The following is a 72,089-nucleotide window of genomic DNA, read 5'->3' on the forward strand; positions in this document are numbered from 1 at the left end:
GATCGTATGTCCAATGAGCAAAATGAGGCAGGTTCCTTTGCCCAATATGAAGCTCCTAAAAATGAAATTTTTCAGAAGTCTGTGTTCCTCGTGTAATGTCTCTTTTCCAACTCTCTTCTTTGTAATCAGTCCTTATGGGTTTTAAGAAAAATGAAAAATATGAAAAACTTAGTTTCTGAGCTTTGAAGATATGACCAAGATATTTAGGGGTTGAGGGTTATACAGATATTAATTTGAAATGGAAACTTACAGTTACTAGAGTAGAAATAATGATGTGGTAAAACAACAGAGCCCTTAGTAACTCCCACACGAAACTATTTCCTTAAGAAAAATAATTTGAAAGTTTTTACAATTCCAAAGATCTTCTAATGAAGAATTATTCTTTGAATGTTTTCAGGTGTTAAGATCTTAGGTAGAGAGTAAGAAATAGCTTTGAAGACGTCATATTCCAGAGGAATAACCTAATTCTTCCTAGAATGTTAGACAAGCTGTCACAGAAATATTTTAAGTCAAGCCTTAAAAGATGCGTAAGAGTAAGCCAGATTGAAGAGGTTACAGAGAAGAGTTAGCAGGCATTGGAAGCCGTTGCGTATAGAATCACTCAGCACTGAAGGCCATCAAACACCAGAAGAATTGCACAAAACTGATAGAAGGAGACAGAGACCAGCTGAAGTTTGAGGGATAAGCAGGGAACAGCTTTTGTCAGACATTACAGGTACTGACAAATAATTTTTCTTGTTTCTTATCCCACAAGAAAACTTAATCTATTTTAAGGGTGAAGTAATGTGATTTTATTGAAATTTTTTGAAAGATCATTTAAGTACATCTATTTATCCTTTTTAATGCTCTTTTGAGGTCTACTTGCCAGTATTTAGCTCCGTACACACAGATACTCTATCATATGGAATATGTTAGTTACTGGGAAAGTGAAATAATTGAATGACGTGAATTTCCTTGAGTTTCCATAAGTTCTTATAAATTTAGCTACCAACTGAAATAAACTAACTGGTACTCTTATGAAACTCAAAATTATGCTATCATCAGCTAAGCTGAATGAAAAGAAATTAGACGTGGAAGTAATAGGCAGCCAATTTAAAATTGTATCTTTTATAGAAACATCATTATGTGGGACAATTAAAAGAAAAAATTTATTTGCATGTGCATTTTTAAAACACAGTTCAACAAAAGCATAACACTTGCAGAAGTCCAAAAAATTTCCATACAGTTGAAAAACTATACTTAAAATCTGAGAGAAAAGCCCATATAAAATCCCATAAGATACTATTCAGATAAAGGAAACATAGAGTAATACAGCATACCATTGATATTCAAAATATAAGATACTCCAAAGTATTTATGTCTGATAAAATACTTAGCTTATCAAAATTACTATTTTATGTCATGCATTTATATCTACATCACAATAATCACATAAGACACTGAATATTTAATTACAAGTAACTGATAATTGTTTAAGCCCAGAATATATGATATTTTTCATTTAATTTTTCACATTAGTTTCATTTCATTTTTCAAATGATAACAAATACATAAAGGCCTTAATTTCACCTTACATAAATTATACTTACCAGTTTACTAGACTTACAGTTACTAGAACTAAATAAAATTTCCTTGCTTTAGAAAAGAATTTTTTAAAGTATAAAATAGGAAATAACAATTATCTATGATAAAGTCATTTATATTTCAACCTTGAAATTTTCACAAAAAATATAAATATAAGTAAGTGACAATAGCAAATAAATGATCTTTTTAAAGAGCCTCTTAATGGCAGTGTGAAAACCAGAGTTGATTTCTGGTGTCTAACTCCCGAATCTAGAGCAAAATAATTGATTATTATACTGATTTTTAAGATTATTCTGATCTAAAATAGCTATTTATCAGAAAAGCCTGAATAACATTAAGGCCTACATTTCAGACTCAGGGAATATTCTAAAATTTTGAAACTTGCAGTAATTCTAATTATGGAGGCATTTAAAATATCTAATTTCAGGTAGCCTCAATATCTAAGTCTGCATTTTAATCTTTACAGTGTAAACATGTTTTATCACAATTTATTGCTGCTGCTATGCACTTGAAATAAAAGAATATACTTTAAAAACTGTAAAATAACTTGTAAATAAGAAGCATTTTAAATCCCATCCCATAAACTCAATTGGTTAAGAAATATACTTCTAATTTTGCATCAAATCACTCAATTCTCAATCCATACTCTTCCTTCTAGTGAGACTTAATCTTAGATAACTCATCAATTTTCCCTGCATACTCCCTCTCATTATCTCTGGGATGTGTTCTCAGATCAGGAGAATGAGTATCCAAGTGTAATGGCACATTTGGCTGGGTTATTACCTATCCTCTGAGCATCCATTGAGGTGTTTTTGCTCACATCTAACCCTTGATTTTAGTTCATGTAAAGTACATGGAAATATTTCTCTTGACAAGTCATCAAAGCAAGATTAGCTTTTGAAAATCTATTTGCATTCTTCTGGAGTCCAAGAACCATTGCATCCCAAGACCCCATGCACCTAGGGGAGCTAATATTCCATTTACTTTGCTATTACTTGTATGTATCTTCTTCCTCTTTTTCAAAGCTACTCCAAGGACACAGTGACTTCCACATTTGTCTAAGGGCTTCTGTCTTCAGAGTTTGTTTCCTAATATCTTATTTGGCACCTTCCTAGACGTTACCCTGAAAATAACGAAAATTTAGATCCTTGGAAAACTTGTATAGGTGTCCTGCCAGTGATTTCTGACATAGCTTCCTCAGTGGAGGGCAGGAATCAGCGGTATAAAACTTGGCTCTTTCTCAGGTACCCAGCACTTTAAATCCTGGCAGGTTTACCCCTACCTCCCATTCCATTTGTTAATCAATTTTCATTAGTCTCTGGGAAAGGAAGCCTTATTGCTATAAAATAGCGGAAGCTTAATCTAATCTTCTAAATATGCACTATCAAAACCTTTTACTTATTATCCCATTCAATCCAACAGTAGAAGCATAATACTAATCATTTTAAGCTTTATCATAGTTTTTAGGTAGTCTTATATTAGATTTCAAAGGGCTGAGCCAGGCCTGGGAGTAAAACCATTTAAGCAAAAACTTAATGCTCTCTTTTGTCTTTAAAGTCTACAAATATTAGTACTTGTAGGTTCAATTAAAGTAGACATTTCCCAACTTCAAAGTCTCTTTAGAAATACCTCTTGGCTCATCTCTGACTTAGTTAGAGACATACTTCATTTTATTTGGGAACCATATTGGGATAAATGAAACTCCTTAACTTCATCTAATTATCCCAACAAACATAGCTCACAGACCTTCTTCGCTGGGTCCCTAAGTTTTATTCAGAAAAGGAAAGACAAGTTATCTGTGTTCAAATGCCTTGAAATACCAGTGCTTTATCTAGGCCTAATCTTAGCAAGCAATGGCTTCTAATGCCTCTCTCTTTCGGCATCTACCTTATCTATGACACAGTGATTTCTCTTCCAATTCTATTTTTCTTGATAGAGTGTAGAATGTAAAAGGGAGCCATAATTCCTGACCATCACTTTGAAGTGGCTCTTTGAAGATCAAAACTCAAGAACGAATGTGCTTTTTTTTCCCTCTGTCTTCTGTGACTTTATCTCTTCCTAAAGCAAGAAAACCGAATGCTTAGCTTTCTATAAAGACTTTCATAGGTGAAGGAAATTATTAGCAAGTACAAAGACAGACAACAATTTAAAAATATCATGTCATTACATAATTATTCTCCTCATCATTGAGTATGGATCTTATGTTACACATCCAGAAATGTAAAATTTATCATGTACTCAAATTGATTAGCTCTTTGATTTTATTTATGATTATTGTGTTTGTAAATTTTATCAGATCAATAGCATTAGTCTCACAAGGCAGCCTGTGACAAAAGTGAGATGCTATTTTACTTTAGCTATCCTAGTTCTCCCAACTTTGGCCTAAAATATGGTGATCCAGACATTATGTGCATCATGTTTTCTATGTACTGACACTGTTGTTCTGTCCACCAGTTACAAAAAATTGTTATTGAAATTGAACTTCTTTCAATACTTGACAGAGTGCAGGAGAGTGAAGACCACGGGAAAGGAAAGCTCAGGTCTCAGAGGTGGGGAATGTCCCATCTTCACTCTGCATTAGAATTGAAGACTTGACTCATCACATTCTCCTCCGGTCCTTGATTTTTCTTGATTACACTGATAGAGTAAAAACCACTGGAAACAAGCACAGCAGGACTTCAGTGCCAAGCCGGTCTCTGTTAAAGCAGGAAATAATTGGTAAGTTCAATAGGCATTTAGCTTCCCAGATCACTTCTCTCCTAGTCAATTGCTGATCCTTAAGAAATGCTAATCCTTAAAGCCTAGAATGGATTTAATATAAACTCCCGTGTTTCACAACATATGACTAGTGAAAACCCATGAGGAAACTGCGGTTTTTGAGCCTGAAGTAGTTAAATGACATTGAAATATAAGAAAATGGAAACACGTTTTTTGACGAGATATGTGTCATCATAAGTTGCACTGAAAACCATTAATACTGCTGTGGTCTAGACTATTTAAAACCTCTCCATGTTAAGATACAGATGAATTAAACTATTTCATTTTTTGACATTAACATTTTTTATAGAAAAATTGAAAACACTGTTTTTGTTCTATTCAAGATGTAAGATATCAGAGTTTAACCCAAAGCCGTAATTCCTGTGAAAGATCAGCAAACCTACACTTACACTTGAACAAAAGGACGTGGCCTTAGAAGACTGTGGCAGCTCTTGAATGTTTGCAGCCACTCACTAAGGCGCATGGCAAGTATACATTGTGTTGAAAGTTTGTAAGATATAAAGAATTTTTCAGAAATGCTACACCTATTCAGGGATGACCTTGACTTTTGAAAAAGTTCACTGTTTTATTATTGCACCATAATTGAAGCCATTTAGTTTTTAATAATTGGTTTTATTTTTCACTAGTAGAAATCAACAGTTCTTTCTGGAGTAGAGTGTTCCATGGACTCTAGACCTTTGTTTAAATGTCTGTTTCACATTAAGACATTGTCATTTTTCTCATTGTTGGGACATAATACCTGGTACACACCACTTTAAGAGGGGGAAGTTTTATTTTGGTGCATAGCTGCAGGCCATGATCAGCTGGCTTCGAAGCAGAAACCACATGATGGAAGGGTCTGGCAAAGGAACACGGCGCACGTCACGGCAGCTAGGAAGCAGAGAGAGAAGGGAGGAATCAGGGAGGGAGATGCAGCCTTCCTGATCGTACCCCCCAGCACCGACCTTTACCCAAGCACCAAGCATTGTGAGCTATATCATCCCTGTGATTCAGTCGCCTTGAAAACATGCAATTTCAAAGGCCATTTTGATCTAAATTGTTACCGATGCACACCTGCACAAGAGGGTTAAACAAAATTTACTGCAAAATGTGCAAAAAGTTGGTCTAAGGTAAAGTACAGAAACAGGTATTCAGGAAATTTTGAAATACTAACCTCTATTTACTCAGTAAAATATCAGAAAAAAAATCAGCTTTTCTATTTGCTCATTTATAGAGGAAAACATAAGCTCAAAAAAACACCTATGCAATATGTTTGATTCCTAATGCAGATAAGCAATCATAAAAATGTCACCATTATATTACTCAATGCCTTACATTTCCAGGAATGCTGCTGCGTCCACAATGAGCTCTAGGTCTGAGAATAATTTTATTTTCAGGTTCAGGCATATCATGCTTTCCTAAAGGAATAGGCTCTATCAAAGAATGAACTATTCAAATCTAATTTAAAGGACTCAATAATACACCTCAGTTTTATCTTGGGCATTTTGAATCCCTTCCCTACACCTAGTGGCTGTGTAACAATTCAATTACCAAAGCCCTTCATCCAAAAAGCACTGTTGATTTCCAGTAATTCTTATTCTGTTTGATTTCTTTTTTCTTCTACTTTAACACATGCCAGTTGGTGTTGACCGAGTTAAAAATCTTGAAATAAGCCTGGCACTGTGTCAGGATGTAGGTTAAGAAATGGGAAAAAAATTAATAAAATACACGCTAGAAATGGAAAATAAGATTAGTACTGACATTTCTTGTCATGAGGGCATTTTTTTGTCTATGCACACAAAATAAAACAAGCTCAGAGCAGCTGAAGAAAAGGGGAATGAGGGAGATCATATAAATTGAGAGATGAAAAGGCAAACGGTGAGTGCAAAGCAGCACCTGGGAGCACACGGACTTAGCTGGCAGGAGTACCAGGGCCGAGCCTCTCGGAAGGGGAAGCCTTAATTAACAGATCAAGGGGTAGGAAGCAGGTTGTAGAAAAAAGAGCAATAGTGTAAGCAACTTCAAGAAAGATTAAATGAGCAAAGTGATGAAAGTATACCACAGTCTTTAGAGATTATTAGAAATTTTAGGGCATTACAATGGTGAGAAAATTGTAAGGGTAAAAGTCTTTACATATTCTTTAGTAAAAGAAAATCACCTGTCAAAATCTGTCTGTATGGACCCTGATATTGTTTCTTGTTCTTCAGAAACAACTTATGCTTTCTAAGAAGATTTTTGTTTACTTTCTTCCATGTTTCTAAATAGTCTTTCTGCTTCATAAAATAAATTAATACGCATGTGCACCTTTGTGTAAAATAGCTTAAAATTTCAAATGACTTAAGGAAAATAGACTTAAAGGGGTCTCCACAAAACTTACTGATAACTTGAAGAAGTATACAATTAAAATTGTCTACAATCTACATTTATGAGATACATAAGATATATATTTGGAGAGAAAGCCTAAGAAAATTCTCTTCGACACTATTAAGTGAGTAAGACAATGAGCTGGTACTTAAACTTGACAATTGTCCACAGGTCCTTCAAAGATTCCCTTTGGGGAGTCTGGAAATTAGGTAATAGAAACACAAATAATTACATTTTTCTAACTTGTTTATCCTAATTTTTTTTTGCTCTTGTGCTCCACAAAGACTCTTAAGAGGTTTCTTTATAAACAGCAGTGGATTAGGTACATAATACAGTGAATCAATAAAAAATTATCTAACTGTTGCTTAACCCTTGCTATGAATAAGATATGTTTTCAGTGTGGTGTATTGGTGATACATAATAATTATAGTCATTTTGGGGAGTTGGTTCACATACACATTGAATCTTAAATATTTTTACAACTTCTAACCAGCCCACCTCCCGTTTTCCTCCATATCCAGAACATGTCTTTACGGCAGCTGAAAGTACATAAGCCTTGGAAATTACCCACCGTTATGCCTCCTTTAAGTTTAGATCTCAAATAGATTACATAAGATCAGTGTACTAGTCAACTAAATTAATACAATAACAATGGATCAATAAGAAAAATAAACTTATAGAAAAATAGTTTTATAAAGAATAAATCTGAAAAAAAATGTTCTGAAGAAAAAATAAATATTTGAAAAGATGACCAACATTATTAATATCAAGGAAATAGAAATTTAAATTTTGATATAATTAGCATGGATGATACCTGGTTTGGAAATGGTGAAGACAAGTGGCCATGTCTGTCTTATTATCAGGGGAGGAAATTACATCAGTATTATCAGACTCAAAAGTACGCATGATCATGTACCATCAGTTCTGTCTCTAGAAAAATATTTGTTAAAATTCTCACATATTTATATATACAAAAAATATGTTCTTCAATGCATGATTTATTAATAACAAAATACAAACAAATTTTCAAGCTTCAGGAAATTGTTAATACAAAGTACACTATTTGTGTGGTACTGGGAACTTAAATCAAAGATTTCCACATTCCAGATAAGCAATCTGCCCCTGAGCTTTAATGTATGTTGTTTATTAGTACATGTTATGTTTGTATTTAGATGTCCCCCCAAAATCTCACACCGTCAGAGGGCTTTGCCAGAGGTGGCTGAATCTAAAATGTGCGATTCTGGGATTAAGTGCATATAATTAGTAAATCAATCCACTGATTGATACAATTGATACATATATATATATATATATATATAGTTGTACACTGTGTTGCATCTCCAATCAGGGTTTTGTTTTGTTTTGTTTTGTTTTGTTTTGTTTTGTTTTGTTTTGTTGGCTTTTTGAAGAAATTTCTTACTGACTTCCATACTAACTGTACTAATTTACATTCTCACCAACAGTGTGTATGGGTTCCTGTGTTCTGTCTTGGATGCTTGATGATATCAATTCTGACTAGGATGACATAGAATTTCATTGATTTGTATTTCCCTGATGGCTAAAATTGTTGAGCATATTTTACGTAATTATTGGCCATCTATACTTCTTTTGAGAAGAGTCTGTATTGTTCATTTCTCCATTTACTGATTATATTATTTGTTTACTGGGTGTTAAATTTTTTGAGTTCATTATTCTCGATACAAACACTGCATTCAAATTGTATCTAATAAAGATTTCTTCCATTTCTGGCTCTTTGTTCTGTGTATTGTATGGTTTCTGTTCGGTGCAAAAGCTTTTTAATTTGATGTAATTCTATTTGTTGATTTTGTTATTAATTCACAAGCCATAGGAGTACTATTTTAAAGGTTGTTGCATGTGATTATGTCTTAAAGTGTTTCCCCTGTCTTTTTCTAGCAGTTTCAAAGTTTCAAGTCTTCTCCCTAACTTTTTGATCTCTTTTTAACTGATTTTGTGCAAGGTGAGAGACTGTGACATGTTCTCCGTCTTTTACATATTGATTGCACCACTTAGCACCATTCATTAAAGAGAATGTGTTTTTCCTAGCATGTTTTTGTCTCTGTTGTCAAGAACCCAATGGCTGTAACTGCATGAGTTTATTTCCACATCCTCTACCCTTTTCCATTGGTCCATGTATCAGGGATTTTTACCTCATACTTTCCTGCTTTTGTTGTTATGGCTTTGTGGTATACTTAGAAACTGTGATGTCTCCAGCACTCTTATTTTTCCTCAATTCTGCTTCCCTAGAATATATTCTAAACAGAAAAATGCAACTGCCAATAAATATGTAAAGAAATTTCATTGTTGTAATAGAAAAAAACTTGAAACAAAGAGCTTAACCTATGCTTTCATATTTTAGTTACATATATTTCTGGATTTTGAGATAATATATGATGCGCTCACAAGTTAAAAAACAATGCAAGTATGAAATTCTTTCTAGATGTTCTGTTATCCTTCAAGAATTATGAGACTCAATTATGCATACACAACTGAGTACTTTAATTTGTGTAGGGTCAATCTAATTAATATTATGAAAAATAACAGCAAAATTCACTATATTAGAAAGGAAGCATGTTTGCAATCATAGACATTTTACAAACACTTTATAAAACTTCTTAAAATTTTCTTGAAATCTGAAGCTTGAAATCTTCTTCAAGCTATCTCTCCTGCATGACTTATTTTCTGCAATCATGTCTAATTCTACTTCTTAAGATATTGTCAAAGTTAAAGAGTCTATAAATATCTTTGGAAACAGCATATACTTTGTGTTGATAGGTGAACTATTTAAATATCTATTTAAATATCCTGAGATATTTATATATCCTGAGATTAGGGAAAATTTAAATCAATCTACTGGATTTATTTTTTCTTTTTTTTAAATGTAACCCACCATATAATTATATTGGAATCTATAAACGAAACTCAAGATTCAGCAACTTTTAGTTAATCCTCTCCAACTCCAGAACAATCACAGACTGTTTTATAGACTAAAGAAGTCATCATAATTACTTCATAAATCAATATTGTTCATGCATTTCTATAATCAAAAAAGTTTTGTGATGCTAAAAGAGAAATAAGGTTTTACTCATAGAAGATTCTGGGTTGTGGTTTGGTTAGAAGTTTGTTACAATATTTTATACCTATCCAGATATAAATTATTATCATTAAAAATTATATTTATATATTATTTTAGAAAAACAATGTTCCTGAAAATCACTCATAAAATTTACTATTTTTTTTTTTACTTAAAATTACTTAGATTGGCAGATTAAGGTGGTACATGTGTTATCCCAGCACTCTGGGAAGTTAAGGCAGAAAGATCACAATTTTGAGCCCAACCTGAAGTATTTGAAACTTAACAGGACCCTGTCTTAAAATAAAAAAAAAAAAATGAAAAAGGCATAAGAATATAGTTTAATGTAAAGGCCCTGAGTTCAGGCCTCAGTAACACACACACACACACACACACACACACACACACACATACACACGCACGCACGAACACATTTTTTAGGCTCAACATGCACAGTATTAAATAATTAAGATAAATGAGACAGATGGAATTCAGTGAAGGTATAGAATTAAGGAAATACTGTTTTGTCTACAGCCCAGCTGCACTAGACAGTGGAGTAGGTTGTTAACAGATTCAAGAAAATCTCTGGAGACGGCTCATGAGAGAGAGGGTTTACTAAATCTTGCTAACAGTTGTTAACATAGGGGAACAAGGTTAATTGATACTCAGTAGCAGGGAAGCCTCCAGGAGTGGTGCAATTGCACCACACTGCTTGAAGGTCCATGAGGGACACGTGGTACAGTCCCGGAGGGATGTACACTCACCAACACTGCTGAGCAAACTCTAGGAGGAACTAGCACCTGCCAATGACTTTACCTAGTGAGCACCTGAGGGCCATGTACTAAGCAACAGCACTTCTCAAGAGGTCCAGCGATGATGGGCTGGACAAACACTGTACCAGCCAGAAAGTATTTGGATCATGCAGTAGCAGCTGGCTGGACTTTAACACTCCCCAGCGCTGTTCCACATTCATTTATTGTAGGGAGAGGGTTTTATGCAGAACAGTGACATCATTAACCTACTTTGTTCTACTCTATGGCCAGCATTCTAAGGAGCTGATTTATATAGCTAATTTATGTATGGACATAAGGCAGTCTTTATAAATAACACTGGTTTGCTCAGTTCCTACTGTCCTTTAAGACCTTTTTCCAGACAGTCCAGTCCATGTCTGCTTGCAATTTCCTCTTGACTTAGCAAGAGTCTTGGGAACACAAAAGGGGAATTTCAGGGAAATGATGCTGAATGCTCTAGTTTATCTCTGGGTGATACACACAATATGAATGGAAATATAAAGATGCAAGTTCGTAAGTTATACGCTACACAAAAAATTCCTTTTCATTTGTTTACTTAAAATTCACCCAGCACTTTTCTCAGAAAATAACTTGACTGAAGCGCATTGGAAGTTAATGTGCAAGAGTAGTTTGATGATGGAATATAAATATATACTTCAGAAAGTGACAGCTCACAATGGAGAAAAAAAGAGAAAAGAGAAAGAGAAGACACAGTAAGAAAATGATTTAGATTGAAGGTTATAGCAGCTGTGCAAATAAAGAAAATGGTGCAATCAACAGTTCACATCCTTCTGATGGATCATTGAAAAAGCTCTATGTAAATAGTTTTGACGTTTAAGCTCCTGCAGAAAATAATGCAGTAAAAAATGCCAGCAAGAAGCAATAAAGTATGAAGGATCTCACAGTCACTTTTCTCCCAGTAGATACAGGCCACTGATCAGCTGATTTATATATTTAAAAATAACTCAGAATTAATGGTTTTTGAATAAAATGACAAAGAACTTCAACCTTCGATAGAAAACTCAGTAAAGTTGTGAGGCTAATGTGCCCTGTTGCATCATGGGTACTTCACGAATGATGACACGATGGCCTAAACCTTTGCATCAATGCTCAATCAACTCTCCAAGTGGAGAAATTCCTCTCACCTTAAGGTTTTTTAATAAAATAAGGTAACAAAAGTTAATGGCCTGCCAGATGTTCACCACAGGGAGTTTATTTCGCGGAAATTGAAGGAAGAACTTAATTTTGAATTTATGAGAACATCCCTCCCATTTCTCCCTTTTGTCCCAGGTTGCTTTTCAGTTTTGTTGACCAACTCCAGAAATGCCACACTGGGACTCCTTCAGTGCCATTCAGCTCTGCATTAGAACAAGATCTGATTAATTTTTCTTTTTTCTTTCATCACTAGGAGAACACTAGAGGTAGCAATAAAATTATTCTGAAACTGACAAATTCTCTGACAATTTTTGATCAGAAAACTGGAGTCAAATGAATCAATAGAAAGGTCTTGAAACACAGATGCTCGAACTGCAAAATTCTGTTAAACACCACACTTTTTTCCAGCTTCCTCATTTAGAATGTGTGTGTGTGTGTGTGTGTGTGTGTGTGTGTGCCCACATTATGTATGTGTTGTTCATTTCAGTGCTTTCTGAAAATGAAGTAAAGTTGAAACATTGCACTTGGTTTGTCTCCAAGAGTATGTAAAGACGTAACAATGGAGGAATCAGTTTCTTCAAAGCAACCTAAGTTTAAGTAGTTAACAATATTTCTGTACAGTATAACTTGGGAGGGGGAGTCTAAGGCAAAAAGGAAAAAAAAGAAAGGAGGGGGATTGAGATGAAAGAGGTATAAACATAATCAGCTATTCTCCAAATTACAGGACCACATTTATTAACTATATAAGATTTACGTTCAACATTGATGTAGATGTGTAATTCTGCACAAATACTAGACTCAGTACTTACACTCTTCATTAATAAATGCCAAATTTTGAAGCATGAATACAAACTTGTGAGAACTTGTGAAACTGTCAGCTTTCAAACCCTACCTTTGAAAATTTGCATACTGAAAGGTGTCTTACGAGCCTTTCCTTCAACTGGAATATAATAGACAAGTTGCAAAACAGTTTTAAACTACTATAACAGAAAAAAATACAAAAATCTTTAAGAGAGTTTTACTTAACTAACAATTGTGGGTAGTTCACTTTTCTTGATATTAGCAAAAATTAGTTTCAGAAATGTTTAACGTGTACAGTACGTAAATGCTTTTTACCTAACTGAAAGGTAGAAACCTAACAAATATCTGTTGAACATACAATTGAAAGAATCAATATGCAAACAGATTTACACAATATGTAATTCCTAGATATTCACATTTTGTAACTTGATGTAAGAAACCCCCATTTAAGTTATTTAAAATTAATCAACTTTCTGCACAATTTACAATTTAAAACCAATGTATATGTCGCCTTAAACAAGCAAAAGAAATACACTAGCAAGCAATACATTCAACATGGCTTACTCTTTGTTCCTTAGAAGATGTTACTCTTCCTTGGTGAAAGTGAAACAAATACTGTTTCTATTACAGAAAAAAAGACATACAAACCTAGTGAAGTACATGAAATTTTCATAGACAATCTTTTTTTTTTTTTTTTTTTTTTTTGACAGAGTTTTGCGATGTAGTTCAGGCTAGCCTTGAGTTCACTTTGTAATTCGCAGCAATCCTCCTGCCTCTGCGGCTTGAGTACTGGGATTATGGCATGAGCCACCACAGCAGGCTCAATCTTACATAAGAATAGAAGTTTAACAAAATTCTGTGATTGACTGGTATCTTCATAATACTGGCCATAATCTTATAAGACGTATTAGTGTATCGTGAGCAAAAACACAAGTATTTTCTTTGGGCTCTACTTAATTTAAACCGATGTCAATTATCTCATGAAATTTGTGATTTGTTTCATTAGCTCTATTTTCTTACTCTAAGTTTAAACCTTTTTTTAAAAATCCCCTTTAGTAAAGTTTACTGTGGTTCTTTGGCTACTCTTTGAAATTAGCTCCTGTCTCAGCAGTTCATTCCCCATGCTGTGAGAAACCCTGCTTTAAGACACCAAGTCCTAAAAACACAAATCCTTCCCATAATCTCTCACTCACTGAGGAGGGAGGGAATCTTCCAAATCTCCCCATCTGCAGGAAATTCTTAAAATGTTTAAAGTAATTTAATTTTCAAGAGGCAAGCATTTACCCTCCCTTCTCCACTGACAGCGACCGTTCAGAAGTGGTGACTGAATGTCACCATTGCCTCCTAAATTTAATGCTCTGTGGTAGAGAAAGCCACCTGTCAGAAAACAGCACAGGTAACTGTCCATATTATTTTCAGAAAAATTCAATGTGCATGATTCAATTTGCCAAATTAAGTCAGACAAAATAAAGGGGATACTATGCCTAAATTACAGAAATAGCTATCTTAATCCATGTGTTTGTCTGAGAAGAGTTAACTTTAAATGTAATCAATCCACTTATAAATTTAATTAAAATAATTTGCATTGATGGATTTGTATTTATTTAAGTTATTTTCATCTCATGCCTGTTTTGTTGGCTTAAATGAAAGCAGGTTATTGGGGAAAATCTTGTAAAATGCATACATAGCTTATGTACATTATAAAATATTAGTATTTTATATTAAACTGAAATATACTCTACAACAAAGAACAATGAATTGCTCCTGACATTCAAAACTATTTCAGATATTTAACTTTGCATTGTGTATAAAATCTATATCAATAGATATTTGAGGAGAAAACTTCCAAGACAGCAATTGTGTTTCAAAAAAACCCAGCCCACTGAGAAAACTGAAAAACATACGAGTATTTTTCCCAAATAATATAGTGAATTAGAAAATAGATGCTTAATTGGACCATGAAATGTTTAAAATGTTTGAATATTTAAAGTTTCATGGGACTGGGGATTTAGCTCAGTGACATAAGCGCCTGCCTTGCAAGTGTGCGGTCGTGAGTTCAATCACTCACATAAAAATGAAAAAGACAAAAAAAAATTTTTTTTTTCATTTAAATTGTGATTTTAATCTCATAAGTGATCTTTCCAAAGCTTTAATTTTCTTTCCAAAATTATCAACTGTCCTGCTCTGTCAAGAGTATACCATGATGTATAGTGAAAACTTATTTACAATTTAAGAGAAGCCAAAGGATTAAGATTAAGGATTGCTTGAATTCAGAGCTCAAATTCGGGCTGGGTGACACGAAAGAAAATGGGAAGGATATGACTTTAAATCAACATAAATAAATAGTAATACAATACAGTATTTAATTTCCAAGTGAGGTGAAAATATCCCAATAAATTTCTTATTAGTGATGTTTCAGTTTCAAGGTTAGCTATGATTTTATGCAAACCACATAGTATATGCACTGAGCGATTCATATCCAATTCCAGGACAAGATTCAAGCAGGTCACAGTTTTCTTGGAGTCACAAAGGTAATCAAATAATACCACTAATTTCTATGTGGTACTAAAGGAGGAGATACGTCTCCAGTAAAAAGAAAAACAACTTGTGAAGTTTCCTAGAAAACATTTCAAACTGGTAAGATAAAATGAGGACCTTTGGTTATGGCAAGTATGCTTGCAGATATGAACTAAGACAAGAGCACTGATACAAGCAACATTCACTGTGTAACAGGCCCTTGCTAAGTATTTTATACACAAAAATGTCTTGTTTCATCTTTTTTTTTTTTTTTTCTTTTTCCTTTTTACCGGTACCGGGGATCGAACTCACGACTGCCTGCGTGAAGGCAGGCGCTTATGCCGCTGAGCTAAATCCCCAGCCCCTTGTTTCATCTTTTTAACAAGCTGTGAAGTAAATATTATTGAGCTTAGTTCATAATATAGGAGTCCAAGCAGCCTAACTGACAAATTTTGGGGTTTTATTAGCTGAGCTCAGGGACCACCAGCATAGACTCTTATTTCAGAGTCAGACTGAATGGCCCCGAACTGGAGGGTTACACAGTTTTAAAGCAAAAAACACAAAGCAAGACATTTATTTGGAACATTTTAACTAGACTCTTGCATTCATTTTGGTTGTGACCTGCACTCTGCTTCCTTGTTGAACAGGCTAACTTCCTTCTTGTGGGTGGAGCTTGACTGTTTTCTCATGGGTCTTGTGTCCTGAGTAATTTTCCACTCTTTTAGGTCAAATACAGGGAACAAGATGGCGTCCATTATGCCAAGCCACAATAATAATTATTTTCCTATTTTACAGATGATAAAATTAAGATGTAAGGAAATTTCTTTAATCCCCAGAGTTTCCCAGTTAGTTAGTAATTGAAGGACACTTTAAACTAGATCTGTATAATTCCAACACCCAGTCTTGGCCTTTAAAATGTATGTTACTTTGAGAGAAATCATAGAAAGAGTCCAAAGCTGCCTGCTTCAAACCTGACATCCCTTTGAGATTTGGGGTGTGTCCCTTACATTTGTGAAACAATGGCACCTTATAGAACAGCGAAATGAACAAAAATGTTTAAGATTAAAACTTGACATCTGTCCCCAAAAAGTGGAGTAATGATTTCACACTTTCATGAAGGCAGTGACATTTATCCTGTGACTTCCTGTACCTGTATGACACCCTACACTTTGAGAATCCAACTAAATAACATAGCCAAAGGACAAAGACAAACTTTATACAATGAAATTGAGAAATTCAAAGCAGAGGAGAAGCCAGTGGAAAACTTTTGAAGCCTGGAACAAGCCTAGTTGTAGCGATAACTTATCAATTCTGGTATTGACAATCATGCTTTTATTTTTCTACAGTATGATTATATATATTCATAAAAGTTTTTAAACCACATATAAATATTTTTACACAAAGTAGTGCCAATTTCCTTCAACAAAAGACTATACTGAAATTATTGCTTACCACTTCTGTGACCACTTGAATAACTCTAAGGGATACTGCAGGTGTGTGGCATCAATTTAAACCCCATGCTCTCAATATGTGAATAGGAGCACAGAAATAAATGTCTTTTCAGATCTTGGTAATTGGTGAACATGCCAGGCAGTTACACAAGCGTTTGGCTGAGACTTACTAAAAATATAAAGGAGAATAGAAGTTTAAGTTACGTTAAACTTCAAGTCAGTAAAAAGATAGGTTGAAAACTTTAGAGAAATGCACCCTAACTTGCAGGAGTATCTGCCTCTGCACAGTATATCACCTCGGCAATATTACTTGAACACTGGATTTCCTCCTATGTGAGTGTGTTTTTGTTTTTAAGTTGTGCGGTGGTTTCTATGAGATCGACAAACTTAAACCAGGCATTTAGCTCAGGTTTATCTAATTCATTTTGGAACGAAAATTTTGCTAGAGTTTTTATTTACCAAGTATTTGTTTTTTAATATATTGAATACGATGTTTTTCAGTCTGTCGGCCTTATCAAATATACCTTTGTCACACACGTTAGTCTCCAGGAATGTCATACCTGTGGTTGGCAGTGGATTAGTGTAAACAAACAGATGTGAACATGACATGGTGTGCTTGACAGATGTGGAACATGAATCTGGACCTAAGGACTTTAGAATGCAATTGATTACATGATTCCCAGTATTGGGAGACAATAATAAACTCCTGACAGTCAAGATGCTCTTTCTCTTCCATAGTTGATTTCTCAACCAGGCTCAGAGTACCTGGAGTCATATCTAACATTTCCCTACTTCCAGTCTCATATTTAATAATCAAGTCCCACAATCCCGGTGTCATGGGTCTCTCAGATCAATTTATTCCTTTCTATTCTCATTGCCACTACCATATTTCAGACTAGCATTACCACAATCTGTTCTGTCACAATGCAGGCTTCACAATAATCAATCCTGAAATGCCATCAGGTTAATCTTCATAAAATACAATTCTAGACATGTCACTCACTTGCTAAAAATTTTTCAACAGCTTTCCAGTGCCAAGAAAACAAAGTTAATAATTCTTACCTTAGAATACAGTGTACATGTATTTTCATTATTGGTAAATAGTTTCTTCTTAGATGGTGGGACCACACTTTATATTTGTGTATATAAAATAACTACCACATAATTTTATGCAGAGAATAATTTCTTACTATATGTTTAGTTATGACTCATATATATCCTTTGTTCAGTTTTACATTAATTAGCATATTAGAATTATCTTTTATTTATAATTTCCTTGGTACAATAATAGCCATTACCTTAGAACATTTTCTATCATGATTTTTTTCAGAATTAAGTATCAGTGACAGTCTCTCAAAACTAGTCACCATTGTTTATTCTGTATTATGGTACAGACAAAGGCGAAAAGTTACTCTGTTACTTATCAGTAGAGTGTGTATTCCTTGAGGTCAGAGACTGAATCTAATCCACAGCCTTCCTGAACATACCTTTATTTATATCTCCATTTTCTCAGGAGCATGATATGAATCCAAGGAATATGTTCACTAAATTCTGAAAATACAGCCACAGAAAACATCAGATAAAAGACAAAGGGTGTCCATTGATATTTTCAAAGGTCAGTTTATCTGAACTATTTTTATTTTATTTTATTTATTTTTTTTTTTTGCTAAGTTGTGAGTTAGATTATGTGGCCACATTAAAGTCCCCCTGGCTCTGGTGTTGTTTGTCAATGCTGTCTCTCTCTGCACAGAGAATGATTACAGATGAATCTCCATACAGGTAATTTAGATGGGAGATCACTTATCAGACCACTTGTGTTCAATTCAGAACTGAAAATACTACAGAGACCCCATCAACATAAATAGCACTAAGAATAATAATAACTAATCTCTTCTTAGTACATGTGCTTCTGAGTACACACACTTGAATTTTTTCCAATTACAATTCAAGAACATTTCAGGTCCCTTTATTCAGGACCATTATTCAGGTCTCTCTGGAAATGTTTTATTCAGATTGCATATCTCTTCTCCACAATCTTTGATTCACAATTCAGCTCTCTAATGATGAGTGGAAATTGAGATCTCAAAGAGAAAAACACCGTTTTTTTAAGTGATAAATGCTATAGGCATATATTTCTTTAATTTGAAAAAAAAATCCTGAAACATTTTCCTAAACTGCTAAAATACCTGAGATTTGAAAACAAAAACAAAAGGCAAATTACTACACAATTTAGCCCTTTTTTAAAAATCCATGTTCATGTTTGTAATGCTACAAAATAATAACATAAGTAACATCCCAAAAAAGGTCTAAAAGCATTTTAGCAGTAACCTCTAGGCAAATGCACAACCTAACTGCACAAGTTTCAATATAAGAACAAAATAGAAAATACCTGTTTTTGTGGTGGCAATATGGATTTGTCATTTTTGTTGATGACCAAGATAAAGTCCTCAACTCCATGTGAGAGTTTTGCTCACCCCTTTCCCTTGGCTGTAGTTAACTTTCCTGTTCATACCTGAGGACCGCTGTGACAGCCTCTTAATCCCTACAATGAGATCTGAGCAAGGAAGCTTTGGAAATGAATCAATCCTGTTTCTCCCCAGCTCAGAGAATTGTAGCAAATTATTAGTACACTTCCCTGTTTTTAAGTGTGGAGCAAGTCCTTTTGCTTGTACTCCAGTGTCAACTTAAGGCTAGCATATATCTAGCAGACCATTCTCGAACAAAGTAAAATAAATAAAAGCAGCCGGTCCTTCCACACCTGGGTATGTATGTCAGCGTGGTTTGCAGGTCCAGCTGACTCACCGCTGCAGACTGCAGACTGTCTGCTAACGGAAAAGGAGGCAGCCGTGATGGCTGCAGGGGCAGTGGCTCATAGTGCCTCAGTGGGGAATCTGCCACCCTGACACAGACTTGCTTGAGAAATAGGGAAGCATTTAGAGCCACCTATTTTTAAATGACCACCATGCAAGAGCTGTTCAGCATTAAACAGGTGTGTGCAATCCGTGATTACGGTTGGATCTCCCAACTTAGTGGTGTCAGTAGAACTAATGACTGAGACAGACAGAGCGGCACAGTTCCTGCATGGATTAAGATTCTGAAAGCAAGCCAAAGTAAAGTGCTGCACACCTGTCTGCCACATTTGAGAAAACAGACTCACAATTCCTATGATTCTTACCTAAACTTTCTGGTCTTAACATCTCAAGTGGATCGGTTCAGAGAGATTTCAGACATTTTTTGGTTAGAGAAAAATCACACAAATTTTTGCGGGTATATTTTTCCAAAGTTCTCACCCACACTAGCTTCAAAATTACATTTGCTGTGACTCTTGCACTTGTATCTGGTAAGATCACTGACATTTATTAATTTCTTGGAAATAAAATAAACCTAGCATGAATAAAACATTTGTTAAAAAAACCCCTCACTTCAATACTCTGTACTTGAGTTAATTACAATTTACAATATTTACATAAATTCTCTTCAGCAGGTGAAATAAAACCATAGCTTGTGAAACATTTTGAAATTTTCCCTCACAATTTTAACCCAAAATATAATCATTACACTTACTTTCTTTTGCTGTCTTTGTTTTTACATAAAAGTACAATTTGACCATTTTAGAAAATGTCTTCTCAGCTTAGTAATACAAATAATCTGCCCTATTCAAGGTATTTTGCTATGTATTACACAGTGGAACATATGATACATAGCCATATCACCAAAACACTCTATGAATGTAAACTATATCATCAGGAAAAAAATAAAAATATATAAGTATTGAAATGTTATAAGAAAAGAAATAAAACTAGAATGGAAAAGTTTTAAATTAAAAATTTTGCTTTTGAAACTTAAGGCATTATTAAGATGAATCTTGTACAAATACAAAGATTTCAACAAAGATAAAACATAAGGTATTTTAAGAAAAACCGAGAATATTTAAAGGCTAGGCACTGTCATACATGTTTGTAATTCCAGCACTCTGGAAGGCTGAAGCATGATCATCAGCTCAAGTCCACGCTGAGCAACTTAATGACTTAGGGGGACCTTGCCTCGATCTGAGAAATGGGAATGTGGTTTGGTACAGTGGCCTTGCATTTAGTTCCCAAAAGCACCTAAAGAAGAAGGAGCTGGAGAGGTAAAGGAGAATGCTTTAAGGGATATGCATGGCCAAAATAAGCATAAAGATTGAAGATGAGGCACGTGTTAGGCCATTTGCTTAGCATCTGCAGGACTCTGTGTTTGATTTCCATCTGCAGAGCCCTATGTTCATTTCTAGCACTGCAAATGAAAAGGAAAAAGGAAGGAAGGAAGGAAGGAAGGAAGGAAGGAAGGAAGGAAGGAAGGTAGGAAGGAGGGAAAGAAGGACAAATACAATATAATGAAGTTATCATAGATTGGTTAGCGGGTCAATTCACATGGAATAAAGTGTACACAAATAGGAAGCAACTAATTAGCTGCCATATGCTTGACTTTGTTCTACATGCTTTGTATGAGACTAAATGGAAGAGATTAATTTGTTGCTTCCGTGAAATTTAACACTTTGGAGTTTTAAGAACATCTTCACATGTGCATCATTATTACCAGTTTATGTCTTTCTTCAGAAGATATCAAGAGCATCATATGTTTTATGTGGATTGTGGTATTGCACAAGCTGGATATGAGAGTATATTTCTCCAAATAATCCTGAAAACATGACCAATGTTCTTAGCCTTTATCAAAAATACTTTATATATCAGTTTCAATAAGGTATATTTTTTTTTTGCTAAGGAGATTTATGATGATCATGGCTTTTGTTATTATTTTTTAAATGACTTACTAAAGTCAAAAATAATTCACATAGATTTTTTCTAGAACTATAAAATATATTCATATTTAAAACATCAATGAATGTATGTTGTGTGATATATAGGGGCAAATTATTTTTTAAAGGATGACCCTTTGACTCCAAATCACTAATTGACTAATCTACAATTTCTCCTCGGTGATTCATTTTCAAACAATGAACTCATCTTTACAAACCCTTGTTTCATTAAGATATAAGGTAACGCATCTTGAGTTCTACTCATTAGTATCATTTGCTCATATTTTTGCCCAAGAACCTCCAAAGTCGTGTCTACCATTAGATTGTGGTTGATAATTTCTTACTGATGTAAGCAAATACTAAAATTCTGTTCTAATTTTCCCTACAATATAATGATTCCAAAAGCCACATTTAAAAATTTTTATACATCTTCCTTTCTAATGTTCATAACTTTTTGTGATTTGATAATTAACTTCATGGACAGTTGCTGGGCAAAGAGAAGTAGTTGCTTGTTGATAAAATTTCTATTCATAACTTAAAATTCATGCTATTCAGATGAACCCTACGGTATAACAAAGATATTCACAGTTCCATTAAATAGAAACCTAAGCAGGCAGGGTCTAAATCTAAATTATATTCTTAGAAGAACCATTTTCAGCAGCACCTTAGCTTTCACACTAATGGAAAGTAAAAGTATTGTCAGGCAAAAATGATATTCTTAAAATCAGATTAAGAAAACCTAGGTACAATTAACTGGTTATCCAGTAACTTTTCTTTCTTTTTCCAAACATTTAAATGACAAAGTTATATCTTTGACTACCTCAAGTTTTTAATATAAACATTTTTAAATTATATTATGTAACTTATTTAAGAAGAACTCAAATAATTGTTTCTAAATTATTAAACCTAAATCAGAAGCTGCATGGCAGAGGGAGAGCATTTCCGTCTGCTGAGGACTTCTCAAAGTAAGGCCAATCCTGTACGCATCACTACCTCCTACTAAGGGAGATTTTACTATGACTGCCATTTGCCATCACAATTGACACAGAGTAAGCCATTGCCTTGATAGAAGTGGTTCAAATTTTAAACTGTGTTAAGAATCAATTCTGCTCTAAGGAAAACACAAATCATTTCATATAACTGAGTCTAAGCATTTAATTGTCAGAGGAGCTTTGTTGCTTCTGCTATCTACCTAGGGCTAGCCTGCGGGAAACACAACCATATGAGAGTTAAACACTACTCTGTAAACCACAATGTTCAGCATGAAAACCTCCAAGGGGTACAAAGCAGCACCTTACGAAACTGTCAGAAAAAAGTTCTAATTGGCCCTCAACAATGAGAGAAAGAAGTCTAGTGGGATTGGTACTGAAGCCTGAAAAAGAGAAATGATAAAAAGAAGGGGAAAGAGTGGAGGAAGTGGGGAGGGAAAGGAGGTGAAAGACAGGAATTTACAAGTGTCACGTGTTTGAAACAGCTCCACACAAGGTACGAAACCCAAGTTTCCTCTTTGGAAAGCAAACTCTTAACTATAATGTGCAAACTGTACGAGAGGAGGTCAAGTCAAAGTCATGGATACGAATATTCAAAATTGTTTCTTGTTTACTTTCGAACAAAAGTCTAAGTATTGCATAACCAGTACCTTCCTACTAACCATTGATTACTCCACGAATTATCTAGTTAAAACACAGTGTCTTAATTGTGATACTTAATAATTGCACAGTTTGTAATCTAAGTTGTTTCACTATCTCAAGTTTAACACTCAGATAATTGATTAAATTGGGTAACTCCATTCTTGGAGGAAAGCAATAACCTTCAATGGAATGTTAACTACCTTTGAGAATTATGTTTAACTCAGATGCTCATTGCCATAGGCAGAAGTAATTGATTTTAGGCTGGGTAAACTGGTTCTTAACACACATGCCCACAGGGAGAATGCCATTTTAATAAGATGCTTCTATAAGCCACATGCTACTTAAAAAGGAGAGTTTTCCCTTTGTCTTCATAAGCAAAAACTGAACGATCCCTCCTTACTCTAACGTTCAGAGTAAACAACTAAAGTAATGTAATACTGAGCAGATAGTCTGCAAAGTGTCTATCAACTCAGCTACCCACTTTTTAAAAAAGCTGCGCTTTCTTAAAAAAAAAAAAATGTGGTTAACAGTCTCAAGTAGCACAAATGAGAACACCTAAAGTGACTCATTTTGGTACTTCAACAGTTGTTCTCTTGATTTCATGATACATTGCTTTTGTGCTACTGTTATCCATGACCAAAATAAAAGTTTTCAAATAATTTAGAATCGTGCAGGAGATGCTAAAGCACACATCTTCATCTGTGAAATCAAGAAAAAAAAAATGGAGCATCTTTTAAAATGTGAAATGAGTGACTTATCCAAGCAGCCCCATTTTGATGTGGATTCACAGATTTCACCCAATGGAGTATATGCATTTGGGGATGCTCAAGATTGTCTACTTAACTGTGAGGAAAAAAAATATCTAATTTTGTATCTATTACTATTCATGTTTGTATATCATCCTTTAAGGTTTAAATTTTGATATATGTTTTCTAATTCATAATACAGTGATGTCATTTGTGCCACATTCATTTATGTATATACTGATGCTAATGTTTATGCTATCAAATTTGCAGTCATTTCCCTTACATCATAGCATCTAGGTCATAAAATCCTAGATATGCCCTCTTTAGGAACATTTAGGAAATTAAATATTTATTTTATTTAATATTTTAAAGATAGTTGCACAAAATTTTTAAATTTGAGGCAAGTACTATAGCCCTTTAAAAACAATTTCACTTATTTTAATTTTCCTTAAAACATTGACAGTAAGGGCTGGGGATTTAGCTCAGCGGCATAAGTGCCTGTCTTGCAAGCAGGCAGTAGTGAGTTTGATCCCCGGTACCAATAAAAAGGAAAAAGACAACAACAACAACAACAACAACAAAAAACATTGACAGTAACCTAGCTTACATTTCACACAGAGATGAATATACTTAAATTTTTATTAGTTACTCATTTACTTTTTTAGGTATTTGGAAAAATAAATCTGATGCACAAACTATGTTTTCCTACATACTGGTACTTTAACATTGCATTATTGAAAATTTTCAAGTAAAAGTAAAACAAGACGGTAGAACAAAGAGTGGATTTGAGGTGTACGGGAGATTGCAGATAGAATGAAAGATACAGGGACAATTCAAGTACAAATGAAGCTCAGATGAGACAAAAATTATGAAATGGTTATCCTTAGCAAGGCTAAAAATACACATCTGTGACAACAGTCTTCAAAGATTATCAGAGGAGAAGTATGTATGGCTATGGATTCCTTGGCTTTGATCAGAGTTGCTGACACAGAGACTGCATCATCAAGAAAGGGTTTATTCTTGTGGAAAAAGGGGAAAAAAAGAATCACTGTTGCTCCACTGCATATTTATGTTCTGTGTTAATGGGTGAATTTCAGAAACATTTCCTAGCAAGATAATCTTGAAGGACTATTTATATAATTAAAATGTAGAAATGTGATCAGATGTTTCAAATCATGCTTATTTTTAACCCCAAAGAATCATGGAGCCTATTTACACAGTATCTGTAGTATGTATAATTAATGTTTGATTAATTTCGCACTTCAATTTTACTGGCCCACGAGATGCACAGATATTTGGTCAACATTATTCTGGGTGTGTCTGTGGGGTGATTCTGGATGACATTTATACTGATATTGGTAAATCAGTTTGACCTCCTGAAGGACAGGCTTCGTTCAATAAATTCAAAGTCTAAATACAGCAAAAATCTGAACTTCTCACAAGTAAGAAAGAATTCTTCCTAACTCCTAGCATTAGAACTGAAGTATCAGCTTGTTTTGTCATTAGATTTAGACTGGACCATCCACTTCAGGAGGAGGCCTTGCGTCCACTGGACTCTGGACTGAAATTCCCTCATTAGCTCAGCTCTCCTATCTCTCCAGCTTCCTGTCTGGCTAGAACTAAACCATCAGCTCTCCTGCATTGCCAGGCAGATGATTCACCCTGCAGACTGTAGAATTTGTCAGCCTTTATAACTGTGTGAGCCAATTCCAGATAGGAGACACACTTACACACAGATATGTGATTTATATTCATATACAGATATAATATGAATCATGCATGTACAGCCTGGCAATATGTACACCTCTTTAATTCTCTGTAGAAACATGAGTAAGACACTGTTAAATAAGAGAAATGAAGACAACACCTCCATCCTAACGGGAGACTAGGTCAACCCAGACTTCATCTGTCACCCAGTAACAGAAACAGCATAAAAAGAGTAATTATCTCCCAGCACAGCATGATGACTTTGATAACACCTGCACATTCTTACAAAACGCTCAGTTTAAAAGATAATTATTATGGAGGCAGCTAAAAGTTAAGTCAATCTCATAAATAATTGTATTTTTAATTTTCTCCTCACTAAATGATTTACTTTCATGTGCTTCTAATCTCGAAAGTGCACTTTAATAGAGCAGTAGAGTGTAGCGTTACAGAGACGGCACATTTACCATTGTGCGGTAACAGAAAATCAATGGCAGTTGGAAAGACAGGCTTTTTCAATTTCCATGGCACACTGTACGCAGCCCTGGTTCGGTGGGTAATCCAATTGTAAACAGTGACTCGCTGTTAACAACTTGAGGAAATAGGATTAGCAATTTCTAATTTTGAAGTAAACCTATTTCATTTTTGTTCTCTTAAAAAAAAATAAAAACTGTTCAGAGGGTTAGCTTTTCAGCTTTCAGAGCTCCTTAGAACAAAATGCTGGAAATAAATTCTCCACTGTATGGACGCCACTTAAGGAAACTTCTGTATTCCTAGTAACTTTTTACTAGTTTGGTACCAAAGAATAAAACAATAATTTATTGATACTCAGTTTGATGAATCTTAAAATTTTGAATTTAAAGGAATATTTGAAGTGAACACCCAGAAACTAAAGATATTGGAGTTATCTTCTAATCAATGTAATGCATCAGAATTTTTTTTAAAAAGTTATTTATTGTTAGAAAGCTTTGTTTCCAAAGCAAAAGTTTCAGGTAAGATTTTAAGACTTTGGTTAATCTTGGAGAACAGTAAAATGGAATCAATTATCTTATACTCAATGACTTGATAATTTCAGAACATTATTTATTGCTTCAAAACCTATTTTCCTCCAATTTACCTGAGGATTCTTTTTAGAGAACATTGGCTCAAACTAAATCACTACCTTTTCTTCCTTTTCAGCTTCTAACTGAAAAAGAAAAACAAAACAAAACACCAGAGGATGGTAGTTCATTCTTTTAAAAACGCTAAATGCTACTGTTTGAGTCATAGATATATTTGCCAATAATACTCATCTTTGTCTTAAAAAAAAGAAAGAAAGAAAGAAAGAAAGAAAGAAAGAAAGGCAAAAGTCCACGCTTGAACCCTATCCAAAGGAATTTCTCTAACTAGTCTGATCTGGAATCTGCTAATTTATATTTTTCAAGCTCTTCAGATCTCTATAGTATATAGCTATAGTTGGAAAACATTGGCCTAGAGCAACCAAGGAAAGGTAATTCCAAAAGGAAGCCTGAAGCTATGTAACTGGGATTTAGAACCATCATGTTTATTGTTCAAATTTGTAGCAAGAAAGCTGTACTGAATTCACAGGGCAAAATAGATCAATCAAGGTCATAACAAAGTTAGTGGACAAAAAGTGAATGTTGCAGAATGCAAGAGTTTTATAGGAGTTTTATGACGTGATCATTAGCAGAAAGTAGTTTCAGTAGATAACTTGTCTGAACTCTTCTAGGATAAAAAGGAAGAAAGAAAATCTTCTTAGCTCTTGAAATATTGTTTTAAAAATTCTGTGGAAACTTGATTATCTATATAAAGAAGTTTAGTTATTTATATATAGTGGAATTCACTTTTTAGATTAACACTCTAGATTAAATTTCTTAATCATCAAAAAATTTATGTAAATCAATTTATATAGCTGTATGTTACCTAATATTAGAGTAATGAAGTTTGGATCATTTGTTTCCAGAAGACAGTTGAAAAGCAGAGCAGCATAAACACATTAATCTTACTCATAAATTTCAATAGCATTTTTATAAATCTATAATTTCACTGAATTTGCTTGACTTTAGAATTAACTTATTAATTTTAATTGTCTTAGTTATATCCAGCAAGCACTATGTAAGGTTCTAGATACTAGATACAGAAAAGATATACTCCTTGTCCTTAAAGATTTCTCATTCTCATAAACTATTAATTTAGTCAATAATTAAAATATACATATGATACTGCATAATTTCCTAGGTATTAGATTATGAGAACTAGGGGTTAGAAGGGCACAAAAGAATCCAACAAGTTTTCATTTTTGTTGTGGGTGGACTGATGAAAGATACCGAACATTTTTTTGAGAGATTATATTTATACTGATTCTGGAATCAGAGAGAAAAGTTGTTATTATAGGCAAAGAGGACTCATATTTAAAGCTACAAGTAGTTCCTTAACTATGCATTAAAGTATGGCATGAAAAGAAGTCGCATGTAGGAAAGGAGGTGAGATAAAAACAATGTTTATACCCAAGACAGTTTATCTTCTGTCATTAAGTTAATAAAGAAACTTTGAACATTCTACACAATCAATACTAAATATAGAGATATTAAAAGACAGAATCATAAGTTTTAAGATTATTGAAATAGTACAGTTGAGAGCTATGATAAATAGAGCCAAGACAGTGCGTATGATGAGAAAACAATTCATTGATGGGTGCTTTGGAACTGAGAGATTTTAGTGAACAATTTGAATGAGGAGGGCTGAGATAATCTAACATGACTTCCAAGACCTTATGAAAGAAAAGAAAAGAAAAGAAATAGAGAGAGAGAGAGAGAGAGAGAGAGAGAGAGAGAAAAGGCAAAGCAAAGAGAAAAAAAATTCAAAGAGAGAAAAAGCAAAACTCTTAATTCCTGTCAAATGCTATTCAGAACACACAATAATCATAAAGTACCTTTCAAATTTTGTAATTAGAAGTTTTGGCAATTATGGCAAGTGTAGTTGCACATATATTCAGGTGTACAGTTTTTCACCGTGAGCTAGATATAAGTGGTATTGGTTGCACCTGAGGGATGTTCTTTCAAGAAGTGTATTGCTATGTTTTGAATGATGCAATGTGAGGATTGGAGGAATATATCTGTGTGTGTCATATAAGAATGTGTTGCATGTTCAATATGTATATTAAAGTATGTTCTGAGTTTATTAAAATTTTAGGTGAGTGGCATAGACAGTTTTTGAAAATGTTATTGTAGAAGACATATTGAACTCTGGAATGCTACCAGGTGGATTGAAATCCTTAAGGAATGGAGGCTATAAATACCATTGCAAAGCCAGAGGATTTGTTTTCAATTAAAAAAAAGTTTCCTCTGTAAAGAGAGGGGAAAACACTGGAATGAGTACATGCAGGATGCAGATGAGAGGTTATGAAACTACAAATCTGAGGCATTGCTAGGTGGTATAATGGTTGTCCAGCACACGTTAGGCCCAAGAGTGATCCCCAGTGCTGAAAGAAAGAGGAGAGGAAAAAGGAGATGAAAGAGGAGGAGGAGAAAGAGGAGGAGGAGGGGGAGGAGGAGGGGGAGGGGGAGGAGGAGGACGTCTATGAGGAGGAGGAGGGGGAGGAAGGGGGGAGATGGGGGGAGGTGGGAGGGGGGAGAAGGAGGGGGACGAGGAGAAGAAGAAGACGACGACGACGACGACGACGAAGAAGAAGAAGAAGAAGAAGAAGAAGAAGAAGAAGAAGAAGAAGAAGAAGAAGAGAAACTAGGAGAATCCTACACTAGCACGTTTTTGAATTTCTTCAAGGGTAGAAGTGTTAGGAAGAGGTAAGAGAATCTGAGAACAATAGTAGAAGCTGAGAACAATAAGACAGAAAAGGAACACTTCGGCCAAAAGTTTAAAAGTATACCAGGAAAAAGCAATAAACCCATTCTTTCTGTTTGTCACATAGTTAAGTGATTTCCCATAACGGTGATCAGTGCCCTGGTCCAACAGACAGACGGTCCAAGTTGACATCTGGGCCTCAGAGTGCAGGTTTGTAGCCACACCTAGGGACAAAGATGAGAGTGCGGGTGAGAATCTGAGCAAAGCGAAGTTTCATAGTTTCAAGATGACATGCAGAAGAAGATGAAGCCAGAAGAAAGAAGAATAGTAAAGTCTAAAACTTATTTCAAATATAATATACATGGTAAAGAAGTTGAATTTTGGAAGTGTTATGTTCAGTCAGTAAACTATTGCAGCTAAACATAACTATTTACTTAATGATTTTATTTTATACCCTCCTCTTTCATGCCCTGCACTTGAAAAATATTTGTTGAATTTCATTTATTTTCACATAAGCATCTAAAATATTTTAAGAATTAAGGGATTCTTTAGCTGTAAGGTGCGCAGTCTTCCATATTGGCTCCCAGAGGCTGCATTGCCAGGCCTGGCTAAAATAAAGCCTTTGTTCCCCAAATTAAAAAAAAGAATTAAGGGATAAATTATATTTATTTTGTAATGTTGCCTTATCATATAGACACAGCATAAAAGTCTTATATCCAATCTGATAAACCACTTAAAAGCAATAGTGAGCAGTAGCCTGCAATTTCAAGCTAAAATGCAATAGCTGTGACTTAAATACCATGTTTTGGCCAGGTAGGTCTAACTTTAAAACTAGGTGAGTCATTCTTAAGATATTTTATGTGAAGACTGTACTGCAGGAAGAGACTCCGATCTCTGTACAGCTATTGCAGAGAAGCACAACAAACTATACACAATTGTTATTGTTGGACTTTTTTGCACAGAAAAATAGATTAGTTCCTGAATTTGACTTTCTTCTGCTAAAGAAGCTGATCTTGTGACCCGTACGGTGACAATTACTTGTGCCGGTACTACTTTTCCTCATTTTTGGGGAAAAAAATCTCTCAGAGATAACTTAATTCGAGAACTTAATCAGATGGCATAAAAGAAAATCCTGAATAAGACTGGAGAAAAATGGATGCACCTTGAGATCATAATGTTAAGCAAAATAACTCAGACAGACAAAGTTAAAACATCACATAGCCTCGTACAAAATGTGACAGATATGGGGGAAAAAAGAGGAAAAAAATTGTAATATAGTACAATGTATTTAAAAGTACTTTGATTTTGTACAATTGCCATGCATATATGTTTCATATATTCTTTGGCCTATTAGTCTAGTTTTCAACTTGTATACGTGATAATTAACTTTATAAGGTCTTATTCTTTAATTAGTCTGATGCAGGAAAATAAAAGTAGGTGGAGGAATGGAAAAAAGAAGTGAAATATGTTACACACATGTACCCATTTCTTACAGTAGATACACTGATTATGTACAACAAATACAGACTGATAAAAAAATTTTTAAAAACATGAAGTGACTAATTTCCAAGGAGCATATATACAGGTCGTGGGTGGATACACTGTCACCAGAACCAATTCCTGTTACTAGGGTCACTCCTCACTGGACTATTACTCCAATAAAATTAATAAAATCATTAAACAATATCACACAAGCTTATTAGCTTATTCATGTAAACAGACATATCACGGAAATTTAGGGAAATGGTCATGATTAAAATAGAAGACACTACTTTTCATCCACTCCTTACAATACAACTGTGGGTTATAAATTCTTCTCGTGTATTCTCTGCTTTTGTTGTTGCAAACGAGCAATAGAAAATTGAAAACGGGCGATTGCCCACACCCACACACAAACATCGAGAGAAGGCGGAGACAGGAAAACAGTGTACAAAATGTGTAATTCACAAATGGAAGTCTTTCTCCCTGGATAATTAGAAACAGACTTTACTTGCCTTTAAAAATATGTGTTTGACTAAAATGGTAATTAGCCACGTTTTCCATTTAGGTTCAGACATATTGTATATCATGTGTAGTGTTGTCCTGGCATCAAGAGAGAAATAAATAATCAGGAGAATATTTTTCAATGTCTCCTCTCTGTAAAGATTTGCTGAGTTGTCTCTAATGTATACTGACAGTTTCTGCATTAAAATTAGAGGAAAGTAGACATCAATATTGTCAAACTAAAAAAAATCCTTCCCTTTCATTTTTACTCTACAAAAATAAATCAGGTCCATATCTATGAATATTTTATTAGAATTACTCGTTTCTGAAGGACCAGAGGAAAAGGACTTTTCATAATTAAAAAAAAATATTCAAAGAAGATGGTAACCGATAGTCTCCAGATTCGAATAAAGGTGGAGACTAGAAGTTTCAAAAAGGTATTAATTTCCTTCTTCAAGTTGTTAGTATTACTTAACGATGTACAGATTTACAGTGTATCCTGGATCAGTTATTTGTTTACAAACAACAGAGACCCCTTGTAGTTATTAATGATTTATAACAATAAATTTATTAATAGTAATGAGGGAATAATCAAATGGAAAGGCTTATGAAAACTCAGTAGTAGAATCACAACAAGAACCAAGGCCAGAACCACAAAACTGCTAACACAAATAAGGTTCATCTGTATCTCCCACCTTAGTTCACCTCACTTAAGATTTATAATGAGAGAAGACGAATCTGATTGGTTAAGCCTAGATTTTGTAAGTGCTCATTTGATAACAGCTGAGTACAAAGATTTGTGATTCCCTTCAGCTTTTATGATTTAATCCATCTTCTAGACTGCATCCACTAGCAGAGAGACAATTTTCTAAAAGAAAACCAGGAAACTAATAAAAAATAAAAATTAATATTAAGCATTCATACAAAAAGTGTCTGCTACAATGCAAAATTTCTGATTTGAAAGGAAACAAGGATTCTAAAAGTTATGCTTCAAACCAGTTATGCTTGGTATATATAAGAAAATATATACATTACTAACATGTTCCAAAATCTAGAGGAAAATAAGTAAACTGAAAATCTAGGACACATTCCCTCCTCAAGTAATCATATTTATGAGCATCTTTTACTTACCAGCAGCATTCCAACTGTCTGTGCTAACCAAGTATTTGCAATTTTGATGTTGTTGCTGTTGTTTGTTTTGTTTTCTCCTAGAATCACAGATCCGGCTTTACATTTTAAGTCCGGTGAAGTATCAGTAGTCTAACATGGAGGCAGTGGGTCTGTTCTGCTCAAAGGACCACTTTAGAAATGATGTAACACAGACTTAAAACTAGCACATGTGCACAGGAAAACAGTGTCGGCTATTTAAACAAACACAGGAGAGAAGTTTGCACTTGGTAGTTCCAGTCTGACAAACATAAAAATTAAACCCTCACAGCATGTAATGCTGCAGAAATTTCTTTTTCTCCATTCATCAGAGACAGTCTTAAGTAGATATAAGCCAAGGTGATTTAAAAGCTTTCAGTGTAATGGGATGAGTAAAAAAATAATGTCTAATACTGGGGAAAACCAACTTCATGGTGTCAGCAATTTTAATATTTCCTGAATTAATAATCACCTTAATGGAAATATTATATATAATATGCACACTTTCTTTTATGTATGTAGTATGTTTAGAAATACATTGTTACTCTGTATATCTGAAAATTAATGTTTCATCATCTTAATATTTTAAATTATTTTATTTATGAACAGAGATGAATTTAAGCATAACTTCTAAATGTTATTACAGAAATATGAGACATACATCTTTGAAATGTAGTTAAAATACTTTTTAGTTCAAACAATTTCATGATCTTATTGATGGGTTAGAAGTGCATATTGCATAATTAAAATAAAAGAGAAGTCAATGTGGAACTCAGGATTAAATCTGGACAATTCCCTGCCTGCTCCCAAATATATGCAATAGCTGGTTCAAAAGAAATTATGTAAAAACTGGTATGTCATCTACCTCTGACATTTAGCTTTGTCTGACAAAAAAGTCACCCTGAACATCAGTCCTTGCCCTAATTTTTTCCAGAGGCACAACCTTCAAATAGTTTAATGGAAAATGTGCTGCTACCTGTGTTTCAAATACATTTGTTGAGTTATTCCTCTTTACTTTTCCAGTGTTATCATACATCTTGATGGAGAGCAAACTGCAGCTCAGGCATATAATCTGTTAAGTAAATATGGTAATAAATTGTTACTAATTAGGCTTCGACAAAATATTAGCTTTAGACACATTGAATAACACAAATCATATGGTTATTCTGGTCGTTTTAAGAACAGATACATATTACCAATACCTGTCCCATACAGACACACATGCAGCTAATCACACTTTGTTACATATAGAAGAACCTGGATAGATATGTATGTGTAAATCAGTAAAAATGTATGTAAAGAGGATGTTTTAGATGGGATGTTTTTGAAACAGATGTAGTATTTATGCATTAGAAAGAGTAAAACTTGAACATCAAACCCTAGAGTTCTAAGAACTTTCATTATGAAGAAGTTCAAGGATAGTTATTGTTGTTGTTTTGCTTGGGTTTGGTTTTGTTTTTTCTGCTTACCTTATTTTTCAAATGTTAACATTTTTTTTAATTTAAGTGAATATCATATGTATATATTTTGACACTACTTTTGACATATGTGTTTGAAAACTGTTACAATTTTATTTGTATCATGGCCCTATGCCTTTTTCATACATTGTACTTCACTACTTCATTCAGTTAAATCCCATTGTCCTGTAAGCTAAATATTACCTTCTCAGCCAACCGAGTAACCTACACAAACACAAACCCAGGCACTCTCCAATCTATAACTGTACTATGTTGTGTCACTATATTACCAAATGTTGTGCCTCCTTCATTCCCAAAGGTAGTCAATCACAGATGTATGACCGAACCATATGGGGAAAACATTTAACATACTGGTATTATCTCCCATTTCAATTTTAGTAAAGAATAAGAATTGGGATCTTTTTTTTTTTCCAGATAGTGTCTTGCTATGTTCCTCAGGATGGGCTTAGACTGTGGGCTCAAAGAATTTTTCCACCTCAGCCATGATTTGACCACGCTATACTCTTGTACTACAGTGTTCAGACAAGAATGCATATTTTAAAAACCTCCTTAAGTAAATTCAGTGCTCAGATGCTTATACATTAAACTTTGAACTTCTAAAACTTAGTATTGTTTTTATTTAGTCACAACTTGATATTGGTCCAAAGTACACAGAAGACAGTCAGCAATGTTTAGAGAAGCACAGTACTAAATACTGATCAATAAGATGATGAAAACAGAAATTTATGCGGAGGCACAGATTGAGCTGAAAGAAAGAGGCTGTAATTAGCAGTGAAGGGACCCTTCAAAGACTTCAACTTCAGACAAGAACTGGCTGGAGACAAGAATATTCTAGCGGCCCATTGATGCTGAAAGCCAAGACACAAACCTAATAATAAAGAGGAAATACTTCCTGTTATGAGGATCGGAGCTCTTGGTGAAGTCATTTATCTAAGATTAAAAGATTCTGATGCCTCAAAGTAATTGTAAGTTGTGTCTTATTACTGATTTGCATGTAACTATCATCAGCTGATTTGGGGAACATTACTACTAATGGGTTTTTATGAACAAATTTAATTTTATATCATCTTTTTTGTTTTGTGTTTTTGAGTCCCATGCTTCTCTTTCAATAATATTAATCCTGTCTTTCTCAATATAGCTTCTCTAAACTTAATGTTCTGGACTATAATGAAGTGTTTCATTCCACATAATTCACATAAACACAACAGACAAGAATTTATTTTACTGAGTAATTAGCTACTAACTGAATTTAAAGGTGAGAAAGTTGTTCCCTCCTTAATAAGAAGACATCCATGATGAATGGACTGCATATTAATTGCCTCAATATCATTGATTTGAATGGGCTCCTTCCCTTCTCTCCCCTTCACCTACCATTATCTATATATAATACTATTTATTCTTTCCTAATATCCCATTTTTATGTGTAAAATCTCAGGAGGTTCGGGAGGTAATAGAGAACCAATTGCCCTTAGTATCAATATAAGAAAGTCATTAACATATTAATTCATTTGTAAAATGTGAGAAGTGGAAAGGTATGAACTGTACTCCCAATTCCTGGAGAAATGACTAGTAAAGAATGGGAACATGGCAATTTTTTTTTAAATGCAGTGAATTAAAGATACTGGATTTCCTTTCCCCCCCAAAAAAGGTAAAGCCAGTGTAAATTGGTTTCCCTCTGTTCTAAAACACTCAAGATACCCAAAAAGCCTAGACTCAACAGAGTCTCGTGTAATGTAAGTTCAAAAAGTTGCAGTCAACCATAAATGTAAAACTTTGAGCTATGAGTTAATGGTCCTCTTGCCTTCTAAAGCCTGAGTTAAGTGCCCTTGAAACTTATCCAAACTAAAGAGCATGGGGAATGACGTGAAATTTCTATCCAGTAAGCCAACAATAGTTACAGAAGCAGAGAATATCACAAGACTGTCCAGAAATGGAAATAGTTCATTTTAATCAGTAGGAAATGCATGCTTTTCAACTGTTGATATTTTTATAAAATATAGGGCTAAGTTTCCTATCATCAAAGACCCAGAAATCTGACAATGTAGTTTTAGAATTATTTATAGCATAGAAAAAATCTCATGACAGATAACCATAGAAACTGTGCCTTTTTACTTTTTCTGGATACAAGATCATTTACTGAGAAATACACCTTGACTAGCATGTTGTACAGAGGTCTCATTACCTTTAACATTGCTATTAATAACTAGGAAAATTCAGAGCCTCTGACTTATTCTCTCTCACTGTTTGTACTTAATGTCAACTTAGTCAGAATAATTTGTTTAAAATATTTAATTTAGTGGGTACCTCAAGAAGTAATGTGGAATGTATAAACCTAGCCTGCCTAACTTCAAGTGAAATACAAGAAAGAAACGTATATTAATATAAAGTGACTATAAATCAAAAGCGATACGATTTTTCAAGGTACGGTAAAAGCCAAGCTAGTTTGAAACCATAATTCAGCTGTCATAATCTCTTAGATATACCACTGACCTTCACTGAAAGTTCCTGCCACATAGAAGTGAATGGATCAGGAGAGGTAACATTAAATGACACGGTATTATTGTGAGGCAGGTACTTGAAGGTAATTTAGCTCACTTGAGCAAGTTTTTAACGACGAGTTACACTTTCCTAGATAGAAATTCCTACTGCTATGCATGTGCATACATTCACATAAAAGGCACTGACTACACAAAGATATTCATTGTGTATTCCATGCCTGTGTTTACAGATTTTTTTTCAATCAATATTGAACTTGATGCTCCACTGTTTTCAAGGAACAGCTGAAAGATTTTGTATTGTAATTCCTGAAGCCACATTGTCTGATTAACTTAAGAATGTATATTTTCTCTTGGTGTTTTACATTTATTATTAATAAATAGCAGTAGCTAACATGATTGCTTGGCTGCCTACCTCTCCAAAATAAATTATTCTATTAAAGTTGTGGCTTTCAATATTAAGCCTGCAGTAGGAAATGGGCTTGAATCTGAAATCATGTTATTCACAATGCCGATGGTGCAAGGGATCAAAACAGTACTTTCTGGAAGGAAGGTTGGAAAACAGGCTGCCTTTGCAACTTGTGGAAACTTTTGAACTATAAGGAAATAAATAATATTTGTTAGATCCATTTACAATTTGTTATGGAATTTTTTATCAGGCGTTAGTAGTATTTTCATAAAAAAAATTACACCATTATTCTGTTGTTACATAAGGATACTAAACTGTTACTTTAAAATCAGTTAGAATTCATCATGAGCATAGTCGAATACAGAGATTTCTATTGAGCTACAATTACCTGTACTATCCCAAAAGTAAGTGTATCTATGCTCAATCCTCAGGCTTTCTCTTAGTGAATATTTGCTGATCTCTAAAATGTTTCATAATGATAAGTAGAAAAAAATCATTTTACAATTAAGGAAAATTCATTCCTTAAAGACCTTATTCTAGGGGCCAGAGATATAGCTTAGTGTCATAAGTGCCTGCCTGGCAAGCGCAAGTACCTGAGTTTGATTCTCAGTACAAAAGAAAAAGAAGAAAAAACCAAACTCTTACTCTATGAATAAAGAAACATCATTTAAAGAATCATTTGGATTACCTTACTATAAAGACTGAGAATATGGAGTTTTTAACTTTATTTGAAACTGCAGTAATAATTTCTAGGTGAATTTCTCTTAACTTTTACTTTTAAGGTATTCAACTGAGAATGTACTGTTATGCAAGTAATTCATTTTCTCACATCCCTAAACTTCTAGATCTTTCAAACTCTTGGACAGAGATAAAATCAGTTCGATGGTATAAAAACTAAATATTCTTGTTGTCATATAAATCTGGAACTATTTCATCTTGCCACTAAAATCAGACAGTTAAAATTCCACAAATTATATCTTTGTCTTAAGTCTCCTAAAACCCTTGTGAGGAAACTTGTTGCCTGAGATGAAAACAAAACACTGTAAATTGCCACAAGTTCTCAGTCATGAGACCACTTTTCTGAAAATCATTTATGCTAAAGAAAAAATACAATCCATGCCTGATATAATTACTACAACACACTGCTCCTGAAGCCTACCTTCCACTGCTCCTTGGCTCCACCTCAAATGGCTGGGCAGATTTACTGGATTTCCTATTTTCACAGTACATGACAAATTTAAGGACATTTCTACTGCAAAAGCAAATATTAGTATGAAATTCTAAAGTTTTGCCAGAGAAAATATCACTTTTCTGAGTCACTTTAAAGATGTAAAGATGAATTATGCTAAAGAAAAATATATAGGAAATGTTAACAAAATATTTAGAAAAGTATAATTTTCAAGGATATTTATAATAAAACTAGAAAGAGCACAAGATGAATATCATTTGTTCCAGCACTTTTTAAACTATTATTCACCAAATCTTATAAAGTTCCTAAAGTATCTAACTAACTTAAAGCTATGAAAGTCAAGATGATACAAGAGATATAAGAAGGATAATTATTTTATTGTTTCTCTGAGCAAACAAGAAGAAATTTTATCAGGAAAAATAACTGCTTCAAGAATATACATGGACAGCATATCTTCATTAATCAGAATATGAATTACAGAATAGGCATCTCATTAACACTAATTGTTTAAAAAAAAATTTAACTACCCCTAAAGTTCCATTTCTGTACAAGAGATACCATCTGAACCTCAGACCACTCCCCCTAACATCTGCATTTTACTGAACATCCAAAAATGAATGTCAAAAGGTAACGCACACTCAGAAGATCCAAACACTAAACTCATTTATTTTACTATTGCCTTTCCTGATTCATTTCATTAATCAATCAGTCAGTCACTTAGTCATTTATAAAATGTTTACTCAGTAGCCAGCGTGTGTTGAGTATTGTTTTATGGATTGAAAATACAATAGAAATCCAAATGTCTGGTCACAGGGGTCTCTAGCTGAGTGAATTTATATAAACTTAGAAAAGATAAAATACAAAAGGTACTGTTAAATTCTAAAACCAAATAGAACAGGAAATAGGGAGAGGTTGAAATTTTAGATAAGAGAGTCTTGTAACAGATCCTCCTGTGTTTTTTTGTCTTAAAGAACGTAGTCAAGATATACTCAAAAACTCTATTTTATTGTTATTGTTATTTTTTCTCTTTGAATACAAAAGACATACTCGAGTGCCAATCCAAAGATAAAGGATGACTTTGTGATATTGTAATTGTCCCGTGTCCATAATAACTCTCCAACTCATTCCGTCAGTCATTGCTTCATGATGCTACATCAGGTCAACTTGACATTATCTTTTGCCAAAGTTAATTACAGAGACATCCACAAGTCCCCCCAAGCTCCATTTTTGCACAGCTTGAATCCATTTGTCATTCGTAGCTGAAGAGTCCTTACTAAAGCCTAATCTTTAGGACTATTCAGCTTTCCCATGGATCAAATGTAATTGAGCTATGTTCTTCTCTAGCCCGTTTCAGGATCAGTCTATTTCACATGGTGCTCTCAAGCCAGGTACTAACTACTGGTGACCCTCTACCTCTCTACACCTGTTCCTGTCTCTACAGCTGCTGCTGGCTTTCTCATTTTCTTCCTCTCACTTTTCTCTTGATTTCAACTGATAGACTACTAATTTTTCAGTTTAGACATGACATATTTCAGGAAATCCCTATCCCTATAACTCCTAGAACTGAATCCTGGAGTTTCTCACATCACACTCTGCATACCCACATCAAAAATCATACAACACTGCACTGAAGGCAGAATCAGTTATGTGATGAAATGGCACTACATGTCATCTTGCTTTTTCATCTCCCTCTCTTTTGTTCACATGTTGCTGCAAGGAGACACCCATTAAGGTAGAAAGATTCACGATCCTCTCGCTTTCAGAGGATGAAGAAGATGTTAAGGGGTGCACAAATGACTAGGCTCAAAACATGAAGAAAAATGCCTTTCTTGTCAGAGAGACAGAGACAAGAGTTGTCAGAGAGACAGAGACAAGAGACAGAGTTGATGGCAGGAGTCCTTTGGTCTAGGAGCAAAAAGGCACAGATTCCAGAGAAGAGTCTGGGAGACCGTAACAATGTACTTCTGCACATAAACACACGCATGCCCAGTTTTCAAAACTGGCACAAATTAACGGTGGCATACATGAAGTAGGAAGCCACTGGACCTAAAGCAAACAGATAGCAACAATGATGGAGATCTCAGTGCTTAGCACTTCATGCCTTAGTGAAAGCAAAGATTTCCTCATGCTTGATACTCCAGATCTTGTACAACTGAGAAGGAGAGGTTGTAAAAAGGACTAAGAATAGCTGAGTGAATAGCATGGTTTAGATCTAAAACATCTGCCAAAAGTGTGGATCACAGGGGTGCTCTGCTCTTGAGTGGATTACTCATCAGTAGATTAATCCAGTGACATGTTCAAGGCTAAACATATGGTTAGAGGAGGGGCAAGGGCAGAAGAGGAGGGTCCCATAGGATGTGACCAGGCATTTTCCTGTCCTTAGCTCCTTCATCCTCTCTCCTGTTCTGATTTCTGGCCACTATGGGATGAGCCATAAAAGAGAAACTGCATTCCATGAACGTAAAAAATCATTACAGTGAACACCTAGTTTTCAAAGCATCTAAAATGAACATCATTTAAGTCACAGATTCCTTAAAAGTAAAAACTTACCTATTATCCACATTAAGTATATTTCCATGAAACCCAATGTCATTTTTATAATTGCCACTAAAGCATCAAAAGTAACAGATGACAATTTTGAAAAAATAAAACTACTTTAATTCACTTTTATTTATTATAGTATCAAGACTTTTGCTCTCAGTGTAAAATTGTCAGGCAGCTGTTTTTCCTGTGAAAAATAAGATATGTGACAGGCTAATTTCTGCAAGTGTAACAGATAGTTTCCAAATCTTCAGAAGTTGCCGCTTGGAACGCTGTTTTCCTAGCTCATAGTGGATATATTGCCAATGCAGGTGGTTCTCCGAGCACTTCTGCTCCCAGAATGAGTTCAATATTTGGGGCTGCTTTATTCTTTGGCACTTGTGTGTCAATACATGCCTCCAGGGAAAGAAAACAAGCATATGCAAGGCTCTCACATCCACCATGTGACAGTCAGCTATGACAGTGACACTTGCCATGCACCTCCAATGCACTGGTACAACTGCCTGCCCAGCTCTATTTGCTCGTAGAGATGTGAGGAGGTACATTCCTTCCATGCCCCAGAGAAAGAGATGCAGCGGATATGGTGATCATTTACAGGCTCTAGCATTCATAAGTATATTTTATAAAAAGCATGCCCATTCTCCTTAAAATGGAGATTTTCAAAACTTGGGTGTCAAGATCTCCTTATGGTGTTAAAACTAATAGAGGCTCTTCAAGATTTGGTTAATGGTTGATTGTATCTATTAGTAGTCTTAATACTCCAAATTAAAACTGAGAATACTTTAAGATATTTATTAATTTATTTTAAGGGAATAACAATACATCTTGCATTCACATAAATAATGTGTTTTTAATGAAATTCAACTATATTCTGAAAGTAGAATAAAATGAAAAGTGGCCTTGTTTTATATTTTCCCGGAAACCTCTTCAATGGTTTTTGTACATAGAAACCAGCTACAGTCCCATGTCTGCTTCTGTATTCAGTGTGTTCAGATTGTTATACTTTAACACCTGAAACTTACACTGTGTACTCATGAGAGAAAAGAATGTGCTAGTAATAGAAGTAAATAATGCCTTGGTATAATTAATACAGTAGTTGGACCTACTACACGTTAGCCAATCCTGCCCACACTTTAGGAAACAACACCTAAAGATGGATAATGAAATTGCTCACTAGTACTGCCAAGTGTACAAAGGTAAAATGTTTACCATCTATAATTCTTTCTATTTTTCTTCACCTTTGCACTGAGAACTTTTATTAGGTGAACTGGTTGTGCTTTGATTGAAAGTATTCAGTGCCTCAATCAGGGGATAAACCTGCCTGCTAGTTTTTTTTCAGCAATGATCTTTGAAGAATGTCTCTATTATCTTAAATAATAGCATTGTTTTCTTCTTCTGGAGTGTCTTTTCAACTTTCCCAGTGAATTCATCTGTCATTTTCTGATCAGCAGCTGAATAGGCGCATTGCTTTCACGTCCTCTTTAATCCACTTTCTCTATCCCTCGGGACCTTTAATCTCATAGTATGAGAGTTGTTATCCTGAGCACAGTCTTTCTTCTCACCTGTGAGGTTGTTTTCTAACTCTTTTATGGATATCCTTTGGATAAAAAATCATTTTCAGTAAGTCGTGATTTCTCTGAAATGATGTCATGATGATGCTATTCTAATCAAAATATTCAAAGCAGCAAATGATTATCAAATAATTTCAGGTAAAATAAAAGCTTAGAACATGAGAGATTTAACATTTAATCAAATAAATGCAGTTTAAACTGCATGACATTAATAATAATTTAAACATTATCGAAATAAAATATACATATTGTACCAAAACAAAGATATGAAACCTCAGAGTACAAAAGGAAAAGTGTGTTTTTGTTCTCACGTCAGTTTTTTAGAAGAACAGAATGGAAGAAATGGTCACTAGAGATAGGGAAAGGTAGGGGGCAAAGGGAGCTGAAAAGATACAACAGGTAACTCCCAAATCACAGAGTGGAGGGATCACTCCAGGTTCTTCTTTAGTAGAATGATTAGTGGACAAAACTTCCTATTATATATGTCAAAATGACTAGAAAAGAGGTACACATAACAATAATTGGTAGTGGAAAAGATGGAAATGCTTACTTATTACACTGATTTGATTGATATACCTTTTATACATATGTTGAATTACTATGAAGTATCCTATAAAAGTGTATAAATTCTATAATTTTTAAATAATAAATGTGTTTTAATGTGATATTGCTACTAAAATTTCCATAAATGGAAACTAACTTAGTCTTCTGCTGTCTATCTACAATATGAATGTGTGTGTGTGTGTGTGTGTGTGTGTGTTATCAAAGGGAAAACACATGAATTCTAGTGAAATCAAGTCTGTCAGAAAACTAGTTTCTCTAAGAACCTCTAAATGGCCCACTCATTTACTTAATTTTTAAAACTCTACTTGAGAAGGCGTTTTTATATTCTGTTGATCAATCAGTTTACAATTAGATCACATTATACACTCCTAACAATGTAGAAATTCAAGTACCAGGCAAATAATAAATGATTCCCCTCCGTGTAGATTAAGCTGAACAGTTTGCTTTCTTCACTCTAAGCCTAAATCCTTAGCCAGGGGAAATTTTAAAACATTGAAACACATATAACTAGCAGGTGGAAGACAGGGGAAAGTACTTATTACATGCCTGTTATCCGGGAGCTCACACTAAGGCCTTATTCCACACAAATCCACACGACAGTGGTGTGCTCTGCTGAGCTCACAGGACAGATGAGGAAGTGGGAGGACGTGGCAGAAGGAGAGATTGTCCCTCCAGCCATACAGGCGCCCACCCAGATCTGCCTGGTTCCAAGTGCCCTGTTCCCAAAGGTGATCCAACTTGCCAAGTCCCAAGTTCACACTAATTGGAACTCAAATCACTTGTATTTAATTTAGTCTCCAGGGTTTGTGGTGGGGGTACCCAGTACTACATAAAATAAAAGCCCCAAATGTGGAGCAACCTCCCATGAGGGCAGGGGAGACTCTGCTGCTGAGAGAAAACAAGCAGGCAAACAAAAATCCTCTACGCTAATTACTATGGTCTGTTCCAGAGATAATTAAAAGGTATTAGTAGATTCCTTCAAGACCTTCTTCTCTTTTGAAACTCAGCTTTTTCAGCTGTTGAACAGAAGGAAAAGAGGTTTGTGGGGTCTGGAACTTATTACAGTTTCCCAACAGGTAGATTTCTCATACTTTCCCTCTACCTGGATGGAGCAACTTGCGGGTGTCCTGGGCTGAACCCTCATGACTAAAGGGACCCAGCCAGACTCCAGAGGATTCAAGGGCTAGCAAAGGGGCTGGCAGAACCCCAGGCCAGCGACCAAACTTCGGTGTCTGGCTTCTCTCACGGCCTCGCATTGCCTTTTCCTGTCAGGACGGTCTCTGTACTTAGAAAGCCAAGCCTCCGAAGGGACCTTTATAGGCTTAGTGGGATTTCAAAAGGGACACTGAACATAGGATCACCCCACCAGTGTAAGCGAGGCTCAGAAGCCAGGCTTAGGAGATGATTTGCAGAGTTCACTGCAGCATTTGTGTGTCCTGGTTTGTGGAGAGTGTTCATCCAAATGGTGGAAATGACATGATTCCTGTATAAAGCACCACATGTGATTTTGAGGTCTAAAATTTATAAATGGACAGTTTGAAAATGCCCAAACTTTCCAAAATATTCACTTTGACCTATTTACTTTTTTGTATTTCACTGAAACGAGTATAGAAAAAGCTAAATAAAGAGACGTCAAAGAAGAGAAAGTTTTGACTTTCACTTTGCTGACTGGACTGATTTATTTTTTTTTTAAGAAAGGGGATCTTAAAAATCCCTCATTAAAATATTAACAACAAGGTTTTGAAACACGATTTATAAAGGATAAAGCTAATGCAAATTCAATGTAATTTTTAACCACCTTTGAATTAATTTCGTTTTTATAAAAGTATCAACTTTAATCAATAGTATTAATAACATTTTTACCTATAATGTCATTTACCAAGTTCTCAGCAAATAGTGCTATTTTATCAGCCTTATTTTCACACTGGGGAAAAAAGCAAGACATTCTACTAAAAGTAACTTGAGACTGAAAGGATTAGTCATGCAAATGAGAACACAGTGCCCCTTAAGTCTATTAGAGAAGTAAAATGGATAAGGTCTAACAGTTTGATTCAAAATAATTGAAAATGGTTGCAGAGGAATTGAACAAGAAAAATCCCATGACCTACAACCTACTCATGTGGCTCAGGGTAAGTGTTCAGGAGGCAGCGATGCACAGGAGGATGTGCCCCAGGGGTCACACTGTGCAGGCTGTGTCTTCTTAAATACAAACAATGTCACATTTGAATTTAAAAAATGGGAAATAAAATAACTTAATAAGTAAGGGCTCAAGAAATAAATCTAACCTTTTCAAGTCTAAATACTTGGAAAAGGCTGGACATGAAATATAATAGAAAGTTTTCATTTGGAAAAAATAAAATAGATCTGAGTATTCCTCCACACATAATTAAGGGTATGCTAAATGCAACAACCAATACCTTACACACACATTCACTTACAAAAATCACTGCTATAATATTTTCTTAATCATAACTTCAAGATACTTCTAAGCATATAACAGATATAGGAATTACTCTGGTAACATCTGTCTGCAAATATTGTATTTTATTTTCAAACCATCACATCATTATCTCAAAACACATTTATATTCATATTTGTGGGAATAGAAATGATTTTGTTAATATCTACACCTTGAAAATATTCTCATACTACTCTTTTGTTTAAAATCTTTCTTACCAATGAGATAATGCCCATGAAAGCTTTTCTGAATTTATTGCATTTTGTCCATGAAGGTGACCCCTCCCCCAATGAAATCCTGGGGGGACCAGTGACACAGTGTGATTGTGCTCATTGTCTGAGTTAAATCAAATCATTTCTGACACAGTTCAAATCCTTAGGACCCTATCTGTGGCCAATTCAAACAAATAAACACTCAAATAAGAAAAGTAGGATGAAGTCCTGCTGTCATACATTTCACTTAATAGTTGCTTTGCTGATGCATCTGAGAATAGTGTTTGAAAGGACAGTATGTATTTTCCTGTGATGTCAAAATGTCAATTCAAAATCCATCTGTTTTAGCAGAAAAATAATACTTTGTCATAAATCTGAGCTAACAACCAGTATTCTAACTGGCACCCAGAGGAGATTGAGAAAATCCTCTATTGTCCTACCACAATATTAGTTATTATTTATATGGACTTATGGAAAAAAGTAGTTGTCTGACATTCATTTGGTTTTCTTGGGAGAAATATTCCACTTCTCCAACAGTGTTTAAAACATACCTAGGCAGCTAGAGGTATGGTTATTTACTTTGATATTGAATTATGTTTCTTAAAGATTGTCATTTTAAAGAAAAGATACTAAATATTGATAAGGTTTGGGTGGTTCCACAGCTACCATTGCAAGACAGGAGAGAAAATGAGGGGTAAAATAAAACTTTTCTCCTACTGTGCTGCAAATATATTTCACTCAAACCTGGTGTGAATGTGCTTTCAATCGCAGTCCTCCCAATTTTAAGTCTAGAAACATATCAAAGCTGAAATTTCCAAATTAGTGGCAGTTTAGTACAATTGAAAGTTTCTCAATCTTGTATCAAAAAGTACAAGCTGAGCCTCTTATTTACCTACAAACATTTATAGCTGTCTCGTTGGTCTTTACTGCAAACATCTTCTAAAAATGACATGAGGTTTTTCCAGATAACAGGAGGAAAAAGACTCTATCGAGGCCACTTGGTGATCTGGTAGAGACTCATATTTTAAAAACCACAAAACTTAATGAGCAAACCAAGACCAATTTGCTTTCAGTTAAGTATTTATAGTTCTAGCTATAACATGTTATCTCAGATGAGAAAAAAGTATAACTAATAATCTCCTTTTAAATATTTTATTAGTATACATATGTAGAACATAATGTTTAGTTTCCTTGTGGAGAATTGGAACATATTAATAACACTTTTTTTGAGACAGGGTCTTATAATACAGTCCAGGCTAGTCTTGAACTCACTTTGTACCCCAGGCTGGCCTGAAACTGACTATGATCCTCTTGCCTCAGCCTCCTGAGTTCTGGGACTACAGACGTGCACCACCACCCCTGACCTTGAATAATAAACTTTGTTTCTTTTTTATTTACTTTCTTTTCCATTATTCCACCCTATACCCATATCTTGATTCTTTTCTTTTCTTTTTTTTATTTTTATATTTGGTACATGATTTTGTTTTCTATTTTTATATTTGGTACATGTAGTACATACAAAGAAAGCTGGAAATGGGTTAATGATTTCCCAAATTCTTTATCTTATTTTAAGCCTTGGGCAAATTTTCTTCCCATCCTCTCTCAAAATATAATAAAACATCTTTTGATGATACTTAATCATGTCTAGGAAGTTGGGTCTCATCAGAACTTCCACCTCTGTTTGTTTTAAATCAAAGTATCAAATTGTCACAGTTGTGCATTCACCAGCTCCTTCCCCAAGTATGAATGGCACCTTGTATCAGGCCTGTGCTACACCAGTCAGGAAGACAGTTGTGGCCTCTGGGCTCCTGAAGCCTACAGCCCAGGAGCCCCCACCTGAGTTCAAATTTCACTTGGATAAGGGCTGTGAAGAAGCTGCACAGGGTGAAATGAGAAACATTTAACCTGCAACTTGACCTTAGCTAGTTCAGTGCTGGAAGGGAGAATGTTCCAGACAGAGACAACAGTCACAAAAGCCTTGATTAGGAAAGAAGAGCTCAGCTTTGAGAAACCAGTACAACATACGATTGGAAACAGAGTAGAGACAAAGTATCCCAGGCTGGAGAGGTGACAAGAAGCCAGATTGGGTCAGTCTGTTTGGCCACATTAAGGATTTGGTGATTTGTTCTGAGAATAAAGAAGAGTCTGAAAAGAGGAGTCATGGATTAGATTATCTTTGAGATTGATTCCTGCTCTAAAATATTTTATGAGTGTATTTGCTTAAATTTAAAGTAAGCAACGATGTCATTATCACTGACATTGTATCACAGTGACAGAACCCAAACTGATAAACTTTCCCTTTATTATCCCATGGTGAAATACGATTTCACTCATTAGGCTCAATTGCCAATAGTGGCAACATACCTACTCTTTGGAATACCATGTAGATTAAATCACTTTTACTTTAAGTCCTGCTGTCAATCTGCATCACTTTTTGGGATTCCTCTGCCTTTCCCATTCCCGCCTAGTTCCCCTTTCTTTTCCCCGGTTAGGGCTTGTGTCCTCACACTGCTGTGGTTGGCATCTGAGCCCAGGCACTTCATTCTGCGTGGTACATGCAGCCCATCTTCTCAGTCTTCTTTGCATGACGCTAACACTTTCTGGTAATGCATTCCACCCTACTGTGTCCCAGAGCAGGCCACTCCTCATCTTGTCCCTTGTTTCTTTAGGCCTTTTGTTTGTTGTTTTGAAACATGTGTTGCTATATAACTCAGGATGTACTGAAATTTGTGTTCTTCCTGCATCAGCCTTCCCGAGGACTGGGTTGACAAGCCTGTGCAAGCTAGTATACTTTAGTGCATGATCTCCTTCCTGATACATAAGAGAACAGGCATTTAAGAGAGCAGTGCTAGGCCTCATAGAAGAGGGATTCTCAGCCTGTGCTGTCATTTCCCAGGATCTAGATCTTCACAGAGTGCTGAGGTCTCACAACCTGTACTTCTGAGACACAGCACAGGCCGTTTCCACTCTTAACATCTCCAAAACACACCCATGTTTTTATTTACCCCTCAGTCAGGATCCCTCCCCACACTACCCAGATCCTCATTCCCGGAAGCTTCTAAGTTCTAGTCTGGTTCCTCTGATCTTCCAACCACTGATCAAATCTGGATCCATCTGAGTGGGCATAGGGCTTTCATGTCATTGATCCAATCTTTCCCGGCCCGTAGCTTATTGTGTAAACTCTGTGTTCTGAGTCTCTAGGTTTTGCTCTTGATATTCAGAGCTCATCTTTTGGAATTCAAACAAAACAAAACAAACTGCTCTCTCTGAATAAATTCTATCCATTCTGACTTAAAAGCGGTTTGACTTTCAGATATTGACTTTGCAATAGATTTATAAAAGTCTACCTGGGAGCTCAAAAGCCAAGAATTTTATTCTTTGTTCCTTTTGGATTATTTTGTGTGCTCTCTTTAATGGGGGCAATATGCCTCAGCCTCTCAAACTAGTTCTATTGGTAGGGAGGTTCCAGGATACAAAGAAAAAAGAATCACTGCCTGTAAGAGATAAACAGCATCTGATAGTCTCTTAAAATTTTAGCAGTATACCTAATAACTGAGACACCTTACTAGCAGGTCCAAGGTTAAAAAAGACTCCAGTGATAATTTGTAAAGGAATAGATATTAATCACTTAAGCTTTTGTTTGCAGAGGGAGGCTACCCTTCTAATACTCTTATCTTTTAAAATATACAACAAAATGCAGTTTTGTTATTGACATTGGTTAGCAAATATGGAAGACTCTTACTGAGAATAGTGAGTATTTTAAAAATATATATTTGCCTTGGCAGGATCTTGAAAGGTAATTAGAATGTCTTTCCTCTTTCTGAAACTCACAGAAGCAAGATTCCAACAAAAATCAAGGCATATCTTTTCTTATATTTAAGGGATTTCCATTTCAAACAAGCTTTATGTCAACAAGACTTTGGTACTCTATTCCCTTTCATCATTTTATAATCTTTAAGTTTTTGACAGTTTTATTACCACAGGCATACACACAATCACACACACAGAGATATGTATCACTTACAAGAGAATCTATGAGGTCTGGAATGTGGTACAGACGCATCAACAGAGAGCTGGTTGCAAATGCAGCATCATAGGTCCCTTCCAGACATAGATAATGAAAAGGCTGCATTTTAATAGGATGATTCATCAATGGTTTGCACAAACTTTGAGAGGAATTAGCTCAAAGTATTTTTCTGGCTTCTTTTTTACCAGAAAATGTAGAGGTATCTCATATAGTAATGAAATTTTAAAAATCTATTATTAAGAGATAATTTTAATGCCATTTGTGTATCATTCAATACTGAACTATGTAGTTATCTAACAAGCTATAGCATTCAATAGCTAAAGAGTCAAGTGTAGCATATCAGCAAGACCACATGATCTGTTCTTACCCTTTTCTTCCAAGCTGGCATAGATTATATCAAGACCAGAGACCAGAGAGAGCTAGACTTGGTAGAATGGATTACCCATTAGGGCTCACTATTTTGCTATCTAAGTTATACTGCTGTGACAGAAATAAACTTATCTATAAATGTTTTCCAAGTGCGTGTGTGTGTGCACCTACATATGTGTATGTCTGTAGTTGTAAAGTCATCACAAAATGAGTATAAAACTGCATTAGACAAATTTCAATTTTCAAGGCTTTTGAGTTCCTTGAAGTTACTTATATATTAATTAAAGTCATGTTTATTAATATGATATCTTTGAACACAGTCATATTTTCAGTAGCTCCATCAAACACATTAAGCCATGTGTACAGGTTTGGCAGTAGTCACTACAAAGTCTTATTGTTAGGATTTCCCATCATTTTTCCTCTATGCATGAATACCTACCCAGGTCCCAGAAGCGAGTCTCAGCGTTAAGTAATCATTCAGTAATGTCTAGTGCCAGATATGGTCTTGGCCTAGCGCATGTTTATAAATGTTTATTGATGATGATGTCTTATAAGGCTGTAGCTATTTGCCATGAATTACCCACACTGCCTTTTAGATTTATACATGTTCTCTGAATAACACTAAACTTCATTTTAATTCTTCAATCCTATAATGGCTTTCTTTCTTAGTAAGTTCTACAAACTGCCCTGAAATACCAAACTTTGAAGGCTCCATGCGCCATTTCTCTTACAGATTTCTATCTATGGAAGCGATATAATATTGATGAGTTATGAATACTGAACCACAAAATCCATTTTAAATTCCTTCTCAAGCAGGGGCAGTGACTTTTTCCAAGCCATCTGTAATCTAGCTATTTGCTCTTGAGGCCAGTGGCACATAATTGAGGAAGCCGGTTGGGTTGAAAATATAATAAGAGGAAGCTGGGCCGCTATGACTATCCCTGTCTTGAAACTTACTGATCTAGAAAACATTGCAGCTCTATCTGCTGAGTACTGATGATTTCATTTGCAACAAGTATTATGCTAAGTTCTTTTCACCTATTATCTACTTTAATCTTTCAAATCTTCTGAGGTGTTATGGTCACAACTGTTCACATTTCATAGATGAAGAAACTAGGAATTAAAGTCAACTAGCTAGTAAACATTGTAACCTGAATTCAAAACCTAGCTGTCTAGCTCCCTAATGTGCTTTAGGTAGTTCATTACTGTATTTGCCTAATAGAGCTATCTGACCTTGAATTTCCCACTCAAGCATGAATAATACTACTCAGAGGATCACAGTACAATCAACTTTTATATCCCTAAAATAGAACCTACAAACACATACATAGTCATAGAAGCTGCAAAGTGAGCTATTTCTGAGGCATAATTGCTACAAAGTAACACATACCTTGTACAAAATATAAAATGCTAACAAAATGAGAATTATCATGCCATTCTTTTGGCTATCAGTGCAAATGGAAAAACACATATTAAAATGAGAGTCTATATTCTCCAAAAAGATCACACTCATATTTTGCATTCCAATTTAGAACTACATGCATGGATTTCCAATGTTAAAAACACAAAAACAAATGATTTCTTAGGACTTTTGCCTAAGAAAATCCTTGGGACCTAGTTAATTCAAAAGTCCATTTTACGATTTGTTCATTCCAGGTGCATAGACATCATTATGGAATGGAAAGCTTATTAGCTATAATCAAAAAGGTCCTTTTGGAATTATTTTCCTTAGGTTATTTCCAAGGGAAATCATTTGCAGGTTTCTTCAGGGCAATGATTATCAACCAAGTGCTCAGGCTCATCTTCAAATGTTCTGGACCAAATTTACTCTAATAATGATAACTGCTCTTTCCGTATCCTGATCTTTTTAACTGCTGCACATCTTTTCATCTATTTCCATTTCCCTTAGGTAGAGTACAGGCTAAGAAATCATCAGACCCATTTTTCAATACTACATATCATCAGAAACAATTTTGATAATCATATTATTAGTGTGCATAACCCCTTCCTTCAGAACTCTGCTAAAAAGTCACCTAAATGTCCTGCTCTTGCTTGCATGCTCTATTTAAATCTGCAAATGTCAAAAATTCTAAGTGAAGCATGTGAGCCTAGCTTGATAAAGGGATATGGCTCTTTTGTAGCAAGTTAAAAAATTAATAAAAGCCTAGCACCTGCTTAAAATCAATCTTTAAGATTCTTTAGTTAATTTAGATGACACACATTTGTATCCTAGTTCAGGAATAGTTTTTTAATGCTTACTTGTTTAGGAAAGAATATTAGATCTATTACCTTTGCTAATGAACACTTAGATAAAAGTGGTATTCTCAAGATAAGTATTCTCATAAGGTGAACGCTGATTACCATATGTTAATTTTCACTTTAGTTCAGAATTATATAAAGAATGAACTTTGTGGCTTTTACATATAGAAAATGAGACCCCTCCAAAGTACACTCTGCCATAATTCTCAAGTGTCCTCTGTCACTTTTATAATGTCACCTATCAGTAAAACTAGAATTCATTATTTGGTTAGAAATTTCAGAGCTTTAAAGCAACAGTGAATGAGCTGAAAATGCATAGCATTTAAGTGTCAGTTTTAAAAAAAAAATGTCTCTTAGCTCTAAATAAATGGGATTGAGGAGACTTCCTTTAGAATTTCCCTTAAATTGAGGACAATACCCACTTCCATGCTCTTGTACTTACTTGCTTTTTGCACTGCAGAATTTAACAGTCTCAAACGCAAAAAAGACCACAATTCTTTGATATTTCATGGTACAGAATCATCATGATAATATCTTCAATGTTTAAGATAGTGTCACAAATGCTCAGTACCAAACAATTCTTCCTTAAGCAGAGAACTCACACTCTTTCAGAAATATTGGAATGATGAATTTATCAAGAAGTCAGTATAGGGGCTGGGGATTTAGCTCAGCGGCATAAGCGCCTGCCTTGCAAGCAGGCAGTCATGAGTTTGATCCCCGGTACCAATAAAAAGAAAAAAAGACAAAAAAAAAAAAAAGTCAGTATAACCAGAAATTTAAGAAAAAATGATTTGATCACATAATTAGCTGGAAGATAGGAGGCAACAAGGAACTTGAACTCTAGGAATTATGGGTACCTTGAACATCGTATATTGTAAAAAATTATTCCAGACACTTGATATCTTAATGGACCTCCAAAATATCCAAATGTGCCACACTGGCTGTAATGGAGAAATGTTATCTTTACATGATTAATTGGTCTGTTAACATTTGACAATGTTTTTATCCTGTGTACCTTTTTAAAAGAATCTCTTCAAATGGTTGATTTTTGGTGGGTGATGTTGAAAAGTAGACTTAAGTATCTTAATGCTCTTATTGTAATATACCATACACAATGGAAAACTCATGAAAGTAAAAAGCACAATGAATTATCACAAGGAAGACAGAAGAATACAAGAAATCACATACCTTACACATTCCTCATCCAGTGTGCCTTCCCAATATTGGTTCCTTTCCAATGACCTTATTTCTAAAGATATTGCCAAAGCTGTTGAAGATCAATGCCTCCTGTCAAAAGCCAGGTGACGGAGCCATTTTGAAATGTATTCAGCTGCCCACTCTAGTTTTCAGATAATGAAAACGCTGTCTAGCATTGAAATGGAAACTTCATAGAATACCTTGCGCTATAACCACCCAAATAACTTTCTCTAGAACTCTTCATTCATGAATACCAAAGAAAATAAATATATTATTATTGTTTAAAACAAGGTAATTTGTTCTACATTATAATTAATACAAAAGGTAACCACATAAGACTGTTGTTAATACCATAGTCTAATATCTTATAATCTTAGAGTGTTGGAGTTATTATTACTATCATATATTTAACTTATTTTACTTAATCTTTTCTTTATTATTTTCATCTATGTTAATATCTATATCTGGGGTTCATGCAATATTTTGATGCACAAATTTATCACAATTAACTAAACACTTTAACTGTTGGCATTTTATCTCTTTTCAGTTTCTCCTGATTCAGGGGTTTCTGTTAACATTCTTGCACATGTTTTGGTGAATATGCAAGAATATTTTTTGAATATGTATTTAATATTATAGTGTTGGGTCATGTGGTTTACAAATATTCAAAATTCTCAACACCAAATATTTCTCCAATTTTTTTGGAAAATTTTTGATTTCTATGAGTATTGTTTGGAATTATTGTTGTTCTATGTGCTTCAGAGTAATTGGTATCATCAGGTGCAGATATTTCAATACTTTATCCAGCTTACATTTGGTATTATAAAGAACCATTCAGACTATAAGAATACATCAGACATTAATACATCAAATATATCTGAAAAAACACTTGAAACAAGACCAGATAAAGAACTGCTAAAAATAAATGCAAGAATGTGTTATCTGTGTCCTGCTTTTTTTCTTTTAAGAACAGTGATTATATTATTTTATAGCCCACACATATAACCTCATTTTACCTTGATTAGCTATTAGTGGCTTGCTCTCTAAACACATCCACATTCTAAGTACTGCAACTTTGAATTTTGGGGGGCAATAATTAACTACTAACATTATAGATTTTAGAATAGTAACTATCTCACTGCAGGTGGGGAGAGGAAGGAGAGTTCCTCTAGAGGACCAAAAATGTTCTGTGTCATGATTCAGGTAGAGTTTATATAAGAATGAACACACACGCACGCACGCGCGCGCACACACACACACACACACACACACACACGAACCATATACTTCAAACTAGCATACTGCATTTCACATAATGTAGATGTTACCCAACAAACTAAAATAAATATACCTTGAGTATTACAGTGAAAACCATTTCTGAGTTTACAGTTGCAGTGGCTTGAGTTTCTAGATTTAATAATCTTTCTAAAGTTCTTTACTGATTTTAATAATATCAGACACAACAAATATCTATTGAAAATTGAGTATGTGCTACAAATTGAATTGCAAATAAAAAAAGAAACTTTAATAACTCAGTATTTAACCAGAGACATTTGGAATAAATCTAGAAAAACTTCATTTATATACTCTCTAACCACTTCTTGAAAACAAGAAAATATCATAAATGTTTATAAGATGAAAAACACAGTTCATTTTTAAGGTACATTTGTAATATTCCAAGATATTTTGTGCTCAAAGTCAGAAGAAACACAAATAGCACATTAATTTTATAAAGGCTATATTTGTTTATGTAATATAATTATTTAACACAAAGAAGCTTAAAAGAGATATTTCCGATTAAAATGTTTCATACTTTGTGTAATAAATGGTAGCCACACCAAAAAAAAAATACCATTAGCATACCTCACAGAACTAGAGAAACATTCCTAAAATTCATTTAGAACCAGAAGAAATCTAACATAGCAAAAAAAAAAAAAAAAAAAAAAAAAATCATGGGCAACAAAGGCAAGACAGGGAGCATCAACCCTTATTTAAAATTATGCTGCAAAGTTTTAGTGGTAAAATCAGCATGGTACTGACAAAAAAAAAAGTGGACCCAAAGATCAACTGAACAGATTAAAAGATGAAGAACTCCAAACACACTGAGCTGCCTTGTCTTTGACAAAGAGGCCAAGGAAATTCACAGGAAGAAAGCCTACCTAATAAATGGTGCTGGGAAAACTGGCTTTCCATATGCCAAAAACAAAAGTAGATCTGTGTCCTGTCACCATACACGACAGCAAAATAAAAATGAAACAAACCTCTAAATATGAAAACAGAAACACTACATCTGCTGGAAGATAGAATAAGTAGAATTCTTGAAGACACAGGTTTAGGTAAAGATTTCATGAACAAAATCCTGAGCACATGGAAAATAGTGCATAGAATCAACAACTTGGATCTCATTCTATTAAAAAGCTATTGCACAGCAACAGAAATTAGCAATAGAGTGAAAAGACAACCCACAGAAGGGGAAAATTTTAAGACAGTTGTCCCTCAGACAAAGGACTAATATCTAGAATTTAAAACATCATGTCACAATGACACGTGCCCATCCATGTTTATAGCAGCGCAGTTTGTAATGTCTAAATTTTGGAAGCAACTCAAATGCCTATCACTGGAGGAATGGATGAAAAAAAGATACTTTTTAAAAACATAGTAGAATGTTACTCATCCATAAAGAAGGATAAAGTTGAGACATTTCTAGGTAAATAGATGCATTTTGAGCTCATATACTTGAGTGAAATAAATCGGACACAGATGTGTAAATATCACATCACGTCTCTGTTGTGAGACACGAATGTGCAGATAAGGATCAAAGTGCATAAAAGGTATGATGAAATAGGAAGGAATTGTTCAAAAGAAAGAGAAACCAGAGAAGGAAGAGGAAAGGAAGGAAGGGAGAAGAAAAAAATCCGTATTCTTAGGTGAAATAAATTGGACATTCATGTTTAAATGTCACGTTTTTCCTCTGGTATGAGAAACCGAAAGGGCAAATGAGGACCAAAATGTGTAATAGATACTGGGAAATAGGAAGAGGATATTCAAATGAGGAGAACAAAGGATGGGGAAAGAGAAAGAAAGGAAGGGAAAAAAGAATAGAGGGGGGAAATGGAAATCAAGATTTTATAAATAAGGAGGGAATAAGGCTTGAAAGGAGGAGAAAAGTTTGGAAAAAAGAATTAAGATGTATGATGTCTATGTACAAAGTCCTTCTAATGAATGTGATCATTATGTATGTCTAAAATGTACCAAAAAATTAACCAATTTTTTTTTAAAAACAAAACAACAAAAAAGAAAGAAAAAAAAAATTCCCAAATGTGGCCTGGAGTTGCTTATACTTTATCCAGTTTAAACAAATGTGGCCCAGTAAGACACTGACAAATTACAACATGGCATATATAATGAACATAAAGCTTATTATTTTCCACATATGTATTTCCATTTTGAAGACAGACCACAGGTCTCTCGATTTTATTGCAATAAATGTCATAAGAAATAGAAGCTGCAAAAAAAAAATGTACAAAATGCATAAGCCTACTGCTTCTCATATAGATACTCAAAAATATCACGCTAATACAACTGTCATGTCTTAAGGCTTCAAGATCCACAAACTAGGCAGACTGTTTCAGTAAACATTGCTTCACTAAAAAAAAAAAACATATCTATCTCCTATAGAAAGACAGTTAACCTCTAAAAATAATCTTCCAAGTACAAATGTGCTATTTTCATTTATTTATTGACATAGCAAAACTGCTAAAGGCAGTCCCTTTATGCTCTTACAAGGAAACACACACACACACACACACACACACACACACTCATGCCCACAGAAAAAAAGGAAAGGAAAAAGAAAAAAATGAATATAAATACTCAAAATAGGTAACAATTCTTTTAGTTATAATTCTTTCAGCAAAATAAATTTTAGAAACTAACTTTCCAGCACTGCTGTATTATATTCTAGCTATATTTCTGAAATTTAGGTGAAGCAAGCATTTGTCCAACATTTACTAACTGCAAATTCACTGGATACCCACTGAGGTAGCACAGAAAGAAAAAAAGACAAGCAGAAGGGAGACAAGAAAACCACAATTTTAAGTTATCCTCAGTGTTACCCAAAGTTATCGGCATCTGTAACCCATATCACCACTCCCAAGACTTAGACAGGACATTTCAGAAACTCCTTACAGCCTGGCACCTTCTCATCCACTGTTTACTATCTGGTCAGAAAACTTACAGAACAGATTGGCTGACATGAAACTTCCTCAAGATGGAGAGATGAGCCAAGATGGGAGATTTTGTCATAGGGACCTGGAGGCAGGACCTGCAGATGGCCAATGACTAACTAAAACAGGCTTTAACCCACGAGCCGTGGAAGTAAATTCTACATCCGAACTCCAAGAGGGCGCAGAAAAACAATGAGAGGAGGCTGTTTTACATGGGAAGTGTCAGCAGTGTTTTCTCGGGGAATACAAAGTTAGAGTTGAGACTTGAAAACATAAATAAGGAATTAACACGGCAACAACAAAACGTTAGGGAGAGCATTCCACTGTGAGCAAAGAGTAAGTGAACAGGTTCAGGAAAGCAAATCGCTTGTTATCTTTAAGGAATTTCCAGAGAAGTGAAATGACTGAGCAGAAGTTATCAGGCGGAAAACAGTGAAGACCGCAAGATGTTCAAGACACAGATTATGACGAATGGGACTCTTCTCAGACAAGGACTTCGGAGTTTGTATCTTAGTGTGATTGAAGGCCAGGAGGGATTCTGATGCACTCAAAGGACTTTTTTAAATGTCACTGTGTGGTGAAAGGAGCTGACTAAGGCAAATGAGTGTTGAAGCTCTCAAAGAAGCGTCAGGTAATTACAGAAATGTGTTGGTGGCTTCTAGAGCAGCAGTTGCGGGGAGGGAGAAAGAAAGTACATGCTGAATGTGGGACTTGGCAAGTTTTAAGTTCAGGCAAAGGGGAAAATCCATGAGTAACCCCAAAGTATTCATGCTTAGGAACTGGGTAAGATTTATCTAGGTATGAAAGGGAAAATAGTGGACACAAGATGGAAATCAAGAGTGTGAATCAAGACGTGCAAATTTGTAAAGGAAAATTATGCATCAAAGTAGAGTGTCTCGAGTAGGGATCTGGAGACATAAAGAAATGGGGCTCAAAAGAAAGTCCCAAACTGGAAATTGCATAGCTAAACACAGTATAGCATTATAAAATCCACAACCATAGAAGAGGCATCTAGATTCCTTTCAATGAATCATGTGTCTCTCATTTTAGGCTATGTAATTGGAGTAGTCATTAAATGAAAACTGAAATTATTTGGCTTAAGTATATCATAATTCCGTCCTCTGCTTGCCTAAAAAATATTTTTTCAGGGATGAATCAAATTCAGATTGTGACTATGAGAAATTATGAACTTCAGAGAAAAAGATTTTCTTGCTCTCCTGTAAAAACTCCTAGAAAATGTCTCCTAGAAAAAAGTTTGATTTTGGATAATGTTGAGACTTTCTATTCCTGTAAAAATAGAAAGAAGTTAGCTACCTGGATGGCCACTGGTCTGCCACTACCTAAAGTCAGCATATTGCTGAACGTTTCATTTAAGGAAAGTAATAAGCATCCTATTACAGCAATATTTTGGTTGTTTCCTAGACTTTAAGAAGATACCAAGAAAGAATATAAAAAGGAAAAAGAAAGGGAGGGACACACACAGAAAGTGGAGGAAGGAATTACTCAACCTGAGTAATGGTTCTGGCTTGTACATAGATGCCTCCCCAAAGACGTCCGTGGGGCTGCGTGCATCTGGGGCAGATGGTATCAGCACTAACAGTGTATGGTACTAAGTCAGTCCACCACCTAGAAGTATTGGTTGGTGTCATGCATGGAGTATAAAGGGAGCCGGGAGGGGAGACATGCTGGCCGCTTCGCTGCATTCCCGCCTTCGCCTGCCGTGCCATGAGCTGTGATTTCTGTAACACCTCTCTGCCATCTCACCCTGACTTGGAGCCAGCCGGCCTTGAACTGAAATCTCTACAACTCGTGAGCCAAAATAAACCTTTTTTCCTTTAATTTGTGAACATTGGGTATTTTGTTTCAGCAATGAGAAAAGTAACTAAGATAGTAAGACACAAGAAAAATGAGCCAGAGAAACACGTATTTTCTTCCCTAAAAGAGTTGTTCCAGGCGTTTCTCACATAACCTATGAAAATTTGGTTAGAGTAGAAAAATTGGTTAATACTGCCATCAGAATGGAGCTTACATCTCTCCATTTTACACACGGAATTCCAGGGCCATGAGGGTTGGGTGTCTGATCAACATTAACTTATGTTCTCAGCTCCCACAGCATTAGAACTGTACTAATCTGCTCCTGAAATGTGATTCCTCAAGGTATTCTGAAAAGTGTCAAAGAACCCTAACATTCTTCAGAAGCCAACAGTGTATGTTACCGATGCTTTATTAACATTTTATCTAGAAACCCCAAGAGATAAGACCCCAGATTTTGCTGCAGTTTCCTTTTAGGCACTATACTCAACTGTTATTCCCAATTAACTAATAACAAAGCTACTTACAAAGTTGTTCTCAATCCCCTTTCAATGAAAACATAAGAATGATAATACACTAGTGTCGGAGTCTTCAAAAAGGCATTCTGAAAATTAATGAAGCCATTTCAATTAACGTGGAATTAATTCTGCTTTGAGGGAATGAGTAAATTGTAAAGTTCTTTTCTCCTAGACAGTCTTTGCTATTCACCTGGACTTTGTCTCAGTGTTTGGCAGACACAGGGAAAATAATTGAAGATTATGTTTATCCTTTCTGTTGACATCTGGAAAAAACCCCAGGCAAAAGTCAGCAGCCATTAATTCAAATAAGTATAGTTCCTTTGACAGTGCAATTGAACACCTCTCTTTTTTAAAGATGTAAAGTCTCTTTCTAATCCATCATATTTTTACCACATCTAAGCTTTGCTACATGACTTACATGTTGGGAACCTGTCCAAATAACATTCCAAGTACTGTCTCTGTCTCCAATAACAGTATATTTATAAACAATAATATGTTTAATAGCCCAATTTTGAGTAACTTCACACATTCCAGAAAGGCCTGCCAACAAACTCCATAGATATTGTGCTTTCCAACGTTGCATAGTTTAAATATTAAAATGATATTAGTCATTAAAATTTCCTAATTAGTATTTGTTATTTAAAGGAACTTCAGAGCTCTGCATCTTTCCAACCTTAAGGAGATGTAATCTGGTTTACATATGATTAGAATCTAATGAAAGGATTTTCATTATTTATTTTTTTGTTAGTTTTGCCAAGCAATGTTCATTTAGATCTGTGACCAATAGCAATCTTCTAGAAGGACAAAATGATTTGACCACCAAGGATGGCATAAACAAATTTAGAGTGCTTTTTAACAAAGTCCTTGCTTCTTAGCTTGCTGCTAAGTGGTAATGCAGAGCACTCACAGCATAGTAGTTTAATAATAATAATAATAGTAATAAAGGTAGAGAGAACAAAATGAAATGTAAAATAATTACCAATGCATTCACTTAATTCAATTGCTAGAGCTGTTGAAAACATTATTTAAACCATATTGACTAGCATCCCTTTTTTTAAAGTCCTGTAAGGTCCTCAGTGTAGATTTTATTCGTTTTGTTCCGTACTGTTTTGATCAATTCTATTATACCTGATGATATATTCAACTCAATTTAAATATAGCAAGAGGCACAATGGTAACCACTTTTGGTCACCTGGTATTCTATTTTTGCATCACGTGCTATGCCCACCCTTCTGTTCTAACTGACTCTGTTTTGCTTAGTCACATTTGTTTTTATTCTCTTCAAAAATACTTTTTTGAAGAACCGTGAGAGTAGTAAAACCCTAAAAGTCTAATTGTTACTGTAAAAAAGAGGACAGTAAGGTGGACTAAGGGATATAACTGCACGTATGTTTGAGAGTGTAGAACGGAAAACCATATAACTGAGCTTTTGTTGGATCATAGAACGGAACTGTCTCCAATTTCACTGTATGAATGTTCACTTCATATGCTTTAATTTAGTGATATGGACAACTTTTTCTGGGAAGATAATATGTAACCTATTAACTGGTGATTTCATACTGTATATACTTTTTTTCTAGAAATACTGTATTATTTTTACCCTTTTACTGCATTTTTATGTCCTTTTTTTTCTTCTCTCTTTAAATAAAAACAAACAAACAAACAAACAAAAAAAAAAAAAAAAAAAAAAACCATAAGCCTTTGTCCTGAGATCTGACATGGCAAGTAGAAATACCATAGTGCAGTCTTTTCAGACACTCGTGATCAAATACAAACTGCTTTTTGATACACATACTCCTGCGAAATTTGATCATTTGTGTTCATCCTAATGTTTTAATATACAGCAATTAGCCACATCCTCTCAGCACACTGGTAGTCTCTAATGACATAATTAAGCATGCATTGCCCAAAATTTCAGCAAAACCCCAGATTGGTAATACCCTGTCCAACAAATAATGTTTCCTGTAGCACTATCCCTAAATCCCACATCTCTTTGGAGAAGATTATCCACGGCTCTCTAAGTACACGGCATTGATTGTCCTATTGCAAATATTCATTAATCCCATAATATATTTTCAAATTAGCATTTTCTTTTAATTATTAATTTTTTAAATGTCTCTTAAAACATTTCAACTTAGTTACACAGACAAGTGACTACACATATTTTATCTTTACTGTTGTTTTTATTTTGAAGTAGATTTTTTAATGCATTTGTAACAAGTCATCTATTTTATCACATCAAATTCAACTTCTTTCCAAAAGCAGAGAAAAGATGATCTCGAGGGTAAAAATGGCACTGTTTTATGGTCATGATTTGACAACGACTTTGTTGAATGTATAGAGTCAGTGACCTTTATTGTTAGGAGTCCTCTGTTTACCTAAAGGGATCCTCATATCCTGACAAACACAGTCGTGAATGTGATTTAACTCTTTGCCATGTTCTTCTTGTTATTGCTGAAAGTACTGCATTTAGATCCAGGGTAAAAGATCAAGGAAATACAATCTGAATGTTAGTCAGAAAAAAATACTAGAACTCTAACATAATCCTTCACTTAGGCAGTTCACATGAACAAACCTTATTATCTATATGAGTTTAAAAAGAAATTCCTCTTAGGAAGGGTAACCTTCAATTTCAGGTTTCTGTACAAACACAGTGAAGCAATGAAAAACATTTTACAAGAAGAAATTGTTTTGAAAACTGGTACGTAAAATACCTTGATGCTGCAACACTGCAGATCATGTAACAAGTTAGCTTGACTTCTTTTGGTTTAATCGCTTGCAAAGTGTTGACATAAACATCACAATACCCATTTTTAAAGCAAAATTGCATATATATATATATAAAATTTCTGTCCAAGGTTATTATTTTTCTAGAGGATTTGGACAATAAAGCTGTAGATTTGCACTTAGATTTGAGAGATTTAGAGGATGCTGTGCTCAATTCCCAGGCAGCAGTGTCATGCGCTGAACAGGACAGGACTCGAAGTCTGCTCTCAAAAGTGACTCAGGTGCTGGCCAGCTCTGGTGATGCCTAAACACTCTTCCTCATTCTCAAATAAACTTAAAATAGCTACCTAGTTTAACACTTTGCTATATTTAAAGTGGATCAATGCTCTTAAAGAAAGAGTATACATACACACACACACACACACACACACACACACACACACACACACACCCCTATGGTAAACAGGTGAATTTGTGCTTCCAACTGCATCTTATACCTTCCATCTTCATAAAAAGTCCAAAACTTCTTAAAACATTTACAAAGACAAAACCAGATAGTGCTTTAAAAAAAAAAACTAACTCTGCTAAGTGCAAATCCAACTTCTGGCTATTGTTTTATGCTGATCTTTGATAGTTACTTACGTTTTCTGTGCTTTCATTTTTATATATGAAAAAAAAAGCCTGTCTCCTTTCTAAATTGTTTTGGTAATGGGAATCGTTAGTATACATGAAAGAACTTACAGCAGCATCCAGGTTATAGTCAAGACTGCAGTAAAGTCAGATTTTAGCTATGAATATCATTGTACTAACACATATGGAACAAGTTACCTTCCTAAAATATAAACTTAAGCTTACCAGGCATTTGAGATGAGAATTTAAAAATAAACAACAACAAAAAAGATATGTCTGCACTTATTTAATGAAAACAAACCAGTAAGCAAACCTGAATTTGTTATTTTTGTTTGGCCTACATCTACAAATGACCTAAAATTAATTAAATTGTATCACCTCAAGCTTTCCTTATATTTGGCTTCTAATAAACTGTCCCTATGTTCCCTCAGAAAATAAGAAAAAACATTAATTGCTAAGACGCTTAATCATCATTGTCTAAATGGGTTCCAATATGAGCAGATTAACAAAGGAAGACCAGTGACAATTAAAGCACCCTGTGCTTAGAACTACAAGACTTAGAGTTGAAAACCCACTGGTTTTATTTGTAAAGAAATGCTTTTTAAGCATGTACAAAAGCTTACTGCAAGAGTGCTTGCTGGAAGCACAAAACTGAGCTATATTTTTAGGAGAATAAATATAAAAATCTGATATTCAAGTATAAATGTGGGTATTAGGTTATAGTTTACCCTGAGGTAAGGTGGCTTTAAACAAGCATCAATTTTTAAAGTTAAAATACGAACCCATAAAAAGCATATTTAGACATTTCAAATTTCTACTTCAGAAGCATTCGTTTACTTCTTTATTCTTTTAAAATATTTAGCTATTTGGTTAATTTTATGAGGGAGGAATTTATTAACCTATTCATTGTTTTCTTAGGTTATGTTTTTCCTATATATAACAAATATTAAACACATTTAAATAAAAGACAGCTGTAGCTGGGCATGGTGGTACATGCCTGTAATTCCAGCACTGGGGAAGCTGAGGCAGGAAGCTTGCCATACGTTTGAGGCCAGTCTGGGTTACATAGTGAATTCAAGGCCAGACTGGGCTAGGCAGTGAGACATTGTCTCAAAAAAATAGCTGTTTGCTTTTCTTAATAATTTTATTTATATTCATCAATATCATGTACCATTCAGTAGCAAGAAATTGTGTATCTGCATACTTCTATTTCTGGCCAATTTGCCTCAAAGAGATGTATCACATATTGAAAATTCCACCTGATATTGTGGAGTAAGTATCCTAAAAGATAACATGACAGATGTGTAACAGCAATTTTTGCAACAGGAAGTAGAAAGGTTGTCAAACTTCTGAAATCACAAGTAGAAGCATGACTTTCTTAGCAGAATGATTTTAATTATGAGTACCATTTATCTCTTCCTTGATTATAGAGTTCAGTTTCAACATGATCTTCAGTCTCAAGTGACGCATAACAAATAAATACCCAAGAATTTAATTCATAGCCTGCCTTTTGAGTTGCTCAAAAAATTCTTATAACAGTCTCATATTTTTGTAAGTTTTGCTTTGAACAAAAAATTTTCCTCAACAAAGGAAGTAAGATTCTCTTAACAAACTTAAATATATACAAGCACATCCCTTTCTGTCTGTCATGCATTTTAGTCTATTCATAGGTTTGCTGTAAAATATTCTGATATACAAGTAATTACAGAGATGAACAAATGTGTCTACACAAATTGTCATAGATAAGCTTTCTAAGTAATATTATAATATTATAAATATTATAAAACAAAGAGCATGCTAAATTTCTATGAACCAATGAATGAATAAACAAACAAAAGTTTATATAATCATAAAAAGAAGTACAGACACTTGCTACAACTTTGGGGAACCCTGAAAATATGCTACATAAAAAAAGTCAGTCACAAAATTCACACATTGATTTATGAAATGCCTGAAATGAGCTAATCTATAGAGACAGAAAATAGTACCTGCAGACTGGCTTGATAAGGAGAACTGCTGTACAGTAGGGAGAGACTACTAACAGGAACAGAGTTGCTTTTGGATAAATGTTCTAAAAGGGTTATGGAGATGGCTCCTCCAGTCTGAATATACTGAATGCAACAGATTATACAGTCTAAAGTGGTGAATCCTGTTTGTGGATTATATCTCAATGAAGCCGTTTTATGTGTATTTATTTATTTATTCAGTGCTAGCAATAGAACCCCAGACCTTGCACACTGAAGCAAAGCACACTAACCCTGGGCTATGCCCCCAGCCCGGAAGATATTTTTGAAAACCGTAGAAATTTGAGAAGTAAAACTAAAAATAATAGCATGTGTAAGTGAAGCATCTACTGTGTTTTCAGCCTGTCTCATGCCCGTTTGGAGAACACTCCTTCAGCATGAACTTTCCTAACCAAGTCTTTGAAGTTAATAATCAGTCTCTTCCAATATGATCCAAAGAGTCATGGCACGTTCTCACTCCTTCATAGCTACAAGGCAGTAACTAGAAGCCAAAGAATCCCTCCCATTACTCTCTCCCAGTTGACTTTGCCCAATGTTAGGGATGTTTCTTGACTGCTTTTTATGAAGCAGGCTTGTGTCTATTAGAAATATTCTCTGAAAGTCTCTTTTCTGAGATATATATTACTTTTTTCAGTTTCAGTATATGTTATCTTACTGTTTGATCACATTTTTGAAAAGTGGAAAAGCCTCACTCTGTATGTAGCTGTTAGGTCTTGCACAATTACAAATACAATTTTTTCTTTAAAAAGGTAACTTTAAAATATTTAATGTCTATGAGTTTATTGAAGGATTCCAGAAATTATCTAATTTGTGTTCAGTAAAACTCAGTATTTATTGCAGAGAATCTGTTGTTTCTTTTTTCAAAGCTACATATCCTTACAGAACTATGATGTGAGTTTCAAAATCGTCATTATGTTTTTGCACTGTGAGCACCTAAATTGCTTTTCCTCTTAACTGAGATTGAATTAAGGATGAAATCCTCTCTTTTCAGTCTTTTTCTACAAAAAATATATTTTTAAAGTCTATAAAATACAACTATGTTTAATGATTTCAATGCTTTTCATATTAGCCTTATCCTGTAAAAACCACCTTGAATAAAAGGGATCCATATATTTCCATGGAATGACAGCCAGCATCACCACAGAAAAATGGACCATCTGTCTGATTGGAGCACTACCTCTCATTTAAATGAAATTCAATTCTCAAAAGAACTGAATTTGTAAAGTGAATTTGAAAGTATCTGTATGAAAACGTAGGGACACAGATAATGACTTGTGTTAAACTGTGTTTGCTAAATACTTTTAAGTAAAAGATCCCTGACCTACTTTAATTATTCCAAAAAAAATTTTGTTAGACCAAAACAAATAGTATAAAGGGTGTGTATTATATTGATTAATGAATTAAACTCTGATATAATATATACTTGAATTCATGACCCTTAACTGTCTATAGTGAGAGATTGTTTAAGTTATACAACTTCTCTCTGCTATATTTCCTTATCTAAGAAAGACTATGAGTAACTGTACCAAACAAAATGTTGCACTTTAAAGGAGATAAAGTTCATAAAGACCTTACTTGAGTACTGCTTCATAGTTAACAGTTCTACAAATGTGTATAGCAGAAACTCATACAATAAGATTGCTATTCTACATTTTTAATTTTTTTTATTTTCATTTCTTTCTCAGGCTTCAAAAATGAAAATGTATTACTTAATAATCTCAGTGTTAATATTTTAGCACAAATTAGCTGGAATTTTTAGTCAACATGCTTATCTCTAAATTTTAGTGCCATCATAGAGAAGGCAACAAACTTGACCTACAATAAATCTCCTATGCCAAAGGGTATCATTTGCATCTATTTAATTCTCCTAAGGGTAGAAGGGAGGATGATTACAGAGACGCTCTCAGTCAGCTAGAATAGCAAATGCCCTGCAGTGCATTTGGTCACAAAAGTGAATCCATGCTGCCCTGCCACTGCACTGATGGTAAGAGGCACCTAGAACACATGCTTAGCAGATTTGAGCAGGTATTAGCAGTTGGAAGGTACAGCAGTTTTTCAAAAGATAGTAAGGTCCTCTTTGTCACAATCAAGTTAAGAAGTCCCGCCCAGCATGTGTAGGAGAAGAGAGAAGGGAGACTGCCAAGACTCCAAACTTAATTTAGCAGGTACAGTGTGATATTTAAAGCAGAAATGCAGTCATGGAGGAAAACAGAACTCAGATAAGGATAAGGATAGTATCTTGCAAGACAATGTGATGGTAAGTCTCAAAAATTGGACTTTCTAAAATCCAGCCCCCTACTTCAAAGGATCATGTTGCAGAAGCAACCAAGCTACCCCTGTGAGGACGGATCAAATGGTTGGAATCTGAAAGGACAAATCTCAAGGTCCATTGACTCATCCTGAACTGGAAAGCCTGTTTCGCAGAATGCCAGGCCAGGGGAGGAATGCTAGCAGCACCTAGTGGCCGGCCCTTGTAAGTGCCCTGGACCTAGGTCTAAGGTTAAAAAATAAAATGTTTGGGGCATATCAAAATGGGTGAACTACTGATTCCCATTTCTAGGAGAATGGTAGTAGAAATAAGGGCCTCAATGGAACCACCATGTTTATCGGAATATCAGGAACTTCAAATTATCCAAATGATATTCTGCTGATTTGATATCCTCTCTCAGCTTACCTAGTTCAACCAAATCATCAGTGAAGTATGACCAAACATACTGAACTTTTCATATGATACATATATGAAAAGACCTATATGTTCAATATATGTGTACATATATAAAAAGTTCAATAGTCTGTATATGTGTTCAATATATTTCTATATATAAAGGAAGAAAATAATTGATTTAGAGAGAATAATACATGGCATATGTCCTACCCTAACATTCATGAAGTTATAGAATCTACTTGGAATCTATGTCTATATCTACTACTGGTAATAAATACCTTTACTGTAGAAGTATCCACATAAAACTTTAAATGTATGGGGAATATTTGACTATTGCTACTGACCTAACATTCTAACTCATTTGTACTTAAGCTATGGTGGTCTTTTATAATTTACTCTGAATAGTTCTAAAGATCTGTTAAGCAAATCCCTTGAAAAATTATTTTATTGGAGGGATAATTCTTGACAGTCTTGTCAAATATCTTGGTATTATGGAGAAACAAAGCATGTATTGTCACAAATACGCTCACAACAAAATTGTTAAAATGATTTGAAAGGATGAGTCATCAAAAAAGAATTGTTTGATAATTGAAAAATAATCAATCTATTAAGCTGTTCCTTAAAGGTAAAAACAAAATGGACATGACCTGAATTCTCAATTACTCAGCTGCTTTCAAGATATTAAAGAAATATTTAAATCTTTCCTCCACCTGCTGCATTAGAATTAGTTTTGGTAAGTAAAACTCATTCCTTTTCTGAATGCAACATAGCTGAAAGTTTCTCTTTAAAGTTTTTTTTTACAAGATAGCACTCTTTTGTTTACAATTCACTTCTTAATTAATAAATAGAATGCAGTTTCTGTTTTAAAAAAAAAACTGAACAGGTTGTACAGATAAATGGTGTTTTTGACATTCTTGCACTGGGGAGAGATTCAAAATGCAGGCAGAAGACAATAGAGATCGAGTACATACTTCTTGCACCCAAATCGAGGGAAATGCGGGTAATTACAGGAACTCAGCAACACTTTGTCTCCTGGCATCTGTACTTGGAAAAACAATGAAATAATCATGGGCAAATATGATGTGAAATGTGTTTATGGAGCCACATGTTTTATTAACACTGAGCATTGCAGGGAGATAAGCACCACTTGCTAATTTTAAATTTTCTATGAACTGCGGCAATTAAGCCTAATAATTATTTAAAGACTATAATAAAGAGGAGGCCATTTTGTTCTGCACTTTAGAGAAAAAACTATTAGTAGGGTGTGCAAGTTCTGTTTGTCTGGAGTGTCTGTCACCTGTGTCGCTTTGCACTTTTCCTACCTGGTAGGATTGGAAACTAGAAATGCTTATTGACATATTAGTCTCAAATTTAAAGATTTCCCTAGGCGTATTTTTGCTTCTTGCTATTTTTTTTTCTTATTGCAGCTGTTGTGGAAACTATACATTGGGGGTCTTTTGTCCCTAGATGTTAACTGTGTGGGGTCCAGCTGAACAGCCCGGTTTCCATCAGGAATCCGTAGGTCTAATTGAATCAAACATTGCTTATATTAACTGTTTCTCCCAGAATAGTAATTCTTCTCATTGTAGTCTTCCAAATAACAATGAAAAGCTGCTTGTTGTTTTAGTCCTTCAATGGAAAGCTACTTTCTAAAAACAGGCTTTTTTTAGAGCCCTAGGCAGAAAACCACAAGGTCTTCCGCTGTGTTAGCCAGTGATAACAAATACAGATTGGACCTCAAAACAACCATAGCTCACACTGCAGGATTAAACATGAGCAAACAAGAAATGGAATTATTGATCGTTTGTTAAGGGTTATGTTGAGGAAATTTTTAATTTATTTATTTTCCTATGTGGATGATAAAACTATTAATTAGTGTGTCTTCTGTTGTGACCTCTCCATGTTCTTGTGCCATATTTTACAATTTATTGTCATTTCCAGAGTAACTTTTAAAAGATTAGCTTGTATGCTTTATTTTGTAGCATGAGAATAAAGTACAATAACAGCTACTCTCTGAGTACAAAGTAGGAAATGCCAAGCTTCATTCATCTCTCTTCTTTCCCTCAGAGAGCAAGTGTATTGTAGCATTTATACTGAAGAAGCATTTGTTGTGATTGGTATAGAATAGGGGTACACTGAACGACTATTTTTGAGCTAGATTTCTGGCAGGAGCAGTTGAGGTCTGACTGTCCCCACTATTGCATCCTAGCAAAAAACTAGATAAGCCCTATGCAACACAGAGTCTATTGCTTATATGCTTCCTGCATTCTAAGCAAGATTAGTTTGGATTGTTGGAACATACTCCATAGTTGCAAAGAAGCAATTTCTTATTAGACCTATAACGTGATAGAGAACCATGATGCAAATGCATATGGAAAAGTAGATGGTGACAGTGCATATTTTTAATGCCCCGTCTTTTTTACTTATATTCACACAGTGGAGGAGAAACAGCGCTGACCTTGAAAAAGATGAAACTGGAAATCTAAGCTTGGCTTTGTCCTGTGGTCTCTAATCCTCTTGAATTGTGAATTATTCCTAGCTTCAAAACTCTCTACCCTTCAAACAGGACTAGACCTCAAACTCTGTCCTCTTTTTGAGGTCAAAGGCTTAGAGCAATTTTTGACTCTCAGCACAAATGAGTCTAAATTACAGATCTAACTTTCCCTGATATATGCTCATTTTAATCCAAATTTCTATTCATGGAATTTAAAAAAGATCATGCTTATTTAGAAAGGGGAAAGGGTGAAAGATACTGTCCAAGGGCAAAAGGTGCCGCTGAAAGTGGAAACAAGTTAGAACTGATGAAAAAAGGTTAGGCAGGTACTTTTATACTGTCAAAAAAAAAATGTGCCATCTCTCTCTCTCAGACCTGCTCCAAAGATAGAATTAAGGAGGGATACAAGAAAAACAGAAGGAAAATGTAGAAAAGCAATCAGTATGTGAAACATTGCCACAAACTCAAGGCAGCTGTTTTGTTCTTGCAAAAAGAAAAAGAAAGTTGTGGGGCAGGAAAAGAGAAAGAAAGGAAATAAAAAGAAGAAAAGGGAAGGATTGAGGAGAAGAAAGCAGTACAAAGGAAAGAATGAAAGAAAGGGAAAGATGAGGAAAGAGGGAGGAGAGAAAGAAAGGAAGGAGGGAAAGTCCTCATCAGGGGTTAGGAAGCTGGAGTCAACATAACCATCAGGCTCTTTTCAGCTCTAAAGGAGCCTACTTCCTACATATTACACAGAAATTAGATTCTAAAATCTGTATGGCAAAAATCATGCAAAATAAATATTACTTTGGAAAACGTGTCAAGTCATCAATAATTTTACCCAATTATTCCTTTCCAATAAACTCAGCACAAACCCAGAGAAGGCTGTTGTGTTTCCTCTGCTTTAAGAATCAAATTGCTATCTCTTAGTTGATTACTAGATTAAGTATAGGGATTATGTTTTATGAAAAATATTTGCTTTGATTCTCCTCAGTGTTGAGATATGCCCACATGGCAAAAGACATGGGATAGCTACATGGGAGAAAGCAGAATCCTATCTAAGATTATGCTGTGTATGATATTTCTGTATGAAGGCCTGGCAAAATAGCTCACATGCGTGGCCACAGATTTTTAGAAAGTGCTATAAACGATTTGGCCAATTGGCCTCCATTTAGTACTGTGTTTTAATCATTAACCCTACATGAACTGTCATGTTCTTGGCCCAGAAATGGTTTCTTTAAGCCAGTTCTGAACACTGTCCATATAAGATTGAACTTCAGGCAAAGGAGCTGCTGGTTATTCACTTAAAGAGCCACTGAGACAAAAATGCAGAGTGATCAGAAATAAAAGCTAGAAAAAAAGAAAAAAGAAGGTTATAAGGGAAGCTCTGATACTATTTTTAATAACTGAAGGAAAAATGAGGAACTGGGGTGGTTGTGCAAGCTCAATGCAAGACTTTGTCTTTTAAAATCAGTTATTTGTGTATGAATATATAATGATACATGATAACTCTTATTAATAGTAACTATCAATATTAACATAGTTTGAGGCACTAATAAAGTAACAAAAAAGTGAAAATTAATGAAAAAGTGAAAATTAAAAAGCCAGCTCTAGAAGCTTACATGCATGTCATAACATTCATAGGTTTTTCTAGAGTAGCATAATATTGTACATATTTAAAATTTTTGATATATTATTATTGCTTTCTTTGATATCACACAATCTTGGGTACCCAGCATGTGCTCTTCTGAACGCTCTGTTTACTTTTGTATTTAATCCAAATAACTTCAAATGTAATTTGTTTTGTTTGCCATCATAAAATATTATTTGCAAAGAATATTATAAATGTATGCTGAAGCATTACTGAGAGAATTAATATGAACTCACCCAATACGTACAGGAAGCCTCTTCAAAACAGACAGCAAACA

The 72,089-nt window shown here is 34.7% G+C and overlaps 1 long non-coding RNA gene across 1 annotated transcript; it reads right to left on the reverse strand.

The window, feature by feature from the left end:
* Window positions 1–1,564: 1,564 nt before the first annotated feature.
* LOC134472939 (uncharacterized) lies at window positions 1,565–32,458 on the reverse strand. Its single transcript, XR_010042975.1, has 3 exons — window positions 32,303–32,458; window positions 5,102–5,232; window positions 1,565–4,280 (listed from the first exon to the last, which is right to left on the reverse strand). It is a non-coding gene; the product is annotated as an uncharacterized LOC134472939 (long non-coding RNA).
* Between the last annotated feature and the right edge of the window lie 39,631 nt (window positions 32,459–72,089).

The sequence above is a fragment of the Cavia porcellus genome, unplaced genomic scaffold (assembly GCF_034190915.1).
Source record: "Cavia porcellus strain 051 isolate PalLab524CR breed Dunkin Hartley unplaced genomic scaffold, mCavPor4.1 scaffold_2, whole genome shotgun sequence".
NCBI classification, from domain to species: Eukaryota; Metazoa; Chordata; class Mammalia; order Rodentia; family Caviidae; genus Cavia; species Cavia porcellus.